The following is a 72,089-nucleotide window of genomic DNA, read 5'->3' as shown; positions in this document are numbered from 1 at the left end:
GGTATGCTCACCACCTCAGTTGTAGTCTATCTGGATGATATTCTCATCTATTCTCCAGATATTGACTCTCACCGGAGAGATGTTGTTATGAGTGGCGGAAGACACTAAATAAAAAATAAATAAAGTGCCTTCACCACTCGGGGTCCACCATGCGGTGGATGGAATAACCATTGCTAAAAGAGGCAGAGCACTAAGGCAGTAATGTGCACAGGGTTTTAGTTGTACCCAGTGGACTGAAGCAGACTGTTATATGCACAGAGATGCAAACAAAAGCATAAATAACGCTGAGTCCAAAAGGAGCCAATAGGATCCGGAGCAGGACCTGAGCACCTGACTCCTGAACTCCAATGGGAGCTCGTCCCGTGAGCATGCTCAGAAGATGGCACAAAGGACTTAGCCTCTGAAGATAAACGTGAGAATCTGGATTCCTGCATTGGCATGGTAGAAACCAGATTCCTAACATTACCCCCCTCCTAAGACCCCCCTCCCTGAGCCTTCTGAGCCACCGGCCTGTGCCTGATAGTGGCGTAGGTTTTAGGCTCACTAGGAAGCGAGCCTGGTGTCCTAGGAGATGACACAGTAACCCGGGACATGTGGAAGTCCTCAGCGGAGGCCAGGTCGCCAGGTTTCAAAAGGGACACCTGGGAGACAGCAGAAGCGGTAGGTACAGTAGGACGCCGCCGTGTGTCGACAGTGGTCGCTACACTCTGCCTAGGGAGGCTAAGCTGAGCACATGAGGTGCAGGCCTGAATGAACCTCTTGACATCCGGAGCCCTGTGCGGCCACCAATACGCACCAGCCAACCATTTCATGGTCTGCATATAGCCATGATGACTCTGCGCATTGGACATGTGTGCCCACGCGAGAATCTTAGGCCTCAAATGTGGAGGGACAAAGGTCTCATCAACTGGCATGGAATCCGACGATTGCGGAGCGCTGTCCTCCTGAGAGGCAGCATGTAACCGGTAACAACCGCAAACGGACTCCTGAGCCGGACGTGTATTAGCATAGGCACGAGACACCTCCTGGGCTCTGGGGGTAGAACCTCTGGTTCAGGCAGCTCCAGAGGCTCAAAAAATTCGGGATACGGAGTACCTCTCCGTTTAGAGTGTGCACGCTCCAAACCACGGTCTGGAAAACGGAGGTCAATCTGTGAGGAGATAGATATTAACTCCTCCTAGCTGATGGGAATCTCTCTCGTGGAGAGAGCATCCTTGACATGCTCCGCTAATCCTCTCCAGAATACCGGGATGAGAGCTTTGTCATACCACTCCAACTCGGACGCCAATGCCCGAAAACGGACGGCATATTGGCTAACCGAGAGGGATCCCTGGGACAGAGCGAGGAGCTGTAGAGAGGTTTCATGTGTAACCTGTGGACCGAGAAACACCTGCCTGATAGCTGTTAGCAGATGAGCTGCAGTCCGAATACCCGGGTTACCACGCTCCCATAGTGGCGTAGCCCATTCTAGAGCCTTGCCCGATAGTAGGGATATGATAAATGCCACCTTGGCCCATTCTGTGTGGAATTGCGCAGCCAGCAGCTCCAGATGAATTGAGCATTGGCTGATAAAACCCCTACAGGAGGCGCCATCACCGGAAAATTTTTCAGGCAACGAGAGGCGGGTAACTGTCGGTGAGAGGGTAGACATGGACATGCGCGCAACCGGATCAGTTAAAGCCTTGACAGCAGCATCAGTGGCCTGTGGAGCGGAGAGAGCCCTCTCAAGAGTATCCAACCGGTTCTCAAGCTGCCGTATGCACTGTGTAAGTTGCTGCTGATCTGCCTTCTCTTAGCCAGACCCTGGCGCTAGTATTATGTTATGAGTGGCGGAAGCCACTAAATAAAAAATAAAGTGCCTTCGCCACTCGAGGTCCACCGTGCGGTGAAAGGAATAGCCACTGCTAAAAGAGGCAGAGCACTAAGGCGGTAATGTGCACAGGGTTTTAGCTGCGCCCAGTGCACTGAAGCAGACTCTGTTATATGCACAGAGCTGCAGAAAAAAGCATAAATAACGCTGAGTCTGTACAGGGTCACAGACTTCCAGCGATGCATATATGGTATTAAAGGTCACAGAAGTAGCCTTAAAGACAAGGACTACTCCTTCTAGACCTACCGTAAAAATAGGATGCGGAACGTCGCAACTGCGAATGCCCGACAGGCTGCAACCGCAGTGCGGCGTGAACTGAGCCGCAGAGAAAGCACCGCTAAGCTGCAAGCGCGATGCGAGACACTAGCTGCTGGCAAAGATGAAGCTTGAGCGTGCTGATGCTGGCGCTAATACTGGCTGATGGCCAAACACTCACACAGACGTATTATCAGAGGGAAGGGGTTCTTAATAAGTCAGTCACCAGTCCAAGCATCCATCACCATACATACAGCAGCCGTATGAAAATGCTAGCGCATGGCGGAATGGCCATGCACACTTTTTATAGCATACGGGACCTGCCAGAAATCTCCAGGCCTCCAAAAGGAGCCAATAGGATCCGGAGCAGGACCTGAGCACCTGACTCCTGAACTCCAATGGGAGCTCGTCCCGTGAGCATGCTCAGAAGATGGCACAAAGGACTTAGCCTCTGAAGATAAATGAGATAATCTGGATTCCTGCATAGGCATGGTAGAACCAGATTCCTAACAGATGTTTGCAAAGTTTTCAACATCCTACGGGCAAACTCCCTACATGCCTAGTTGGAGAAGTGAGTTTTTGAGCAGGAGTCCTTGCCTTTCCTGGGCTATATCATCTCTGCCCAGGGATTGGCCATGGATCCTGCCAAGCTACAGGCGGTGATGGATTGGCAGTAGCCCCATTCTCTCAAAGCGGTGCAGCACTTTATGGTGTTCATAAATTATTACCGCCAATTCATCCTTCACTTCTTGACTTTGGTGGCCCCCTTGGTGGCCCTCAATAAGAAGGGTGAAAATCCCAAGTTGTGGTCAGAATCTGTTTCCAAGCCCTTCTCCTCCATTAAGTCCCATTTCGCTAGCGCTCCCATTCTACATCATCCCGATGTAGATAAGCCCTTCATTCTGGAGGTGGATGCCTCTTCCGTCGGTGCTGGAGCGGTCCTGTTCCAGAACGACAACCAAGGTCGGAATCACCCATGCTTCTTTTTCTCCAAGACCTTCACATCGGCGGAGAAGAATTATTCTATCGGGGACAGGGAGTTGCTAGCAATGAAGTTGGCCTTCTCGGAGTGGAGACACCTCCTGGAGGGGGCTTGCCACCCTTTCTAGGTGTTCACAGACCACAAGAACTTGGTATATTTGCAGAAAGCCCAGCGGCTAAATTCTTGCCAGGCCAGAGGGTCCCTGATCTTCTCCCGCTTCCATTTCACCCTACATTTTCTCTCCGGTGAGAATGTCCCTCCCCGGACTGTGGCTCTGCTCGCTCTTGAGTCGGTGCCCCCGGGCAAGACATTTGTCCCTGCCCATTTGCAACCAGACGTCCTCTCGTGGGTTCACGCATCCAGGGTGGGTGGACACTTTGGGACGAATCGGACCACTGAGCTACTGGCGATGACATATTGGTGGCCGCATATGGCCTGGGACGTTGGAGACTACATTCGGGCATGCGTCTCCTGCGCCCAGAACAGGCCTTCTCGGCAAAGGGTGGCAGATAGTCCCTGGTAAATGGTCAGCATGGACTTTGTGGTGGGCCTGCCCAAATCCAGTAGTAGCACAGTCATCTGGGTTGTCACCGACTACTTTTCCAAAATGGTGCACCTGGTGCCACTCGCACGGCTACCTTCTGCAAGGGACCTAGTGACATTGTTCATCAAGCATGTCTTCTGATTGCATGGCATGCCAGACAAGATAGTCAGTGACAGGGGTCCCCAGTTTACATCTCGGTTTTGGAGAGAGCTCTGTAGTCTGCTCAGTATTGCACTAAATCTCTGCTCGGCCTATCATTCCGAGACGAACTGGTTGGTTGAGAGAGCCAACCAGACCCTGGTCACCTACCTACGATATTTTGCCTTGGCGAGACAGGATAACTGGACATCCTTGCTACTGTGTGCAGAATTCACTTTGAACAACTCTGTGGCCAATTCCACTGGTCAGACCGCATTCCTCCTTAGTTACGGCCAGCATCCATGCATCTCTGTCCCTATGCCCGTGTTGTACACTGATTCCACGGTGGCAGACTGGGCTGTGGAGGCTCGTGACATTTGGGACCAGACTCAGGATGCCATTTGGGCCTCTAAGGCGAGAATGAGGGCCTCTGCCGACACGCACGGGCACCCCACTCTGACTTTTGCTCCTGGCGACTGCACAGGGGGAATCTTGAGCCATGCTCTCTGCGGTCTCCCATTCCTCTGCAGCCGCAGAGATTCCTGCTCAGCAGGGTCATTGCTCCAGGCGTATTGCCCCGGCTGATTCTTGGAGTCTGGCTGCTCCTTCTGGCACTTATGTAACTCAAAGCCTGAGTCAGCAGCAAGTAGACGCTTCTGGGACTTAGTTCTATCATTTCGGTACTGAGCATGCCCATGGGAAGACCTCTCATTGGAGCCGGAGGTCACATGTGCAGGTCCCACTCCTGCTCGAATTGGTCCACCACTGGGAAGGTCCCGGAAGGACGCCACTATAAAAGAGTTGCATGGCCGCTTGGCCATGTGCTAGTATAGACTGATATTTGTAGTTGTATGTATGAAGATGGATGCTTGTATCTGGTGACTGACTTATTATGAAACCCTTTCCTTGGATACACATGTGTTAGAGTTATCTAAGTTAGAGTCAGCATCTAGCTGTGGCTTAGTCTCTACACCACAGTGCATCCAGTCTATGCAAGAGCTCGCGTCATTTGTGCCATTATCAGCTGCACCCTTTGGTGGTTAACACGGCACAGCAATCTATAGGCATCTCCTATTGGCACCGCAGTTGTGACACTGAACGCTGGTGGGTCTAGAGGGACTCTAACCTTGTGTCCTTGGGGCAGGGTCCTGTGACCTAAGCACTAGCGCACTCTCTGCGGTATCATGGCTCTGTGAGTTAAGAGTGCTCGCAACTGTACACACTGGGTCAGCGGCTACCTGCCGGTGTTCGCTTAGTACTCTGCCATTACCGAGCAGCAGTTTTCCATCTCTGCACGGTGGACCCCGGACTGCGAACGCACCTTATTGCATCTATATTATTTGGTGCATTCCACTAATCCGTAACACCCAGTGAGCGTAAAACCAAGCATGCTGCAATGACCGGGAGCGTATCCGCACACATGGTTATTACCACCTCACAATGATTTCGCACAAAAAAAGGTGTTTATAACTGGCTAATGACAATATATTTAGGTGGGTCGTTAGCCAGTTTGAGACTCCCTAATGGGTGTACTAATATGTGGCTTGTTAGCCAGTTATAGATGCAAACAAAATTTCTTTATATCCTCCAGCATAAAAGGAGATTGACGGCTTGAATAAACTGTTAAACATCCAATGATCTGCTTTATATGTGATTTAACCCATTAATTTGTCTCTCAGATGCTTATTCATTTTTGTTTTTGCACATTTTTTTTAATCTCTTATGTTTCTGGCAAAAATGCTTGTTACTCTGGTATTGTCAAACATTTGTGAACTTTCACCATGGCAGTTTTGTATTTTTTACATTTTGCAGATTTTTTGCTTCTGAAAAAGTGTTAAATCCTGCACATGCAGGTGTCAAACAAGAGAATGCTTTTCATGCGAGAAGTTTTTTTTTTATTCTGAAAACTCAATATCAGATTGCCCCTGGGTATAAACTTTAAAAATGATTAATTGTATTTTTATTGAGTTGTTATACATGTGATTTAATTTATTTAATTTATTTTTGTTCATGAATGCTATACATCCATTTATCTGTTCTACATGCGATTTAACCCATTAATTTGCCTTTCAGGTGCTTTCTCACTTTATCTATTGCACATGTGTTTTTTATGATTGTGTTTTTTCATTAGTTAACTTATGTGTATATAATTGTGGCTGTACCAGTTTTATGTATCCTATGACTTTGCTGGTTTTGTGACGTCATGGTGATATTGCTAGCGATATCGCTATGTGTGATACTTACCTCCGACCGGCTCCCCCGCTGTCTGTTGCTGATCACGCGAGAATGTCCTGGGCCGTTTCTCTCGGCCACTACCTGATGGGCTTCCTGTGGTGCCAACGAGTGACGCATGGAGGCGGGCGGGAGGACATCAGGATCGCCAAGTCTGACAGGTAAGTAGCAACCCCGACCGCTGCTAAGTCGCTGGTGAGATCTGCCTGCTTGGCAGCTCACTAGCGACCACTTAGCGATGCACCAACGATCCATATCATTGTCGGGATCGCTGGTGCATCGCTAAGTGTAATGGTACCCTTAGAGTGCACACCGGGCACTCGAAATGCGTCAGGCAACTTGTTTTTAATATGGCTTAATGTGCCACAATAAAATATATATTTTTTTCTTTATTCCTGGCGTGCCGTCAATCCCCTTTTTTCCTGATTCCGCTATGGTAACTAGCTTGGACGTGCACCCTCCACATGTGAATTGGCTCATCTAATTTGGATTCATCTTGTGGCAGCTCCAAGTCCTCCCTCCATGCATCCTCCAGCATAGTTTACATTTTGATGATGCAAATCACCTAAGGAGCATGAAAACGGATGCTATGGTGATGGGACTGCATCCTTTAGTGTACGGTTTTATATATTGACTGCGCGAAAAATACTGCGCTAGAAAAGTAAAGTTTACGGTTTTTACACCGTAAATCACCCAGTGAGAGTTAAACCATGCTCGCTGCACGGACCGGGAGTGTATCTGCACGCACGGATATTACCACTGCGCGACGATATCGCTAAAAAAGTGTTTCTCTATAACTGGCTAACAGCACGTTCATTTACTTTGTCGTTAGCCAGTTCAAGACTCTCCTCTTTAGATTTCCTCCAGAACTGGCTAATGGGTATGTGTTATGCTTAATTAACTGAGGAAGATAGCAGCAAAGGCAACCAGATAACCAGAGAGGTTGGTAGCTAAACAGATTGCAGACCCCTAAACTGACGACACAACTAGAATTAGCCGTGGGACGTACATACAATGCCTTTGACGCCTCGGCACAGCAAAAGAATTAACTAAGCCTAAAGAGAAAAATTGGAAAGCTAAACTGCCCCTGAGTAGAACCCCAAAGGAATAGATAGCCCCCGAACATATATTGCCGGTAAGACAAGACAAAGCACAAAACAGAGGCAGAAAATAGAGTCAGCAAATGATGGGCCCAAACTGTCTATATAGAACAGGACAGGAAAGGATATTGTCTGAAATCATGCAAAAACTCTTATAAAAATCCAACACATCTGAGATGCAAAAATACTGAGGCCACATGACTTCTCCCCCACTAAATCAGAACTCTGGTGTGAACTGGTGCAAAACAAAGATACTGATAATACTGACAAAAGCTGTAACATATGGAACAGAGTCTTAGCACAGGTCCCAGCAGGGAACCAGGCTGACTCACACCAGCAAAGCCAAAATCAGAGAAAAGCAAAAATCGATCAAATGCAAAAAGATTCAAGAAGACAAATATACTATCTGAAAGATGCAGGATGGAGCATGAGGCAAGCAAACTTCCAAAATGATCAGGAAGAAACCAAATCACTGGCAACGACTGAAGGAAGGTTGCTCACTTAAATCTCCCCAGTCTGTAACACCTAACCTCCAATCATCATCCTCATATTTCTGACTGCCTGATGCTTTAAACCACTGTTGTTTCCATCTGTTACCTGAAGCTTGCTTTTCTATTATATATAGAGTTTTGCGAAACTGGTCGGCCAAATTCAGAATCCGCCGACTTTCACTAAAGTCGGGTTTCGCCGATCGAAACCCGACCATAGCGTGAGGTCGGCCATGAGGTCGCCGACTTGAACACCAAAGTCGCATTTCAAATAATGCTTCCAGTGCCTTTTCTCTTCCAATCATCAAGGGCACACACTGAGTGCAACAGGATTACATCGGCAGCGGCCCCCACCATGTTAGAGGAGGGCATGCAAGTGATTGGCTGGCTTTGTGTGGCGTCACAATGCCTATAAAAGGCTGTGACCGCCGACCGCCATCTTACTTACTAGTTGAAAATATCAGCGCAGTCTGGTCCTTCTGGACGTGGGTAAACACCACTTGTCCGGATATTTTCAACTATTAAGATTATCTTGCGTTACAGCAGCATTCTGACCATTTGATTACTGGCGTTATCAGTGAATAACCCTCCTTCAAGCTACTTTCAAACAAACTAGCACGTAACTGATGAAGGTCTATAGTGACCGAAACGTTTTCTGGTACTACAATAAACTGCCTCACCAAGCATTAAGTTGAGTGCCAGGTTTTCATTTTCCATTTTTCCAGACCTTCCCCGTATAGAGCTTGTCCGCTTTTTAAACAGTATCGTATATCTGCTGATTGATTTCGGTCAAATCTATACAGAGACAGCGCGTGTATAAAAATAGATGGAGATTTACAATTTTCCATACAGACACCGTATAGAGTTGTCCAATTCTCAAACAGTATTGTACATCTGCCGTTCGCATTATGGTCACATCTATACAGAGTCAGCGTGTGTGTGTGTGTGACACTCCGTAAATATATATATGGACATTTCCATTTCTCTGTACACCGTACTGAGATGTTCAATTCTCAAACAGTATTGTATATCTGCTGTTCGCATTACAAATAGCAAGGGTAGTGAAATCTGGTATATATAACATGTGGGGCAAATAATTTTAATAGGAAATATATATGTGTAAATACCAGAAATTATGCCACCAACATGTATTACCTGCGGACTATAATAGACCAGTTGTACTATATAACATGACAAAAGGGGGGGAGGGAAAACAAATCCAAGGTACAACCAATGGTCATAATAAAATTGCTTTATTACTGGGGTCAGGCAAGGTACAGAACAACATGCTCTAGTGCCATAAGAATATAAAAACATAAACAGCCCATGGGGACACAGAGACTGCAGTTGCCACTGCTATGTATAACAATACAGGCATATTAAGTGCAGACAACAATCAAATGTGTGTGCACACATAAATTATAAATTACCTGGACAGAAATAACATCAGGCTAGTGCACTGAATGGCATGACATAATGAGTCCTAACAGCAATCCATAATGTATTCACGTAAGTCATAAATTACCTGGACAGAGTAACAAGGAACAGATGGCAAACTGGAGATCCCTGTGGCCGCCCCAACGCGTGTTTCGGAACACCTTCGTCAGGGGGCGCAACAAATAGCATAACAAGTGCTGTTTAAATAGCGAGCCGAGACCGGAAGTCATGGTGACGTCAGAACCGGAAGTCGTCATCCGTTACCATAGTTGCTTTATTGCCTTTATATATATTTTATGTATATCTAACATTTTTAATTATTTTTATTGTTTTAGTTTGATCCTGTCGTTTCACGGTTCTTCTGATGAATTTTTCGGTGTGGACGTGCATAGTCATGAAGGTTTTCTTCTCTACTGTTGATATGCTTCGAGTCTACATAGCTGCATGTTCATGGACACCCTATATGGCATTATCGATATATTTTTATATGTACCCTTTTGGCTCATTATTGTTATTATTTTTATTATTTTTTCTGTGCATTTGTGTCTATATGATATTGTAAGCATTATATGAGTGGTCCTTGTTGTTCTTTCTTATTGCACAGTATAGTTTATTCTATATATTTTTTGTTTCACATATATGTGCATGTGGACTAATGTATGAGTGTGTATGTGCTGTTCATGTGCGTGTATGTGTGTGTGGCACACATGAGTGTATGGGTGTACATATGTGCATATATGGGGCTATATATACTTTCCTTTGATCCATTTGGTATTGTATTATCCCTATGTGATTGATATAGTGGTGTATATAGTCATTTAGACACGTGTATATGTATTAGCCCTATTATTGTTGTCTGGAATAATAACAGTGATATCTCCCATTATGTCCTGTGATTCAGTATTGAGTTTATATAATTAGGCTATATTATTTGTTTTTTGTATGTACAGTTGCCATCATTGATTTATGAGATATATACATATTTGCCAGTATCCAATATGGTGGTGTCCTTGTTGGTGTAATTTTCTTTCCATATATGCGGCTCCCACTATATTTCCTGTGCTAACGTCAGGTTTATGGGCGTCCAGTCCTGCGGGGCCCCGCTGTTTCTGGGCGTCACATCTTCCTATCGTTGTGCCGGGGATAGCGTGGGTGTCTCCCTGCTATTAGTTTACATCGCCGTCTGGCTTTACAAGCCATACAGCGATGCTATGCGCGTCACTATGGTAACGGATGACGACTTCCGGTTCTGACGTCACCATTACTTCCGGTCTCGGCTCGCTATTTAAACAGTGCTTGCTATTTGTTGCGCCCCCTGACGAAGGTGTTCTGAAACGCGCGTTGGGGCGGCCACAGGGATCTCCAGTTTGCCATCTGTTCCTTGTTACTCTGTCCAGGTAATTTATGACTTACGTGAATACATTATGGATTGCTGTTAGGACTCATTATGTCATGCCATTCAGTGCACTAGCCTGATGTTATTTCTGTCCAGGTAATTTATAATTTATGTGTGCACACACATTTGATTGTTGTCTGCACTTAATATGCCTGTATTGTTATACATAGCAGTGGCAACTGCAGTCTCTGTGTCCCCATGGGCTGTTTATGTTTTTATATTCTTATGGCACTAGAGCATGTTGTTTTGTACCTTGCCTGACCCCACTAATAAAGCAATTTTATTATGACCAATGGTTGTACCTTGGATTTGTTTTCCCTCCCCCCCTTTTGTTCGCATTACAGTCACATCTATACAAAGTCAGCGTGTGTGTGTGAGACACTCCATAAATACATATATGGAGATTGTTAATTTCACCAAAAACATATTCAGTTGTACACTATTGATACAGGACCGTATATCTACTTGTTGGATTACTGTCAAATACATACTGGCAGAGCGTCTGTGACTAACAAAATATATACGGAGATTTAATTGTTTTAATATACCTTACACAGCTGTACGCTCCTCAAACAGTACCATCGCTCTTCCTGTATTTTTGGTACATTTTCCCAAACATGAGGAAGTATGGTGGAAGAGGCCATGGGAAGGGGGCGCAGATGATACTGATGGTGGTGGTGCATCTGCTGGCAAAAGCACAATAGCAGCTAAGGCAGGAGGTGTTGAGCCTGCGTCATTGCCTGGCACAAGAAGGCCGTTAAGGTTCCCTTTTCTGGGAGTAGGTAAACCACTTTTAAAGCCGGAGCATCAGGAACAGGTTTTGGCTTTTTGGCTTACACTGCCGAAACAGCCTCCAGCTCTATTGCCTCCTCTTCTGAAGTTACAAAAACTGCAAGCACAGAGTCGTCAGTGCAGGCTTCTGGTCAGGAAGAACACTTTTCCTTGTGTCCTTCACCCACACCAAAAGTGAAGGATGCGGCAGCCCACACTTCGGATTACTCCATGGAGCTCTTTTCACATACCATGCCTTGGTTATCAAGTCAAATCCTGAATTCCCCAGTCCAAGATGAATCTGACATGGAGTGCACTGATGCACAGCCGCTGCTAGACGATTCTGCCTACATATTGACCCAGAGCACTACATTGCCCTCGCAGTCTACTGAGCCAGAATCTGACCCTGATGAAACCCAGGTGCCCCTTCCCGCATACTATACCACCTTACATGGTGCCACAGAGGAAGGTACAGAGGAAGGTGCAGATGAAATTGAAGAGGAGGTGATGGATGACCCAGTTCTTGACCCGGATTGGCATCCATTGGGGGAAGAGGGTGTCACTGGCATTAGTTCACATAAGGAGAAGGATCTGCAGCAGGCATTGACATCGCAGAAGCAGTTATCTGGCAGGCCCAAAGCTGTCCAAAAATGTGGACCAAAAACTAAAAGAGTTGCAGGACAGCTTCGCCAGACGGTCAATTTAGCACAGCGTGCAAGGCCAGAAAATATATACCATAGTAGGAAGAGTGCAGTGTGGCACTTCTTTGTCCAAAATCCTACTGATGAGGCAAAGCTTACCAGTAAGAAGTGCGGAAGGACCTTTAGCCGAGGTAAACTCAGAAATTTGAATACCAGTTGTATGCTTAGACATTTCACCAACATGCACTTGCGAGCGTGGACTGACTACAAAGCCTCAGGTAGCACATGTGCACCTGCTCCAACTGAACATAGCCATCAACGCTCCATCGCTTGCACCACTGTAAGACCACCACCAACATTAAGCACACCACCAGCACTATATGTTGAGGTGTCGTCGCAAGGCCAAAGCACTCAGGGAATCACAATGGTTTTGCAGCAAAACACAGAATCTAGGCCATCACCACCAATACAATCACCAACCCCCTCTCACTCCGTCCGGTCCACCGCTAATTCCCCATATGCAGCTCTCCACTCCAGTTCACCCTTCCAGACACTCTGAGTAGGACAAGAAAGTACTCATCCTTTCATCCACGTACACTGTGTTTGAACACCTACATTGCCAAACTGATCTCATTAGAGATGATGCCCTACCGTTTGGTTGAAAGTGAAGCTTTCAGCGAGCTCATGGCCTATGCAGTCCCATTCTATGACCTACCCAGTCGGCACTTCATTTCTCAAACAGCCATCCCAGCCCTCCACCTGAATGTGAAAGATTGCATTGTCCATGCACTCAAGCAATCAGTGAGTGGAAAGTTGCACCTCACAACAAATGCATGGTCCAGCAGGCATGGCCAGGGCCATTACGTGTTCATCACTGCACAGGGGTTAATGTGGTGGATGCAGTCTCCACAGGGGACAGCGGCGGTGGAACAGTACTGTCTAGCCCACGGTATAGGAAACAGTTGGCTGTATTCATTCGACCATCCTCCTCCATAAGCAAAAGCTCATCCACAGAGCGCAGTCACATGATCACTTCATCAGCAGCTGGCAATGCTGCACGCGAGGTGTCCCACTATTGAACAGCTAGTGGTAAGCATCAGCAGGCTGTGTTAAAGATGATGTCTTTGGGCAACAACAGACACACCTCGGAGGTACTGGCAGACTACTTGCAGCGACAAACTGAGTCATGGCTGGGCAGACTACAACTTGAGGCAGGCAAAGTAGTCAGTGATAACGGCGGTAATTTTGTGGCAGCCATAGGCCTTGCAAAACTCACACACATACCTTGCCTGGCTCACACTTTGAACCTGGTGGTGCAGTGCTTCCTAAATAATTATCCGGAGTTAACAGCCCTGCTCCATAAGGTGCGAAGACTGTGCTCGCACATCCGTCGCTCGCCCGTACACTCCAGTCATATGCAGAAGCTGCAGTGATTGCTCCACCTCCCCAAGCACCGCCTAATCATAGACATTGCAACAAGGTGAAACTCCACCCTGCACTTGGTTGAGAAGCTGTGCGAACAGAGGCAGGCTGTAATGCATTGGTGGGAGGATACACGGGCAGGCATTTTGAGGGAAGATATGGAATTGTCGGGTGTGCAGTGATCAAAGCTGAAAGACCCCTGTAAAGTCCTTCAGTGTTTTGAGGAATGCACACTGCAGGTAAGCGCAGACGATGCCATCATAAGCATGAGCATCCCACTTATGCGTCTGCTCATGCAAAGTTTGATGCACATTAAGGATCAGTCGTCTGCAGCGGAGGAAGAACAGGAGGAAGAGGAGGAGGAGGGAAGCCTTGATGACAGTCAGGCATTGTCTGGTCAGGGAACTGTCCTGGATGAGCTGGAGGAAGAAGAGGAGGATGAGGATGAGGGAGATGATTATTTTGGGGAGGAGGATGCTTCTCTGGGGCGAAGAGAAAATATTGGCGTACCAAGGTCAGGTACAGGGTTTGTGCGTGACTGTAGGGATGTGGATTTGCCAGAAAGTGGTCCTCCACCTAGCAGTGGCAGTGCATTATTGACACCTGGAACATTGGCCCATATGTGTGATTATGCCTTACGGATCCTAAAAAGGGACCCCCGCATTGCCAAAATGATGAACGATGACAACTACTGGTTGGCAAGCATCCTCGATCCGCGCTACAAAGACAAATTATACAACATCATGCCAGAGAAGAACCTTGAGATAATACTGGCTAACAAACAAGCAACTCAGGTAAACCGTTTGTTTGAGTCTTTCCCAGCACACAGAAGTGGTGCTGGCTCTCCCACAAGCCATAGTGGGCACAATTGAAGAGGTGTTCGTGGTGCACACAGCCAATGTAGCATTATAGACAGGTGTTTCATGACCATGTTGTGGACTGATTTCTCAAGTACCACTCACATGACTGGTAATAGCTAGTGTTGAGAATTCCGATGCCGCAAGTATCGGGTATCGGCCGATATTCACTGTATCGGAATTCTGATACTGAGTTCCGATACTTTTAGCATATTGAACACCGGAATCGGAAGTTCCCATAATGCTATGAGCCAGTTTGATTTGATACAGCCATTGACAATCCTCAGAAGTGTGGGCACATCCTATTAGGCATGTAGGCATGTTAACTAATGGCATGGCTATGATTGGCTGCTGAAATTATGTCATGATGCACTATAAAAGCCGCCGCTGCCACCATTTCGGGTTCACTCTGCTGTGAATTCAGTTAGGGACAGGCTGCTGTTCAAGACTGTGAGGGACAGTTAGAGATAGCGATTTTCACAATCATAGTGTGCTTTACCCAGGCTACATAATCCACCACTGTAGCTTTCTTTTGCCTTGCAGCAGTGTTCACAGCTGTCTGCAAGGTCTGTGTGAGTGCAGCTCACGCTGAGTAGTGTGTCCTGCTGTCACGTCTGGTTGTAGGCCGCTCAGCGTGTGTCACTGCCTCATACATATTTTTCTTTTTTTGCTGCTCATTTTTCATTCTCCTATTAGTGTGCACTGTGCATCCATCCGTATCCATATATGTTGGATGCAAACACTATAGGAGTAGACAGCGGAGCCTCTCTGCAGCCTTTCAGTGCTAGTGCCCAGTTTGCTGCACTGTTCACAGCTGTCTGAGAGGTCTCTGTGTGTGAGTGCAGCTCACGCTGAGTAGTTTGTCCTTCAGCTAAGTCTGGTTGTAGGCCGCTCAGCGTGCATCACTGCCTCACACATATTTTTCTTTTATTGCAGCTCATTTTTTATTCTCCTATTAGTGTGCATCCGTCCATATCCATATACGGTGGTTGCAAACACTATAGGAGTAGACAACAGACCCTCTCTGCAGCCTTTCAGTGCTAGTGCCCACTTATCTGCACTGTTCACAGCTGTCTGAGAGGTCTCTGACTGTGTGTGAGTGCAGCTCACGCTGTACAGTGTGTCCTGCAGCTACGTCTGTTTGTAGGCCGCTCAGCGTGCGTCACTGCCTCACACATTTTTCTTTTATTGCAGCTCATTTTTTATTCTCCTATTAGTGTGCATCCATCTGTATCCATCTACATTGGTTGGTTGCAAACACTATATAGGAGTAGATAGAGGAGCTTTTTTTTCTGGCTTGTGCCCCTCAGCTGCCACCAGATTAGTATTACCCTATTTTTTGGAGCCTCATCTTTTGCATTGTACATTACCTTCCTGCATTGTAATAGCTCCAAAAAGTTTGTGATACTATTGCTTTCAAATCTTTGGTCACATCCTTTTAGTTTAAAAAAAAAAATAAATAAACTTCACCAAACACTCCATTTGACAGTTGTGTAGGCCACATTAGCTCCTATTAAAGTGTAGTCCACACACACACTTCATAAAATTAGTGTTTCTTATACCTGTTACCAGCTGTTCAGGAATAAGCACACTAAGCCCCCCTTTGTACATTTCTGCCTATCTTTATCAGTCTACCAAGATGAAGAAGGCAAGGAGTAAGGCACGTGGGCGTGGAGTTTCAGTAGGGAGAGGACATGGGGATTCTGCAGGGAGAGGACGTGGGGATTCTGCAGGGAGAGGATGTGAGGATTCTGTGCCTGCTGCGGGCACCAGTGAGCCAGCATCCCCCAGTTTTAGCAGGCAACAGTCCTTTATGCGCAGCTTTGTAGGACCTCGCCGTACCCCACTGCTGTGGGAGGAACAAATTGAAGCCGTTATTGGATGGATGGCAGCTAACGCATCGACTTCAATGACTTCCAAGTCCTCTCAGGGCCAGAGTACCGAAGAGCAACCATCTGTCTCTTCATCACCTGCCAAAGTGCCCAGGAAGACAGAGAGCCCTGGACAGGAGCCATCACAGTCTCTACTCTACCACCACTGACACTCTTTGGCCCAGGGCACACGAAAACCTGGCACCAGCCCTACCCCCCCACAACTTTAGCCAAATAACCCCCAGTTTTCAATGCGTAACTATTATTATAAAGTAAATTAAGGTTGACAAGCTTAAGTAATAAGAATTGATGTTGTTGGCATTGAAATGGGCACTGTAGGTGTATTTACTGTCCTCCATTCCCTGCCAACTTTGCTTCCCCATTGACTTGCATTGTGTTTCTTGTTTCAGTCGGACCCGACTTTTCCCTATAGTCAGCCCGATTTCATTCGACCCGACTTTTGAGAAAGTCGGGTTTCATGAAACCCGACTCGACCCTAAAAAAGGCAAAGTCGCTCATTTCTAACTATATATATATTACATTGAATTCTGAAATATCATGTCCTTTCCTTCACTCTGACCCACGTCACCAATCTCCATAGAACAATGTAATAATTGCATGACAGAATACTCAAACCCCCAAAAATGGAGTTCACTGTGTCATACACCTTGGAGGCACGGGTGAAGAAGCTGTGCTCATTTGTCACAGGACTGAACGGGGAGCTTCATGCAATTAAGACAAAACTTGGGGCTTTGGAGTCTCAAACTAATCATAATGCAAATGTGGCTGATACTTCTATCCAGGCTATAGCCTCTCAAATGTGGTAACTACAGCCGTAGCTGCGATTCCAGCCCCAGCTCCAACTCCAGCTCCGGGTCTGGTTATTCCCAAACTCCCACCATTCAGGTTTGGTTGAGAAAGAGAGAAATTCTGTGGGTTTCTGAATTAGTGTCAGTTATATTTTTCAGCACGTGCGACTTAGTTCTCAAATGAATTGGACAAGGTGTTAATCATGATAATGTTGCTGACGAACAATGTCTTAGCCTGGGCTTATCCTCTGATTGAAACCAATGATGCATGTCTGAATTCTCTGAATGACTTTATTTCTGCAATGTGTCAGATGTTCGATGATCCCAACTGAAACGTCACGGCAGAAGCAACATTATTAACACTTTGTCAAGGAAAGCGTCTTGTCATGGAATATGGTATGGAATTTTGAAGGTTGTACTGGACACTACACGGTGTTACTCAGCAAAATATGCAGTGTTCAGGAGGGGTTTGTCTGCTGCTATTAAGGATGAACTGGCTCGGGGTGAATTACCAACTAATCGGACTGACTTTATAAATTATTGTATCCAGATAGATATTCATCTCCCGGAATGCAGGGGTGGGCAGAGGCCAACCGTAATAACCCCAAATATCCTCCCATCTTCCTCCAGGGAAACCCAAGACAAGTCATCCTCTCTGTCAGAGTCTGAAGCCTTGCAGGGTGAAGCGGTCCTGGTAGTATCATCGATGCATGCAAGGAACATCGCTTCAGAGAAAATGTATACTTCTACTGTGGAAACTTGGGTCACTACATATCGGCTTGTCCCAGTAAAAATCGTGAGACCAAGGCTGCGGTAATCGAGTGTGATTTCTCAGATACATCTTCAGTAATTTCTCATCCAACCTATCACAGGGAAGAAATGTTCAATGGAAATCACGACTTTTCTGACTGTATTTTGGAAGCACCGTCACCTGTGAATGCAGTGGTGTTGTCAGTAAGTTCCACTATTCTGGCCTCGGCTGGGTCGGAAAAGGACTCCCACTGTTCTGTCCCCATCAAGAAATGGGTGCAATCCTGTTGGATTACTAGTTCCGCTATGGTTGACTCTGGAGCCAGTGGCAATTTCATGGACATTATATTCTCCAAAAAACACAGTATACATTCAGAGGAAAATTTCACTGGTGGTAATGGAGACCCTAGGTGGGTCCCCGCTGGTATTTGGACAGGTAGATCTTGAAACAACACCGCTGAAAGTCCGCATGGGGCAGATCATTCAGAAAGACTGTTGTTTTTGTTAATTTCTTCCCTGCACTTCCCCATAATCTTAGGATTACCATGGTTACAACTACATAACCCTACTATCAACTGTGAGACAAGGTAAGTACAGTTTCCAAATAAACAGTTACTAACAGGAGAAATAGCTTCAGTCGGCTCAGTAGGTACAGTCTATTTAAAACTACCAGCCTAATATCAAGATTTCATAGATGTAAGCGACAAGAAAAACATGGACAAACTGCCACCACATCAGCCGTACAATTGTCCCGTAGAACTACTATCTGGTGCCACGATTCCATTTGGCAGTATTTATCCTTTGTCCAGTCCAGAATTGAAAGCTCTCAAGGAGTATATCGACGAGAACCTAACTAAATGATTTATGCGACCATCTTCCTCCCCAGCAGGTGCTCCAATCTTCTTTGTCAAAAAAAAAGACGGCTCACTCTGACCATTTATTGATTACTGAGAGCTCAACAAAATTATGATTAGAAACTCCTATCTGAGGGGCGTGGCCTAGCTCTTGCCATATGAGGAAGCAAAAGTCTGGAGCTCCCACAGGATTTCTCTGAAAAGCAACTCAAAAGCGGACTTTGAGGTTCCAATTCACCATAGGATTTTTCCCTATCTCCCCTGGAACATTTTGAGACCTAAGTTGGACCCCTGTACCACTTAATCCAAAGATATTCATCACAGAAGATTATAAGATCACACTGCTGCAATATCCCAGGGGAAGAGTCTTGAGGAGATCATTTGCATATTCCCAGTGCCTTCTGGGATAAGTGAAGAGTCTCCGCGAGCTCAACGATCACTGGGTTTTGGCCATTGCAGCTGAAAAGAGGAAATCGGAAAACCAGGGGAAGAGTCTTGAGGAGATCATTTACATATTCCCAGTGCCTTCTGGGATAAGTGAAGAGTCTCCGCGAGCTCAACGATCACTGGGTTTTGGCCATTGCAGCTGAAAAGAGGAAATCGGAAAACCAGGGGAAGAGTCTTGAGGAGATCATTTACATATTCCCAGTGCCTTCTGGGATAAGTGAAGAGTCTCCGCGAGCTCAACGATCACTGGGTTTTGGCCGTTGCAGCTGAAAAGAGGAAATCGGAAAACCAGGGGAAGAGTCTTGAGGAGATCATTTGCATATTCCCAGTGCCTTCTGGGATAAGTGAAGAGTCTCCGCGAGCTCAACGATCACTGGGTTTTGGCCGTTGCAGCTGAAAAGAGGAAATCGGAAACCCAGGGGAAGAGTCTTGAGGAGATCATTTGCATATTCCCAGTGCCTTCTGGGATAAGTGAAGAGTCTCCGCGAGCTCAACGATCACTGGGTTTTGGCCGTTGCAGCTGAAAAGAGGAAATCGGAAACCCAGGGGAAGAGTCTTGAGGAGATCATTTGCATATTCCCAGTGCCTTCTGGGATAAGTGAAGAGTCTCCGCGAGCTCAACGATCACTGGGTTTTGGCCGTTGCAGCTGAAAAGAGGAAATCGGAAACCCAGGGGAAGAGTCTTGAGGAGATCATTTGCATATTCCCAGTGCCTTCTGGGATAAGTGAAGAGTCTCCGCGAGCTCAACGATCACTGGGTTTTGGCCGTTGCAGCTGAAAAGAGGAAATCGGAAAACCAGGGGAAGAGTCTTGAGGAGATCATTTACATATTCCCAGTGCCTTCTGGGATAAGTGAAGAGTCTCCGCGAGCTCAACGATCACTGGGTTTTGGCCGTTGCAGCTGAAAAGAGGAAATCGGAAAACCAGGGGAAGAGTCTTGAGGAGATCATTTGCATATTCCCAGTGCCTTCTGGGATAAGTGAAGAGTCTCCGCGAGCTCAACGATCACTGGGTTTTGGCCGTTGCAGCTGAAAAGAGGAAATCGGAAAACCAGGGGAAGAGTCTTGAGGAGATCATTTGCATATTCCCAGTGCCTTCTGGGATAAGTGAAGAGTCTCCGCGAGCTCAACGATCACTGGGTTTTGGCCGTTGCAGCTGAAAAGAGGAAATCGGAAAACCAGGGGAAGAGTCTTGAGGAGATCATTTGCATATTCCCAGTGCCTTCTGGGATAAGTGAAGAGTCTCCGCGAGCTCAACGATCACTGGGTTTTGGCCGTTGCAGCTGAAAAGAGGAAATCGGAAAACCAGGGGAAGAGTCTTGAGGAGATCATTTGCATATTCCCAGTGCCTTCTGGGATAAGTGAAGAGTCTCCGCGAGCTCAACGATCACTGGGTTTTGGCCGTTGCAGCTGAAAAGAGGAAATCGGAAAACCAGGGGAAGCGTCTTGAGGAGATCATTTGCATATTCCCAGTGCCTTCTGGGATAAGTGAAGAGTCTCCGCGAGCTCAACGATCACTGGGTTTTGGCCGTTGCAGCTGAAAAGAGGAAATTGGAAAACCAGGGGAAGAGTCTTGAGGAGATCATTTGCATATTCCCAGTGCCTTCTGGGATAAGTGAAGAGTCTCCGCGAGCTCAACGATCACTGGGTTTTGGCCGTTGCAGCTGAAAAGAGGAAATCGGAAAACCAGGGGAAGAGTCTTGAGGAGATCATTTGCATATTCCCAGTGCCTTCTGGGATAAGTGAAGAGTCTCCGCGAGCTCAACGATCACTGGGTTTTGGCCGTTGCAGCTGAAAAGAGGAAATCGGAAAACCAGGGGAAGAGTCTTGAGGAGATCATTTGCATATTCCCAGTGCCTTCTGGGATAAGTGAAGAGTCTCCGCGAGCTCAACGATCACTGGGTTTTGGCCGTTGCAGCTGAAAAGAGGAAATCGGAAAACCAGGGGAAGAGTCTTGAGGAGATCATTTGCATATTCCCAGTGCCTTCTGGGATAAGTGAAGAGTCTCCGCGAGCTCAACGATCACTGGGTTTTGGCCGTTGCAGCTGAAAAGAGGAAATCGGAAAACCAGGGGAAGAGTCTTGAGGAGATCATTTGCATATTCCCAGTGCCTTCTGGGATAAGTGAAGAGTCTCCGCGAGCTCAACGATCACTGGGTTTTGGCCGTTGCAGCTGAAAAGAGGAAATCGGAAAACCAGGGGAAGAGTCTTGAGGAGATCATTTGCATATTCCCAGTGCCTTCTGGGATAAGTGAAGAGTCTCCGCGAGCTCAACGATCACTGGGTTTTGGCCGTTGCAGCTGAAAAGAGGAAATCGGAAAACCAGGGGAAGAGTCTTGAGGAGATCATTTGCATATTCCCAGTGCCTTCTGGGATAAGTGAAGAGTCTCCGCGAGCTCAACGATCACTGGGTTTTGGCCGTTGCAGCTGAAAAGAGGAAATCGGAAAAACCGCGCGCCGGTTTTTTTTAAGAAATCTCAAGATGGAAGAGGCCAGGAGCCATTTGGTGAGCTGCATTTCTTGCTACATGTTCACAGACTTACCAGTGGAAAAGCCAAACTTCACATGCCACAAATGCAAGCTTGTGTCCCTGTTGGAGGAAAAGTTGCAAAATCTCGAAGAGAGGTTAGCTACGTTGAAGATCATTAAGGAAGGTGAAGAGTTCTTGGACAGAGCAGAATTATCTCTTCATGTTACAGAAAGAGAAGAAATTCGAAGTGCACCTGAAGAAACAGAGGAATGGAGACATGTGACCCAGAGAAGCAGGAGGATCAGGAGGCAGTCAGCACCCATACTGCTCAGAAACCAGTACCAGGCTCTCACGCAAGAAAACCATGAAGAAATACATCAGGATAAGACTTTGCCAACAAGCAGCAACCTTGTACGCCTTCAGAGTCCTCCTGGATGGAGAAAGAAAAATGTTGTGAAGAAGAAACGGAGAGTGGTGGTCATGGGGGATTCCCTGTTGAGAGGAACTGAGGCCGCTATCTGCAGACCGGATATAACTTCAAGAGAAATGTGTTGTCTTCCAGGTGCAAAAATTAAAGATGTGTCTGACAGGATATCAGGACTCTTCAGACCTACAGATGACTACCCATTCCTGCTACTACATGTGGGGACAAATGACACTGCAAGAAACGACCTGGAAACCATCTGCAGAGACTTTGAAGACTTAGGCAAGAAAGTGAAAGAACTGGGAGCGCAGGTGGTCTTCTCTTCCATCCTCCCAGTGGATGGCCATGGAACAAGGAGGTGGAATAAGATTCTGCAGGTGAACAACTGGCTACGTCGATGGTGCCGTCAGCAACGATTTGGATTTCTGGATCACGGAGTGAACTACTTATACGATGGACTACTTGCTAGAGATGGGGTGCACCTTACGAAGACTGGTAAGCATGTATTTGGAAGTCGCCTTGCTACACTTGTAAGGAGAGCTTTAAACTAGAACAACATGGGAAGGGAAGCAAAAGACCAGAAAAAGCCATACACCTGACAAATGCTATTGAGAACTCTGCTATTAGAAGTGGAAAGGAAGAACAAAGACGAAAGAATCTAATTAATAAAAATATTGGAGAAAGAGAAACCAATCACAAACTAAAATGTTTCTATACTAATGCACAAAGCATGGGCAACAAACAAGGAGAATTGGAACTACTAACACAGGAAAAGAAATATGATGTCATTGGAATCACTGAAACTTGGTGGGACAATACACATGATTGGAATACAAGACTAGAAGGATACAACTTATTTGCAAGAAGCAGACTTGATAAACGAGGAGGGGGTGTCGCATTGTATGTTAGAAACGCGTATATCTGCACAGAGATTGAAGCTTCAGAGACTGGGAGTTCTGTGGAAACTGTTTGGGTAAGAATACAAGGACAGAACAATGGAAAGGACACCATTGTAGGCATTTACTACAGGCCGCCTGTGCAAGCTGAAGCTATGGATGAACTCTTTATGCATCAAATGGCCAAGTTCTCCAAAAAATATGACATAGTTGTCATGGGAGATTTCAACTATCCAGACATTTGTTGGGAATCTCTCTCAGGCAAAACTAACAGGTCAAGGAAATTCTTATCCTCTCTTGCTGACAACTTTATCTTCCAAAAGGTAAGGGAGAAAACAAGGGGAACTGCTACCTTGGATCTAATCCTTATAAACAGGGAGGAAATGGTTGAGGAGGTAAAAGTGGCTGGGACCCTAGGAGGTAGCGACCATGCTATTTTAGAATTTTGGATAACTAGAGGCCGAAGACCTGTGAAGACTCAGACGTCAAGGTTAGATTTCAGAAAGGCAGATTTTAAGGGATTCAGAAAGAGAATTGGAGGGATCCAATGGCTGGATATCCTTAAAGACAAAAATGTCCAGGAAGGATGGGAAATCTTGAAAAATGAAATTCTCAAAGCACAGTTGTTAACAATTCCGAAAAGAGGAAAGAATAGGAAGCAGTTAAGGAAACCAGGATGGATGAACACAGAACTTAAGCACATGCTAAAAAGGAAGAAAAAAATGTTTATAAAATGGAAAGAGGGAGGCATATCTAAAGAAGAATATAATGCTGTCTGCAGAACCTGCAGGGCACAAATCAGATTAGCTAAAGCTGAAAATGAATTGAGGCTTGCAAGAGATGTCAAAAGCAATAATAAAGGATTTTGGGGATATGTCAAAAGTAAAAGAAAAGTCAAAGATGCTATAGGATTTTTACAGGATGAAAATGATGAAATGGTAAGACAGGATGTTGAGAAGGCTGAACTTTTAAATTCCTATTTTGCATCTGTTTTCTCTCAGAAAGGAAATGTAACATCAACTGTTATTCACTGTCCTATTAAGGGAATAGAAGAATCCAGGATATCTATAAACAGAAAGATAGTGAGGAAACACTTAGCTAGCCTAAATGAATTCAAGTCTCCAGGTCCAGATGAATTACACCCCAGAGTACTGAAGGAGATAGCAGAAGAAATTTTTGAACCCCTCTCTATAATCTTTGAAAATTCTTGGAGAACAGGAGAAGTGCCAGAAGACTGGAGAAGAGCAAATGTTGTTCCTATCTTCAAAAAGGGGAAGAAGGTGGACCCAGGTAACTATAGGCCGGTGAGTCTGACTTCTATACCAGGAAAGATCTTTGAACAAATTATTAAACAACATGTATGTCAATACCTGGATAAGAATGAAGTGATTAAACAGAGTCAGCATGGGTTTGTAACTAATAAGTCATGTCAGACTAACTTAATTTCCTTCTATGACGGTATCACTGATTGGGTGGATCAAGGAAATGCTGTAGATATAGTATATCTTGACTTCAGCAAAGTATTTGACAAAGTCTCTCATACAATCCTTATTGAAAAAATGATTAAGTATGGAATGGACAAGGCAACTGTTAGGTGGATTCATAACTGGCTTAGTGATCGGACCCAAAGAGTGGTCGTAAATGGCTGCACATCCAGTTGGAAGAATGTCTCAAGTGGGGTACCACAGGGCTCTGTCCTGGGCCCTGTATTGTTCAACATCTTTATCAACGATTTAGATGAAGGAATTGAGGGTAAACTGATTAAATTTGCTGATGACACAAAGCTAGGAGGGATAGCTAATACTAGAGAAGAGAGAGAGAGGATTCAAAAAGATTTAAATAAACTGGAGAAGTGGGCAGCAACTAACAGAATGGTTTTTAACAGGGAGAAATGCAAAGTACTACATCTGGGCAATAAAAATGGAAAAAGCATATATAGAATGGGAGGAATAGGGCTAAGTGACAGCACATGTGAAAAAGACTTGGGTATACTAATAGATCACAGACTGAATATGAGTCAACAGTGTGATGCAGCAGCAAAAAAGGCAAATGCAATTCTAGGATGTATTAACAGAAGCATACAGTCTAGATCACGTGAAGTCATTATTTCCCTCTACTCCTCTTTGGTCAGACCTCATCTGGAATATTGTGTCCAGTTTTGGGCACCACATTTTAAAAAAGACATCAACAAACTGGAGCAAGTTCAGAAAAGAGCGACCAGAATGGTGACCGGTCTGCAAACCCTGTCTTATGAGGAAAGGTTGCAGGATTTGGGAATGTTTAGTTTGCAAAAGAGAAGACTGAGAGGAGACTTAATAGCTGTCTACAAATATCTAAAGGGCTGTCACATTGTAGAAGGATCAACTTTATTCTCATTTGCACAAGGAAAGACTAGAAGCAATGGGATGAAACTGAATGGGAGGAGACACAGATTAGATATTAGAAAAAACTTTTTGACAGTTAGAGTGATCAATGAGTGGAACAGGCTGCCACGAGAAGTGGTGAGTTCTCCTTCAATGGAAGTCTTCAAACAGAGGCTGGACAGACATCTGACTGGGATGATTTAGCGAATCCTGCTTTGAGCAGGGGGTTGGACCAGATGGCCCAGGAGGTCCCTTCCAACTCTACGATTCTATGATTCTATGATTCTATGATCCCAATATGGCTGCCAGACTGCTTTCACAGCTATAGACAAGAAGATCCCTCCCCTACTGTGTGTGAGAAACATCCCTGCTCCTATTACTGAACTGAGCTCTGCCTGCATGCAGCCTTTAGGCTACTTTCACACATCAGGTTTTCGGCGTCAGGCGCGATCCGGCGTCGTGCCGGAACGCCGGATCCGGCAAATGTTTTGTAAAACCGGATGTGACGGATCCGGTTTTCTGCCGGATCCGTCTTGTTCTTGACAGACAAAACCGGATCCGTCTCATCCGGTTCATCCGGTTCATCCGGTTTTTGTTCCGTTTTTTGACGGATTACGCCGGATCCGGTTTTTAAAATTGACCCTTGTGGCCTTCCGAACGGGATTGGCTACTGGAAAACTATATATAGTGTGTTCCTACAGCCCTTCTTTGACAGGTTGTAGAGGAGAAAGTGCAGGTTGGAGAGAAGAGCAAGTTACTGGCGAAGATGGATGTTGTGATTGGAAATATTTTGAAGAATTTGGCGGATTTTACAGCGGAGGCGAATCGTTTGAGGGTGATTGTTCTGGAGAAGGAGAGAGCGAGACAGCAGCGCATCAGGCATCGTAGACGACGTTTGAGGATCCACCCCATCACAGCCAAGAGAATGACGCGTGGGGTCTATTCTACACTCTGCATGGAACTTCGACGAAACCCGGATAAATTTTTTGGATATGTTAGGATGAAAATGGAGAATTTTGATTACTTGGTGGAGCGCATTGCACACCTCATAAGAAAAGCGGACACCTATTGCCGCTTCTCTGTTTCACTCGCAGAGCATCTGATGGTGACTTTAAGGTAAGCCACATTTATTGGATGTGCTCGCATCAGAGCACACTTTCACTGCAATCTTGTTGGTGGTAGTTTGTATCTCCAAGTGTTATAGCTGAGTTTTGGTATGTAATGCTGTGATTTAAAACTAATTGATTGTTTTTTAATTCCCCACAGATTTCTTGCAACTGGAGAATCCCTTTTGTCACTGCATTTCCAGTACAGACTCGGGATTTCCACCATATCTGGAATAGTGAAGTACACATGCCGTGCACTGTGGGACTCCTTAGCTGAAGAGTTTTTACCAGAGCCCACAACAGAGAGGTGGATTGAAATTGCTGACAAGTTTCAACAGATATGTCAGTTTCCCAACTGCTTGGGCGCTGTGGACGGGAAACATATCCGCATTGTAAAGCCAGCCGGATGGGGATCGGAATATTTCAATTACAAGAAATATTTTTCAATTGTCCTCATGGCCATCGATGACGCGGAATACAAATTTATTGCGGTTGATATTGGGGCCTATGGCCGCTCCAATGACTCTCAAGTTTTCAAACTGTCTGCCATGGGGCGTAAACTGTATGGAAACACCTTCCAGTTCCCACCACCTAGACCGCTGCCGCAAACATCTGGTCCACCTATGCCATTTGTCTGTGTAGGGGATGAAGCCTTCCAGCTGTCAGAACACCTTTTGAAACCGTACTCTAGCAGAGGATTGACAAGAACAAAACGCATTTTTAATTACCGCCTCACAAGTGCAAGAAGAATGGTTGATTGTACCTTTGGTATTCTGACAGCCAAATGGCGGGTCCTATTGACTGCGATCAACCTCAAGACAGAAACTGTGGACGAGGTGATCAAAGCTTGCGTGGTACTCCACAATTTTGTTATCTGCAAGGAACCCATTTCCATTGAGGACACCTCTGAAGAAACCACCTTGCAAGATTACCATGACATTACCACTAGAAGTTCTGTGACGGTTTCAGTAATGAGGGACAATTTTGCACTATACTTTATGTCACCTCAAGGCAGAGTACACTGGCAGGATCACAGAGTGTGAAAGATTTGTGCCCTTAAACAAAATTGTGTACCTTCTGTACCAACAGTATATACCTTTGCCAACCAAAGTTGGCTATCTTGTCATGGTCTTACTATTTTTAGCTTTAGGTCACAGGTGTGTACCTGGTTGTGTTTTATGCAAAGTATTTCACCTTTTAACAAAAGTTGTGTACATTGTTAGGAAATCACCAACAATAAACACAACTTTTTAGGTGAAATACTTTGCTTCAAACACAACCAGGAACACAACTGTGGCAAAAAGCTAAAATTTACCCACAGTTATATACCTAGTTTTGAATATCATTTTACCTTTTAAATACCCTGTATTTAACCTTTTTGGCCGCAGAAAGAAATGACAGACAACCAGTGTAAAATAATTTAACTTTTATTGAAAAATGTTTTTTTTAGTAAACTGTTTTTAAATTTTAATAAACTTTTTTAATAAAGCTTTGAAACCATAAAACTGGTCATTTTTATTAAAATACACACATATTATAAATCTGTGTAGTGTGGGGTGGAAATACTGCTGGAGGGGCTGCGGGACACTTCGACACTGGGAGTGTGGAGAGAGGACTGGGATCGTGGTGGGGAAGCAAAAGTTAGAGGTGATGGTGAGGAAAAAGCTACAGAATGGGTGGACATGTGGGAGGCAGAAGAGGTGGTGGGCGGTGGAGTGGAGGGTTGGGCAGGGACTGTAGGAGCAGATGATGTTGATGGAAAGTTGTATGGGGAAGGAGTTTGGTACGGGGAAGGAGTTTGGTACGGGGAAGGAGTTTGGTACGGGGCTGGTTGCTGGAAGTGGGGAGATGACTGGTACTGGGGAGGTTGCTGGTACTGGGGAGGTTGCTGGTACTGGGGAGGTGGATGGTATGTAATAGGAGGGGGAGGATGGAAAGTGGCTGGAGGGGGTGCAGATGTAATAGGAGGGGGAGGATGGAAAGTGGCTGGAGGGGGTGCAGGTGGAGGAACTACTGTGGAGGGAGGAGGAGGTTGGGAGGTAACTTGCTGGAGAGCACCGTGGCATGAATGCATTACATGCATCTGCTGGGTAGGAGAGAGCGTTTCCATGCGCTCCACAACAGACCTGAAAAAGGTGTGGTTTGGCGAAGATCTTGCTTCTGAATGCATGGTTTGCAGAAGTGTCTTCACCTCCAGAATGCTGGAGTTGATCTGCTGAAAGCCTGCGGAGATTTGCTCTGACAAGACTTTTAGACAGTTCTGGAAAGATGCATTCAGATGCAAGAACTCTGGCGCATAACTCTTTTCCTGACCCCTCTGCCACTGCCGCCCAGTACCCGCAGGTGTACTAGAGGTGGAAGGGGCAGAAGGATGGGGTAAAGGGAAAGCGATCTCCTCACCAGCAGCTTCATGTAATGTAGGCGGCCACGATGCTCCTGTGCTGGTGGATGGGACAGATGGGTCGAATGTGTGGGAAGGCTGGGAAGGTGCAGATGTACCGGGGCGGTCGAAGTGTCCCTCGGTGCCGGTCTCCTCAGGGATCGCCTCAGAAGGGTCCAATCGTGCAGGCTCCTGAGTGCTGCTCACCGTGCTGTGGAATAAAGAGAAAAAAAAACAATTAAAATAGTGACATGGTATGACCCTGGCTGAAAAAAAAAAGTTACATCTAAACATTTTTTTGTCACATGTGCTGTGTAATATTTACCTTCTGGTGAGCATTGTCTCCCGGAGGAACGACAGGGCTCGTGCGTACTTGTACTTGCTCCTGCGTCCTCCAGATCCACTCGGGGCCCGCATCTCTTTATTGAACTCCTTCTTGAAACGATCCCTCACAGACCGCCACCGCTTCACAATTCTCTCCCCTGAAACGAGAAAGGACAAAGTGGTTAGTATACAACATCAGTGTTTCCCAAACTCCAGTCCTCATGCTCCCCAGGGGTCATGTTTTCAGGATTTCAAAAGTAAATAGAAATCCTGAACACATGATCCGTGGGGACCACGAGGACTGGAGTTCGGGAAACACTGGTTTACATCAAGCAACCGGTACTGTATATACTTACGCTCTTTAATCTGGGCCCGAGCTTCGAGGTCCTCCCAGCGGTCCACAAGGAGCAAACAGATTTCCTCCCAGAGTCGTCGGGTAACGATAAGGTCAGCGTGGCGGCGGTCAGCCATATTCCAGAGCGGCTCCCTTTCTCTGACGAGATCGATGAGGCGGTCCACATCAATCCCTCCATCCTCACCGTCAGAGTCGGGAGCACGCTGTGAAGGCTGTTAAAGAAAAAGACAAAAATAACATAATTAGCCTCCACAAAAGAAATTAAACAAAAAGGGCAAAAAAACCAAATCAAAAATATTTATACTTACACGCTGGTGACCGCCGCGTTGCTGTCGCCGACGACCCCGGGAGGCACTGCGAGGACCTCTTGGCCGAGCACCAGATTGGGAAGACTAGAGAAGAAAACAAAAAATGTTATGTCTTTGGATGTAGGCATTTCTTTGCTGTGTGTGGTCTGCAGAACATTGTTTTCTATGTGTTGTGTGTAGTGTGATGTTGTGTTTCTGCGTTTGATGCAAAAAACTTACCAATTGTGAGCCCACTCCAAGTGTCTGTCCACCCCTTCCTTCTTCTTCTGGGAGCTCCTCTTCATCTTGTGATTCCTGTTTTGAAATAAAAGGCAATGAATAGACATATATTACAGAGATGATGGATTTTGGAAATAAAAACTTACCGTCAAACGCTGACGATGCGAGGGAGGGCTCCCTGAAGATGTGCTGTCTTCCTCATGGCCAGACTCCATGGCTGTGGGTGGTGTTACAGCTGCTGCCATTGCTGCCATTGCTGCTGCTGCTGCATCTATTGGGCGGCTGTTGAATAAAGAGAAACAAAGGGCCAATGAATATCTTGATATTCCATAGCCCTAGTTTGGAGGAATGGGGGATTTGATAATTACCGTCTCTCATCTGCTGCTGGACTCCCCTCCCGTTGTTCAGCATGCTGCTCCATTTGGGGTGGTGCTGATGGTGCTGCTGCAGATGTCTGCTGCCTTCTCCTGCTCCTTGTTCTTGGCTTGGGTGGCATGTTGGGTGTGGCTGAGGGTCCCACTGTCTTGCTTTTATATATGTCTTGTGGGCAGAGCTACTGAGCATGCTCAGACCAAAAAAAACGGATCCGGCCGCCGGATCAGGCTGTCGCCGGATCAGGCTCATTGCGGCGCTCATAGACTTTCATTGTATGAAAAAGCCGGACACGCCGGATCCGGCGTGTCCGGCTTTTTCGCCGGAGACAAAAAACGTTACAGTAGCCGTTTTTTCCAGACGCCGGATCGCGTCACATTGCAGGATCCCGCGAAAATCGGATGAAACGCATGGCCATCCGGCTCGATCCGGCTCTAATGCAAGTCAATGGGGGGAAACCGGATCCGGCATTGCATTTCGCCGGATCCGGTTTTTGTCAAAAGCGCCGGATCGCGCCTGACGGCGAAAACCTGATGTGTGAAAGAGGCCTTACAGAGGAGCAGAAACACAGAGGATTGACCAACATCCACTAGGTAGGTGACGGGTGTAGCAGAGGGGAGACAATCTGCCCGAGTAGAGTGGGAAGAACCAGGTGCCGCTCGGACCCACTAATAGACCCACCATTAGGCCCTGATGCCAAATTGACTTGTATTTTCACGGTGTTATATAAAGCCCACTCACCCCAGCAACAGTTGCTCTCCCCCTCCCCTGGAGGAAGATATATGCAGCAGCGATCATAGCTGGAAGCTCCAAATAAGAGCATTCATTTTCAACATTTATTAGAGGCAACACTATGCACGACACCTATCTCTGCTTTGTTAAGCACTATTTCTCTGAACAACCGCTCAGTCTTTCCGTTCCTGTCATGATTTAAAGAACTGACATTATGCCAACCGGGGAGGTACATATATGAAAGTTCCATGGAGATTGGGAGACCAGGGACTCCCATGAGTCATAGGGAAGCTACTTTCTCTCTCATAAAATAATGTTCACTGCTGAATGAACCATCAAGCTGCTGTTAGGCAATTTTTTTTTCTTTCTTTCTTATCCATGCTATAAAGTACACTAGTGGCTAGGCCACTGAAAGGCTTGTAAGGAAAAGGGGAGTGATCCCCATCTAGTGGTGCATTTGGAAAGTGCCAGTTGAGAAATCTATCTGATCTCTCGTCCAACTTCTGCCGAGAGATATTATATTTAACAGTCCGGAAACCTGCCCACGGTTTTTAGTGGCAAAACTTACATCACCAGTTTTTTTTTTCAGCAAAAATGGACCATAGTTAAGATTGGTAGATCAGCTGACACAAACACTAATAGTGGGTCACAAACAACCAAAAAGATGGAAACATTTATCACAAAACAAAGTGGACCTAAACAAGGACCATCGCAGTATAGGGACCCAGGTGATGACCCAGATTTGGAGGAATCGCAGGAGGATCCTTCTGACTTTGCAGACTCAGATAAACCTATTTCTAGAAGCTTCATTAAAAGTATTTTGTCCTCAGCCTTGGCCCCCCTTGCGAAAGATTTATCTACAATTAAAAAGGACATTCAGCAGATTGGCAGCAGAGTGGAGGAACTGGAGGAGGCGCAGTCGAAGCTGTCTGCCTTCACTGGAGATCTAACAACAGGCCTTTAGCAACAGGAAGATCATATCAATTCCCTCTGTACTGCAATGGAAGATATTGAAAACAGGAACAGAAGAAACAATCTCAGAGTCCGGGGAGTGCCGGAGGCGACCAACCAAGAGGATGTACCAGCCATTCTTTATGAACTCTTTCTGCATCTGCTAGACACAGAAGAAGGAAAGATGTTAATTCTTGAGAGAGCACATAGGGCACTAAAACCCAAGCCCAAACAATCAGAATTCCCTAGAGATATAATTTGCAGAATTCTGGACTTCCGCGTGCAAGAGAAAATTCTCAAAAAGACAAGGACACTAAGCTCATTCGAAATTAAAGGCTCTATTATTCGTGTTTTCCAGGATCTGGCACCATCAACCTTGTCTAAGAGATTCTTATTGAAACCCTTTATGGACGCCCTCAAGCAGAGACAGTTTCCTTTCAGATGGCTTTTCCCATTCGGTCTATTCATCACAGCAGACGGCAAGAGATATACAGTTAAGTCATCTTCCAACATTGCCAAAGTATGTGCAGAGCTGGGTATTCAACTCGACTCGCTGCCTGATCTTCGTCTCGCTGGCACAAATTTCAGTCTTCCGGATCTGTCATTGCAAGAACCCTGGAGAAGAGCGAGCAACTCTAAAGAGCAAAGAAGCAGAAAAAGACAAGCAGGGAAGCAGCATTCCTCCAGCGATTGAATTAGGGACCCTTGTCTCCTAACTATCTCTGTATGGATCCTTTAAGGTGATCCACAGTGACTGCCTAGTTAACATATGGAACAAATTGAAAAATTGTCATGTTTTCTCCTTTACACTCCCTGATGGGTATTACAGTGGTATTTGTAATTTTGCTTATTACAAAGAACATTGTTTATTTAGGGCAGCAAGCCCTTTTTGTTGAATATATGCTAATGTTTTTGTCTTTTACCTTTCTCTCTTCCCCTCCCCAACCTTTCCCATGTCCATCGGCGAATCACCTTTCACCTTGTCCTGAGCCCCGGCGCCCACTGACCCGACATGGCTGATCGTATGAGAGAAACGACAATAGCATCATATAACGTAAGAGGACTGAATGCGCCAATTAAAAGAGCTCAGGTATTGGCACATATTAAGAAATTGGGGGCTGACATTACACTCCCACAGGAGACCCACTTTATACAGGAAAAAACCCCGAGTTTTGAGAAACACTACTATAATACATGGTTCCACTCGTTTTCCTCTTCCAGGAAGGGGGGAGTGGCAATCACCCTTGCAAAAAATACACCATTTCAATATATCGACACGGTTCATGACAGAGATGGTAGATATATTTTCATAAAGGGGAAGTTGGCACACAAGCTGGTCACGATAGGATGTGTATATGCCCCCAACGCAAAACAAGACAAGTCAATTTATAAAGGGCACTTTGATCCTGGGAGGTGACCTGAATGTTCCTCTTGAACCACCAAATAGACTCCTCTACTGGGAAATCTAGTGTTCCTAAGAATGCACTAACACGCATCCGAACAACCCTACATCTGAACCAACTGATTGATACTTGGAGATTTCTCCACCCCACTGCACGAGACATCTCGCATTTCTCGCAAGCACAATCGTCTTATAGTAGAATTGACTATCTTTTTATACCATTCCAGATGTCCTTACATCTGAAAGACTCACAAATAATTCTGAGCATTCACTCCGACCACTCCATCTTAATAAACAAACTTATGATAGGCCATAGACCAAATAATATCCCTTGGAGGCTAAACGAAACTTTAATTGCAGATGAACCCTCCAGAAATAAAATAAAAAAGAAAATTCAAGAGTACTTTGAGATCAACTTAAGTGAAAATATTCAATTTTCTACTATCTGGGAGGCTCACAAGGCCGAAATAAGAGGTGAATTGATTTCTATGGCCTCGCATAAGAATAAATGCAGAAAAGAAAAAGCCGATACTCTTTATAAAGAGATCCAAACACTAGAATGAGATCATAGAATGACACTGGACCCTGATGACTTAGCTCTCCTCTCACAGAAGAGACAATCTCTTAGAGACTTACTAAACAAAGACTCAATAAAAATTTATACTAGATGGAAACACAGGGTATTTGCTCATGGAGACAAAATGTCAAAATTTATGACAACCATGATTAAAAAGCGTAAGGCTAGGTCTCTTATATATACGGTAAAGGGGTCAGATGGAGCCAAAATTACAAACCCTGATGGGATAGCTACAGCTTTCAGGGAGTACTATTCCACCTTAGAAAAAAGACGAGCGAATATAAAGAAATTCCTACAATCATAGAATCATAGAATCATAGAATCATAGAATCGTAGAGTTGGAAGGGACCTCCTGGGCCATCTGGTCCAACCCCCTGCTCAAAGCAGGATTCGCTAAATCATCCCAGTCAGATGTCTGTCCAGCCTCTGTTTGAAGACTTCCATTGAAGGAGAACTCACCACTTCTCGTGGCAGCCTGTTCCACTCATTGATCACTCTAACTGTCAAAAAGTTTTTTCTAATATCTAATCTGTGTCTCCTCCCATTCAGTTTCATCCCATTGCTTCTAGTCTTTCCTTGTGCAAATGAGAATAAAGTTGATCCTTCTACAATGTGACAGCCCTTAAGATATTTGTAGACAGCTATTAAGTCTCCTCTCAGTCTTCTCTTTTGCAAACTAAACATTCCCAAATCCTGCAACCTTTCCTCATAAGACAGGGTTTGCAGACCGGTCACCATTCTGGTCGCTCTTTTCTGAACTTGCTCCAGTTTGTTGATGTCTTTTTTAAAATGTGGTGCCCAAAACTGGACACAATATTCCAGATGAGGTCTGACCAAAGAGGAGTAGAGGGAAATAATGACTTCACGTGATCTAGACTGTATGCTTCTGTTAATACATCCTAGAATTGCATTTGCCTTTTTTGCTGCTGCATCACACTGTTGACTCATATTCAGTCTGTGATCTATTAGTATACCCAAGTCTTTTTCACATGTGCTGTCACTTAGCCCTATTCCTCCCATTCTATATATGCTTTTTTCATTTTTATTGCCCAGATGTAGTACTTTGCATTTCTCCCTGTTAAAAACCATTCTGTTAGTTGCTGCCCACTTCTCCAGTTTATTTAAATCTTTTTGAATCCTCTCTCTCTCTTCTCTAGTATTAGCTATCCCTCCTAGCTTTGTGTCATCAGCAAATTTAATCAGTTTACCCTCAATTCCTTCATCTAAATCATTGATAAAGATGTTGAACAATACAGGGCCCAGGACAGAGCCCTGTGGTACCCCACTTGAGACATTCTTCCAACTGGATGTGCAGCCATTTACGACCACTCTTTGGGTCCGATCACTAAGCCAGTTATGAATCCACCTAACAATTGCCTTGTCCATTCCATACTTAGTCATTTTTTCAATAAGGATTGTATGAGAGACTTTGTCAAATGCTTTGCTGAAGTCAAGATATACTATATCTACAGCATTTCCTTGATCCACCCAATCAGTGATACCGTCATAGAAGGAAATTAAGTTAGTCTGACATGACTTATTAGTTACAAACCCATGCTGACTCTGTTTAATCACTTCATTCTTATCCAGGTATTGACATACATGTTGTTTAATAATTTGTTCAAAGATCTTTCCTGGTATAGAAGTCAGACTCACCGGCCTATAGTTTCCTGGGTCCACCTTCTTCCCCTTTTTGAAGATAGGAACAACATTTGCTCTTCTCCAGTCTTCTGGCACTTCTCCTGTTCTCCAAGAATTTTCAAAGATTATGGAGAGGGGTTCAAAAATTTCTTCTGCTATCTCCTTCAGTACTCTGGGGTGTAATTCATCTGGAGCTGGAGACTTGAATTCATTTAGGTTAGCTAAGTGTTTCCTCACTATCTTTCTGTTTATAGATATCCTGGATTCTTCTATTCCCATAATAGGACAGTGAATAACAGTTGATGTTGCATTTCCTTTCTGAGAGAAAACAGATGCAAAATAGGAATTTAAAAGTTCAGCCTTCTCAACATCCTGTCTTACCATTTCATCATTTTCATCCTGTAAAAATCCTATAGCATCTTTGACTTTTCTTTTACTTTTGACATATCCCCAAAATCCTTTATTATTGCTTTTGACATCTCTTGCAAGCCTCAGCTCATTTTCAGCTTTAGCTAATCTGATTTGTGCCCTGCAGGTTCTGCAGACAGCATTATATTCTTCTTTAGATATGCCTCCCTCTTTCCATTTTATAAACATTTTTTTCTTCCTTTTTAGCATGTGCTTAAGTTCTGTGTTCATCCATCCTGGTTTCCTTAAATGCTTCCTATTCTTCCCTCTTTTCGGAATTGTTAACAACTGTGCTTTGAGAATTTCATTTTTCAAGATTTCCCATCCTTCCTGGACATTTTTGTCTTTAAGGATATCCAGCCATTGGATCCCTCCAATTCTCTTTCTGAATCCCTTAAAATCTGCCTTTCTGAAATCTAACCTTGACGTCTGAGTCTTCACAGGTCTTCCGCCTCTAGTTATCCAAAATTCTAAAATAGCATGGTCGCTACCTCCTAGGGTCCCAGCCACTTTTACCTCCTCAACCATTTCCTCCCTGTTTATAAGGATTAGATCCAAGGTAGCAGTTCCCCTTGTTTTCTCCCTTACCTTTTGGAAGATAAAGTTGTCAGCAAGAGAGGATAAGAATTTCCTTGACCTGTTAGTATTGCCTGAGAGAGATTCCCAACAAATGTCTGGATAGTTGAAATCTCCCATGACAACTATGTCATATTTTTTGGAGAACTTGGCCATCTGATGCATAAAGAGTTCATCCATATCTTCGGCTTGCACAGGCGGCCTGTAGTAAATGCCTACAATGGTGTCCTTTCCATTGTTCTGTCCTTGTATTCTTACCCAAACAGTTTCCACAGAACTCCCAGTCTCTGAAGCTTCAATCTCTGTGCAGATATACGCGTTTCGAACATACAATGCAACACCTCCTCCTCATTTATCAAGTCTGTTTCTTGAAAATAAGTTGTATCCTTCTAGTCTTGTATTCCAATCATGTGTATTGTCCCACCAAGTTTCAGTGATTCCAATGACATCATATTTCTTTTCCTGTGTTAGTAGTTCCAATTCTCCTTGTTTGTTGCCCATGCTTTGTGCATTAGTATAGAAACATTTTAGTTTGTGATTGGTTTCTCTTTCTCCAATATTTTTATTAATTAGATTCTTTCGTCTTTGTTCTTCCTTTCCACTTCTAATAGCAGAGTTCTCAATAGCATTTGTCAGGTGTATGGCTTTTTCTGGTCTTTTGCTTCCCTTCCCATGTTGTTCTAGTTTAAAGCTCTCCTTACAAGTGTAGCAAGGCGACTTCCAAATACATGCTTTCCAGTCTTCGTAAGGTGCACCCCATCTCTAGCAAGTAGTCCATCGTATAAGTAGTTCACTCCGTGATCCAGAAATCCAAATCGTTGCTGACGGCACCATCGACGTAGCCAGTTGTTCACCTGCAGAATCTTATTCCACCTCCTTGTTCCATGGCCATCCACTGGGAGGATGGAAGAGAAGACCACCTGCGCTCCCAGTTCTTTCACTTTCTTGCCTAAGTCTTCAAAGTCTCTGCAGATGGTTTCCAGGTCGTTTCTTGCGGTGTCATTTGTCCCCACATGTAGTAGCAGGAATGGGTAGTCATCTGTAGGTCTGAAGAGTCCTGATATCCTGTCAGACACATCTTTAATTTTTGCACCTGGAAGACAGCACATTTCTCTTGAAGTTATATCCGGTCTGCAGATAGCGGCCTCTATTCCTCTCAACAGGGAATCCCCCATGACTACCACTCTCCGTTTCTTCTTCACAACATTTTTCTTTCTCCATCCAGGAGGACTCTGAGGGCGTACAAGGTTGCTGTTTGTTGGCAAAGTCTTATCCTGATGTATTTCTTCATCGTTTTCCTGCGTGAGAGCCTGGTACTGGTTTCTGAGCAGTATGGGTGCTGACTGCCTCCTGATCCTCCTGCTTCTCTGGGTCACATGTCTCCATTCCTCTGTTTCTTCAGGTGCACTTCGAATTTCTTCTCTTTCTGTAACATGAAGAGATAATTCTGCTCTGTCCAAGAACTCTTCACCTTCCTTAATGATCTTCAACGTAGCTAACCTCTCTTCGAGATTTTGCAACTTTTCCTCCAACAGGGACACAAGCTTGCATTTGTGGCATGTGAAGTTTGGCTTTTCCACTGGTAAATCTGTGAACATGTAGCAAGAAATGCAGCTCACCAAATGGCTCCTGGCCTCTTCCATCTTGAGATTTCTTAAAAACGATGAAAGATGAGCCAAATTTCGCGCACCGATAGGCGCGCGGTTTTTCCGATTTCGCGGAGACTCTTCACTTATCCCAGAAGGCACTGGGAATATGCAAATGATCTCCTCAAGACTCTTCCCCTGGTTTTCCGATTTCCTCTTTTCAGCTGCAACGGCCAAAACCCAGTGATCGTTGAGCTCGCGGAGACTCTTCACTTACCCCAGAAGGCACTGGGAATATGCAAATGATCTCCTCAAGACTCTTCCCCTGGTTTTCCGATTTCCTCTTTTCAGCTGCAACGGCCAAAACCCAGTGATCGTTGAGCTCGCGGAGACTCTTCACTTACCCCAGAAGGCACTGGGAATATGCAAATGATCTCCTCAAGACTCTTCCCCTTGTTTATAAACCTCCCTACCTTATCTGAAACACAACAACAGGAACTGACAGCCCCTTTCACGATAGGGGAACTCCAGTCTACCCTGTCAGACTGTCCTATGGGCAAGAGCCCTGGTCCAGATGGCCTCCCGGAATCCTGTTATAAGACTTTTCAGGACACGTTGAGTCCGTTTTTGTTGAAGCTGTGCAATGGTGTACTGGGGGGGTGCGGCCTTTGCAGGACAGACACTGGAAGCACACATATCCTTAATACACAAGGCAGGTAGAGACCCGAACTATGCAGTAATTACAGGCCGATCTCACTATTAAATAATGCCCTTTAAATATTTGCATGATGTTAGCCACAAGGATAGGCCTGATCCTCGACACACTCATCTCAACTGAGCAAGTAGGTTTTGACAGGGATAAGGAGGGAAGAGACAACTCCCTTAGAGTACTGTACCTGATGCAGCATGCGCACAGCCACCACAAACCCCTAGTCTTAATGGGCACCGACGCAGAGAAAGCATTTGACAGGGTGGACTGGACATTCATGCGTGAGACTCTTGCGAGGTTTGGTTTTCCTCCCACAGTTAGATGCCATTTTTCAAATGTATAAGTCACCGTCTGCGAAAGTAAGGGTAAACGGGGATTTTTCTCTACCCTTTGAGATAAAAAAAAGGCACACGTCAGGGTTGCCCCCTTTCACCAGCTTTATTTGTCCTAACTATTGAGACGTTAATTCAGAGTATTAGACAGCATCAAGCAAAAGGGGGTATCGAGATCTCGGACTCCTCACATGTAGAAGCAGTGTTCGCAGACGACCTTCTCTTGCTCCTATTGGACCCTGAAAAAGAAATTCCGGCGGTGTTGGAGAGGTTTGAGGCATTTGGAGAGTTATCGAACTTTAAGATTAATCTAGAGAAGTCTGAGGCAATGGGGATAAATATTCGAGATACAACAATCCAAAATTTGAAAGCTAAATTCCCAATAAAATGGAACTCTTCTTAATATATTAAGTATTTAGGTATTAAACTAAGTCCTCACTGGAACTCCCTTTTCTCACTCAACTTTGTATCCCTTCTCGATGATACTCTTGAAGCCATTAAGTTGTGGAGAGCACCCTATATTTCCTGGATAGGAAGAAAAAATCTCATCAAAGGATTTATTTTACCCAAGTATTGTTATATATCCAGAATGCTACCAATTAAAGTCCCTGACACGTTTATTCAGAAGGTCCGATCTCTTTTTGGGAAGTATATACAGTTGTGGCCAAAAGTATTGACACCTCTGCAATTCTGTCAGATAATACTCAGTTTCTTCCTGAAAATGATTGCAAACACAAATTCTTTGGTATTATTATCTTCATTTAATTTGTCTTAAATGAAAAAAACACAAAATAGAATGAAGCAAAAAGCAAAACATTGATCATTTCACACAAAACTCCAAAAATGGGCCAGACAAAAGTATTGGCACCCTCAGCCTAATACTTGGTTGCACAACTCTTAGCCAAAATAACTGCGACCAACCGCTTCCGGTAACCATCAATGAGTTTCTTACAATGCTCTGCTGGAATTTTAGACCATTCTTCTTTGGCAAACTGCTCCAGGTCCCTGATATTAGAAGGGTGCCTTCTCCACACTGCCATTGTTAGATCTCTCCACAGGTGTTCTATGGGATTCAGGTCTGGACTCATTGCTGGCCACCTTACAAGTCTCCAGTGCTTTCTCTCAAACCATTTTCTAGTGCTTTTTGAAGTGTATTTTGGGTTTATTGTCCTGCTGGAAGACCCATGACCTCTGAGGGAGACCCAGCTTCTCACACTGGGCCCTACATTATGCTGCAAAATTTGTTGGTAGTCTTCAGACTTCATAATGCCATGCACACGGTCAAGCAGTCCAGTGCCAGAGGCAGCATAGCAACCCCAAAACATCAGGGAACCTCCAACATGTTTGACTGTAGGAACCATGTTCTTTTCTTTGAATGCCTCTTTTTTTCTCCTGTAAACTTTATGCTGATGCCTTTGCCCAAAAAGCTCTACTTTTGTCTCATCTGACAAGAGAACATTCTTCCAAAACGTTTTAGGCTTTTTCAAGTAAGTTTTGGCAAACTCCAGCCTGGCTTTTTTATGTCTCGGGGTAAGAAGTGGGGTCTTCCTGGGTTTCCTACCATACAGTCCCTTTTCATTCAGACGCCGACAGATAGTACGGGTTGACACTGTTGTACCCTTGGACTGCAGGGCAGCTTGAACTTGTTTGGATGTTAGTCGAGGTTATTTATCCAACATCCGCACAATCTTGTGTTGAAATCCTTTGTCAATTTTTCTTTTCCATCCACATCTAGGGAGGTTAGCCACAGTGCCATGGGCTTTACACTTCTTGATGACACTGCACATGGTAGACACAGGAATATTCTGGTCTTTAAAGATGGACTTGTAGCCTTGAGATTGCTCATGCTTCCTCACAATTTGGTTTCTCAAGTCCTCAGACAGTTCTTTGGTTTTCTTTCTTTTCTCCATGCTCAATGTGGTACACACAAGGACACAGAACAGAGGTGGAGTCAACTTTAATCCATGTAAACTGGCTGCAAGTGTGATTTAGTTATTGCAAACACTGTTATGTGCCACAGGTAAGTTACAGGTGCTGTTAATTACACAAATTAGAGAAGCATCACATGACTTTTCGAACAGTGCCAATACTTTTGTCCACCCTCTTTTTTATGTTTGGTGTGGAATTATATCCAATTTGGCTTTAGGACAATTCTTTTTGTGTTTTTTCATTTAAACAAATTAAATGAAGATAATAATACCAAAGAATTTGTGTTTGCAATCATTTTCAGGAAGAAACTGAGTGTTATCTGACAGAATTGCAGGGGTGTAAATACCTTTGGCCACAACTGTATGGGGGGCTTAAGACCTAGAATAAGCTATAATACTCTTTCCCTACCTAAGCATAAAGGGGGTATAGGATTACCGGACCCACAAAAATACCACGCAGCGGCAACTTTGTCGCAATTAATCGATTGGACGAGAGAGAGTAATCACATACTTTGGACAGGGATTGCTAGCGAGTCACTGTCAGTACCAATCTCTACTATACTTCACTCGCCAATGGGTTTTATAAAGAAGGTTCTCTCCCCAAATGCAATAACAAAAAATTTAATCAGGACCTGGGCCAGATTCTCATCCTCACTAATGCCACTTCCATCACCCCAGATAAAAGTAGGGGACCTACCTGGCCTCTCTACATAAAATAAACGAAAGTCTAGATGCTTTCATGGAGGATGGTGTGATCCTCCCTCTGCAAGATTTACAAATGAGATTTCCACGCTATCATATTAACTTTCTTCATTACAACAGGCTCAAAAACTCGATCAGATCGTATTTACAATCTGGACTTCCTCACAGAGAGTTGACCACTTTTGAAAAGTTGCTGACTCAGAGAAATAAACCATGGGCCGTGTTGGGTAAGCTTTACAAGAGGCTCCTGGCCCACTCAACCTCGGTTAAACGAGCGTTTATAATGAAATGGGAAAGGAACCTTGAGGTTGTATTGCAAGATTGAGAGGTTGAAAAGATATATAAAAACTCGCATGGTCCTTCTGGCTGTGTGAGGGTCCAAGAAAATTCTTACAAAGTCCTTACTAGGTGATACACCACCCCTGTCACTAGAACGAAGTGGCAGCCTGATGCACCCTCTAATTGTTGGAGATGTTTCAGGGAGAAGGGATCTTTTTTACACATATGGTGGCAGTGCGAAAATATTCAACCATTCTGGAGGAAAGTGCTTAAAATTGCATCAAGACTTTGTCAGCTTCCAAACCCCCATCCTTGAAATTGATTTTTCTTAACTGGTCAAGCGATCTTGCACAATACAAACAAAAAATTTCTTATGTATTTGTTAGCAGCTGCCAAAATGCTTATCCCCTTACATTGGTTATCACAGGACTGTCCTACCCTGGCAGAATGGTTGCACAAGGTGAACCAAATATATTACAAAGAAGAAATAATAGCCAGCACAACCTTTAAGATAGGTGAATTCAGATTGACCTGGGTGCCGTGGACACTTTTTAGAGAAACAGATGAATACTTAAAACTACTAAACCCTTAGTAAAATTTATCAAATTGCCCTAGGACCAACTAATCTTGGAGCAACATTGGATGACCTTTCAGACAATAGGGCAAAAACCCTTGCCGAATGGACATCACCCCCCTGACAGGAATTCCTACTCCATCCCACCCTTAATTGCTCCCCCTTCTATCCACTCTACTTCTCTACCTAACTTTTATTCTTTCTACTCAGTTAAAAGTTTGTATTTTGTTACGACTGATGTGTACATCTTTTCCAGGGATCTACGTCAAAGATTTTGTCTGGGACTCATGAGTTTAAGCAATAAAACTTAGACGGATACTACCTGGTTTACTGCATAGCAACAAGTATCAAGCAGTAATATATGAGATGTGAATATATGATTAGTAAGATCAAACTTGAAATGTGAAAAACTAATAATGCTTGATTATATCAGTCACATGTAATGTTATATCTCTTTGTTAAACCAATAAAAAGATGTTTAAAACAAAACAGAAACTCCTATCTGCGCCCATTAATTTCCAAACTACTTGAGAGGGCACGGCACGCTACGGTCTTCACGACATTAGATCTTCGGGGAGCATGCAATTTAGTATGGATCCGCCCCAGTGACGAGTGGAAAACAGCTTTTCGGTTACGTTATGGACATTTTGAGTACCTCTGCTAGGCATCGGGTTCCTGTGGCTGCACAGCAGGAATCTCGAGCCTTGCCTTCGGCGGTCTCCTATTCCTTTCCGGCCACAGAGGAGGCTGTTCAGCAGACTTGACGATCCCGGTGCTCTGCTCAGGCTTGCACTGTGGGTTTGGTTGTTGCTGCCACCTCGGGTCCAGCTATAGAAACGCATGCTGGTCGGCAGCGAGCTACACCAGGGAATAAGTCCTCCTTTCGGTCTACTGAGCATGCTCGTTGGACGATCTCTCATTGGAGATCGGAGGTCACATGCGCACATCCTTCTCCAGTTTGCATTGGACCTTCGGGAAGGTCCCGGAAGGACACTGCTATAAAAGGTTCGCATGGCCTCTAGGCCATGCGCTAGTATAGATAGTTATTAGAACTTGTATGTGTGATGATGGATGCATGGATCTGGTGAAAGATTTATTATGAAACCCTTTCCCTTTGATATGCATGTTGTAGAGTTATCTTAGTGCCTTGTAGTGACTAAACCTAGTGCCACAGTGTTTCCTAATCACAGCACCTCTCTCAGCACCATATTGTGCCATCCAGCACAAGGCACCTATTGGCTGCATCCACCAGCACAGCGCCGTGCACAGGTCTAGCGCTTTCCTCCTCAGGCTGGGTGGTTAGTGGCTTCCGCCAGAGTGGTGCAGTGCACACTAGTGTGTTACTCCTTTGTTTCTCTTTTGCTGGCTCCGCGGCAGTGGCGCCGAGCACTAGTGGACTAGAGGGACTCTAACCCCGTGTCCTTGGGGTGGAGTCCTGTGTCTGTATACTAGCGCTCATCTGGCCGAGCCCTTTGAGTTTAACAGGCTTTGGCGCTAACATTGTGCGGCACCCCGATTCTGTGATTCAGCAGAACTCGTTCCTGTACACACGGGGTGTTAGAAGTGGGATTCCTGTCGCTGCACAGCAGGAATCCTGAGCCTTGCATCCGGCTGTCTCCCATTCCTCTTTTGCCACAGTGGAGCCTGCTTAGCAGACTCGTCGATCCCAGCGCTTTGCTCAAACCAGCTCTGTGGGTTTGGTTGCTGCTGCCACCTCTGGCCCAGCTAAAGCAAAGCATGCTGGTCAGCAGCGAGCTACTCCGGGGACTAAGTCCTCCTTTCGGTCCAATGAGCATGCCCATGGGACGATCTATCATTGGAGATCGGAGGTCACATGCTCAGGTCCTTTTTCAGCTCGGATTGGACCATCAGAAAGGTCAGGAAGGTCCCGGAAGGTTTGCCACTTGGCCATTCGCTAGTATAGACTGCACTATCAGACTACGAGGAGTGAGTGTTGTATGCATGTATGAATGTCTTTGGTGAATGACTCATTAAGAAACCCCTACTCTTGGTACGCATGTGTTGTGCAGCCTAGCTTGTTAAGTGCCCAGGCTTTGGTGTAGGTAGGACAGAGTCTGAGACAGGCATCATTGTCCACCGGTGGCTCGGAACACCACGGTGCACGTGCTCGACACTCCATAGTCAGCGTCTGTAGTGGCATCCGCAGGTGCAACGCCGAGCGCTCAGAAGGTCTAGAGGGACTCTGACCCCGTGTCCTTGGGGCAGAGTTCTGTGACCGCTTTCTGTGCGCTCCGTGGCCAGGCTCTGTGAGCTAAACAGGCACTGGCATTTATGTTGAGCGGTAGCATTAAACTAGCACGGGGGTCTGGCTAATAATGGCAGACGAATAGCGACTGCTGCAGTACATCCGGCAGCTGCAGGGCAAGTTGGCGGCTCTCGAATGTTCAGTCTCAGCTGCGGAAATTACTGCGGTCACTCTTCAGGCAGCCACAGAGGCTGTCTCCTGTGTGACAACTGCCATTTCTGCCCCGACTTTGTCCCGCCTCCCGCTGCCCGAGAAGTTCTCGGGTGATTGTGCTTCTTTTAGGGGTTTCATGAGATAGTGCTCTATACAGCTGGAGCTGCTGGCAGCACAATTCCCCTCTGAGCGGGCTAAGGTGGGATTTATTATTTCCCTCTTATCAGGCAGGGCTTTGGAGTGAGCCAGACCGCTTTAGGAGCGTGGTGATCATGTGGTGCAGAGTGCTTCGCAGTTCTTGGGCACTCTGAAGCATGTCTTCCTGGGACTGCGAGTCACCCATGACGCAGAGCTCCAGCTGTTGGCATTGTCACAGGGCTCGTCCATGGTCAGCTACTTTGCCATCCAGTTCCGGACGCTGGCTTCAGAGTTAGAGTGGCCAGAAAAGGTCCTCATCCCGGCATTCTGGGGACCTTTGGCTAACCTTTGAAGGATGCTCTGGCCACCAGGGAGATTCCCGCTACACTGGAGAAGCTTATCACCGTCTCCACCTGCATAGACCTTCGCTTTGCCGAGCGAAAGTTGGAGCGGTCCCAGTGTAGGCAGAGGTTTAGGTTGGCACCCAGTTTTGCTGGAACCTCCCCATCGGGCGTCAGAGCATCAGGGGGCTTACCGTGAGGGATCCAGGCCCCGGTTCGCTCGAGTCCCTGTGATCTGTCATGGTTGCTGGCAGCCTGGTCACCTTGCCAACCAGTGCCCACAGCAGCTGTGGAAATGCTCGCATCTAGTGGCCATAGGAGGCAGCTCACTAGAATCCGTGGCGTTTTCCTCTAAGTTGTCCTTTAAGGGGACACTTGAGTTTAGTTCTTCCACTCTGGCGGTGGAGGTTTGTGTGGATTCCAGAGAGGAGGGCAAATTTATGTCATCCGCCATTGCTCAACAGCACGCAATACCACTGGTTATGATATCTAAGCCAGTCACCATCAGAGTAGTGAACGGCACGACTCTGCCCTCACAGATTACCCACCAAACCACTCCACTGATACTCTCGGTGTCTCAATCTCATCAGGAGATGATATCCCTCCTTGTCATGCCCGAGGGTATCGACCAGGTCCTTCTAGGGATCCCCTGGTTGTGGTACCACTCTCCCCATATACAGTGGTCCTCAGGGAGAATTCTTGGTTGGAGTAATTCACGTGAGGGTAGATGTCTGCGTCCAGATTGCCTCCACCGAGGTCTCCGCAGATCTTTCCTCACTCCACAAACATTAGCGACAGTATGCGGACGTGTTCTCCAAAAAGGCGGCGGAGACCCTTCCACTGAATCGCCCCTCTGACTCTCCTATTGACCTCTTGACGGGTGCAGAGCCTCCCAGGGTCGAGTCAACCCCTTATGTCTCCTTGAGACAGAGGCCATGTCTCATTACATCAGGGAGAATCTGGCAAGAGGCTTTATTAGGAGGTCAGTGTCACCTGCAGGGGCCGGGTTTTTCTCTGTGCAGAAGAACGGAGAACTACGTCCATGCATAGATTACAGGGGTCTTAACGCCATCACCATTAAGAACAAGTACCCTTTGCCCCTGATATTGGAGCTTTTTGATAGGTTGCGGGGAGCGAGGGTCTTCACTAAGCTGGATCTGCGGGGTGCTTACAACCTGATTCGCATCCGTGAGGTAGACGAATGGAAGACAGCCTTTAACACCAGGGATGGGCATTATGAATACCTGGTGATGCCCTTCTGGCTCTGTAATGCTCCTGACGTCTTCCAAGACTTTGTGAATGACATCTTCCGGGATATGCTCACCACCTCAGTTGTAGTCTATCTGGATGATATCCTTATCTACTCTCCAGATATAGACTCCCACAGGAGGGATGTTTGCAAAGTCTTCGATCTCCTACGGGCAAACTCCCTATATCGTCAAGTTGGAGAAGTGTGTGTTTGAGCAGGAGTCCTTGCCTTTCCTGAGCTATATCATCTCGGCCCAGGGGTTGGCCATGGATTCTGCCAAACTACAGGCGGTGATGAATTGGCAGGAGCCTTACTCCCTCAAAGCAGTGCAGCACTTTATGGGATTTATTAACTACTACCGCCAATTCATCCCGCACTTCTTGACTTTGGTAGCTTCCTTGGTTGCCCTCACCAAGAAGGGAGCGAATCCTATATTGTGGTCAGAGGAGGTCTCCAAGGCATTCCTCTCCATCAAGTCCCACTTCACTAGCGCTCCCATTTTACATCGCCCCAATGTGGATAAGCCATTTATTTTAGAGGTGGATGCCTCGTCCATCAGTGCTGGAGCAGTCCTGTTCCAAAAGGATGCTCAAGGTCGGAAGCATCCTTGCTTCATTTGCAAGACCTTCTCGCCGGCAGAGAGGAAATATTCTATTGGGGACAGGGAGTTGCTAGCCATGAATTTGGCCTTTTCTGAATGGAGACACCTCCTGGAGGGGGCTCGCTATCCCTTCTAAGTTTACACTGACCACAAAAACTTGGTCTATCTCCAAACCACCCAGCGGTTGAATTCTTGCAAAGCCCGATGGTCTCTCTTCCTCTCCCAGTTCCACTTCACCCTACACTTCCTTTCTGGTGAGAAGAATGCCCGGGCCAATGCGCTCTCTCGCTCTGTGGTGTCAGTGGAGGAGGAGGAGCCTCGGTCAATTGTACCATCTGAGAGCCTGAGGACAGTGGCTCCGGTCGCCCTTGAGTCTGTAACCCTGGGCAAGACTTTTGCCCCTGCCTGTTTGCATCTGCAGTTCCTCTCTTGGGCTCACGCTTCCAGGGTGGATGGATACTTTGGTACTAAGGGGACAGTTGAGCTTTAGGCGAGGACGTACTGGTGGCCGCATATGGCTCGTGACGTCAAACACTATATTCAAGCAAAACACAAACCGCGGAGACACCATCACATGTTTCTCAACTTAATCAATGACTAGCCAGGCCTTTCCCCGGGAAGGAACAACCACGGGAAGGGCAGTCTCCAATGAAGGAAACCACCTATGCCAAAACATGGTATCCATCCACAGACAGCTGCTTCAGGGTATTGCCCCTCATCAGTGTGGAGTAGGAAACTGGCCAGTAGGAGCAATGCCTAGTAGAAGACTGTGAAAAATGAGGATGAATGAACTCATGGAGATCAACATCCAACACTGCGGAGACACCATCACATGTTTCTCAACGCAGTGATTCTAGAGCAATGCCCCCATCCCTTATGGGAAATATGTAAAAACATGCAAAACACAAGCCGCGGAGACACCATCACATGTTTCTCAACGCCAGCAATGGCTAGCCAGGTCTTTCCCCGGGAAGGAACAGCCACGGGAAGGGCAGTCTCCAATGAAGGAAACCACCTATGCCAAAACATGGTATCCACCCACAGACAGCTGTTTCGAGGGTATTGCCCCTCATCAGTGTGGAGTAGGAAACTGGCCAGTAGGAGCAATGCCTAGTAGAAGACTGTGAAAAATGAGTTCATTCATCCTCATTTTTCACAAACACTATATTCAGGCGTGCGTCTCCTGCGCCAAGAATAAGCATTCCTGGCATCGACCCGATGGGTTACTTCACCCCTTACCGGTGGCGGACAGGCCCTGGGAGATGGTTGGCATGGACTTTGTGGTGTGTCTACCCAAGTCCAGTAGCAGCACAGTTATTTGGGTCATCACTGACCATTTTTCTAAAATGGTGCTCTTGGTGCCTCTCTCTCGGCTACCTTCCGCACGGGCATAGCAGTGATGTTCATCAAACACGTTTTCCGGTTACATGGCATGCCAGCCAAGATTGTCAGTGACCGGGGTCCCCAGTTTGCATCTCGTTTCTGGAGAGAGCTCTGTCGCTTGCTCTGTATTGAGCTGAATCTCTCCTCGGCCTATCATCCCAAGACGAACGGGTTGGTAGGGAGGGCCAACCAGACCCTAGACACATATCTCCATCATTTTGCCTTGGCCAGGCAGGATGACTGGGCACCCTTGTTGCCATGGGCAGAGTTCGCCTTGAAAACACTGTGGTCGATTCCACTGGTCAGACCTCATTCCTCCTTAACTACGGACAACATCATCGTGTTCCTGTGCCCATGCCCGTGTCATCTACCAACTGGGCGGAAGACTGGGCAGTGGAGGCACATGATATTTGGGACCGCACTCAGGATGCTATTCGGGCCCCTAAGGAGAGAATGAGGGTCTCTGCGGACGCACACCGGCGTCCTGCTCCCACCTTCTCCCCTGGCAACTTAGACTGGCTCTCCGCCAGTAACATCAGGCTGCGAATCAAATCCACTAAGTTCATTCCTCGTTACAGTGGTCCCTTTAAGGTCCTTGAACAGATCAGCTTGGTGGCCTATCGTCTGGCCCTTCCACCACACTTGGCTATCTCTGACACTTTCCACATGTCCCTTCTTAAGCCAGTTCACTTGTCCCGGTTCTCCGCTTCATCTACCGGGACACCAGACCTGCCTTTGGAACGAGTTTGAGGTCAATGCCATTGTGGGATGCAGGGTAGTGCGTGGTAAAAAGTTTTACTAGGTGGACTGGAGGGGTCATGGTCCAGAGGGTCTGACCTGGGAACCAATGGAGAACATCCATGCTCCTCTCCTTATTGTGGCATTTGAGCATAGCAAGGCTCAGAGGGGAGGGAGCCCTAGGAGGGGGGGTTATGTTAGGAGTCAAGTTCCTGTCGCTACACAGCAGGAATCCCGAGCCTTGCATCCGGCTAACTCCCATTCCTCTTTGGCCGCAGTGGAGCCTGCTCAGCAGACTCGTCGATCCCGGCGCTCTGCTCAAACCAGCATTGTGGGTTTGGTTGCTGCTGCTAACTCTGACCCAGCTATAGCGGTTTTAGGAAGTTTCGCCCCAGCAGTTCGCCCCCAGCAGTTCGCCCCAGGTACACTTCGCCCCAGCATTTCTCCCCCAGGTTGTTTCGCCCCCGCACATTTCACCCCCGCACATTTCACCCCCAGCAGTTCGCCCCCAGATGTTTCGCCCCCAGCAGTTCGCCCCCCGGATGTTTTGCCCCCGGCAGTTCGCCCCTGGATGTTTCGCCCCCAGCAAGTTCGCCCCCGGATGTTTCGCCCCCAGCAGTTCACCCCCGGCTGTTTCGCCCCCAGCAGTTCTCCCCCGGATGTTTCGCCCCCGGATGTTTCGCCCCCAGCAGTTCGCCCCCAGATGTTTCGCCCCCAGCAGTTCACCCCCGGATGTTTCACCCCCAGCAGTTTGCCCCCAGCAGTTCGCCCCCGGATGTTTCGCCCCTGGATGTTTCGCCCCCAGCAGTTCGCCCCCTGACTTTTGCCCCCAGATGTTTCGGCCCCAAATTAGGCAAGAATTTCGGCCTTGTGTTGTAGCCCTAAAACCACTTTCACAGTAGCCACTTTACCAAGTGCTAAGCACTGGAAAATCGCTAAGAAGACTGCCAATTTTGAATATACTAGATGGTGGCCCAATTCTAACGTATCGGGTAATCTAGAAGGCACAGCCACGTGGTATGTTGCACAGGTTATGTAGTATATTGGACAGTCCACGTAGTACATTGCACAGGCGACGTAGTATATAGGACAGCCGACGTAGTATTTTGGGCAGCGCACGTAGTAAATTGCACAGTCCACGTAGTAAATTACACAGTTCACGTAGTAAATTGCACAGCGCACGTAGTATATTGGCCAGCCAACATAGTATATTGCACTGGTCACGTAGTATATTGCACTGTCCACGTAGTCTAGGAATGTGGGCACTATATTCATGTTTAAAAAAAATAATAAAGATACAGTCATATGTAAAAGTTTGGGCACCCCTATTAATGTTAACCTTTTTTCTTTATAACAATTTTGGTTTTTGCAACAGCTATTTCAGTTTTATATATCTAATAACTGATGGGCTCAGTTATATTTCTGGATTAAATGAGGTTTATTGTACTAACAGAAAATGTGCAATCTGCATTTAAACAAAATTTGACCGGTGCGAAAGTATGGGCACCCTTATCATTTTCTTTATTTGAACACTCCTAACTACTTTTTACTGACTTCCTGAAGCACTAAATTGGTTTTGTAACCTCATTGAGCTATGAACTTCATAGCCAGGTGTATCAAATCATGAGAAAAGGTATTTAAGGTGGCCACTTGCAAGTAGTTCTCCTATTTGATTCTCCTATGAAGAGTGGCATCATGGGCTCCTCAAAACAACTCTCAAATGATCTGAAAACAAAGATTATTCAACATAGCTTTTCAGGGGAAGGATACAAAAAGTTGTCTCAGAGATTTAACCTGTCAGTTTCCACTGTGAGGAACATAGTAAGGAAATGGAAGAACACAGGTACAGTTCTTGTTAAGCCCAGAAGTGGCAGGCCAAGAAAAATATCAGAAAGGCAGAGAAGAAGAATGGTGAGAACAGTCAAGGACAATCCACAGACCACCTCCAAAGACCTGCAGCATCATCTTGCTGCAGATGGTGCCACTGTGCATCGGTCAACAATACAGCGCACTTTGCACAAGGAGAAGCTGTATGGGAGAGTGATGCGAAAGAAGCCGTTTCAGCAAGCACGCCACAAACAGAGTCGCCTGAGGTATGCAAAAGCACATTTGGACAAGCCAGTTACATTATGGAAGAAGGTCCTGTGGACTGATGAAACAAAGATTGAGTTGTTTGGTCATACAAAAAGGCGTTATGCATGCGCTGTATTGTTGACCGATGCACAGTGACACCATCTGCAGCAAGATGATGAGACAGCCGGAGAAATCTTGAGAGAGATAACTTATCCACCACTTGGTCCCAGATCTGGTGCATTCTCTCCACCACAGTGTCAACACCTGGGCAGGCAGAGGGCTCCACCTGCCCTGAAGAAAATCGAGGATGAAACCCAAAGTTACAAAAAAAAGGTGACATCAAAGTGGCAGAACTAGCTCTATTATTCAAAGCAAATTCGGCCAAGGGCAAAAATGAAACCCAATCATCCTGATCAGCAGAAATAAAACATCTCAAATATGACTCCAAGGTCTGGTTTGTTCTCTCTGTCTGCCCATTGGTCTGAGGGCGAAAAGCAGAGGAGAAGGACAACTGAATTCCCAGCCTGGAACAGAAAGTTCTCCAAAATCTAGACACAAACTGCACTCCTCTGTCAGATACAATGTTCTCAGGAATCCCGTGCAAAGGAACCACCTGTTGTAAAAACAGGGGCACCAACTCAGAGGAAGACGGCAACTTAGGGAGTGGTACAAGATGAACCATCTTAGAGAACCTATCACAAATCACCAAAATAACAGTCATCCTCTGAGAGACAGGCATATCAGAGATGAAATCCATCGAAATATGGGTCCATAGCCTCTTGGGGACAGGCAAAGGCATCAACAACCCACTAGAGCGAGAACACGATTTAGACCGGGAGCACGTCCCACAGGACTGCAGAAAATTCCTGACATCACGAGACAAGGAGGGCCACAAAAAAGACCGACTCACCAGATCTCTAGTACCAAAAATACCTGGATGACCAGCCAAAGCAGAGCAATGAACTTCAGACATCACTCTCTTCTTCCACTGGTCAGGAACATACAACTTTCCACTGGGACAACGCTCAGGTTTGTCCTCCTGGAACTCTTCCAGAGCACGTCTCAAATCGGGCGAGATGGCAGAAAGAACTACCTCTTCGCCTAAGATGGTAGCAGGCTTGGTCACCACAGGAGAATCAGCAAAGAAGCTCCTAGACAGGGCGTCTGCCTTGACATTCTTAGTTCCAGGAAGAAAAGAAACCACAAAATCAAAACGTGTAAAAAACAAGGCCCACCTAGCCTGTCTAGGGTTCAAGCGCTTAGCCGACTCTAGGTAAATCAAATTCTTGTGGTCAGTGAGGACCACGACTTGATGCTTAGCTCCCTCCAACCAATGTCTCCACTCCTCAAATGCTCATTTCACGGCCAACAGTTCCCGATTCCCCACATCATAGTTACGTTCAGATGGAGAGAACTTTCGGGAAAAGAAAGCACAGGGATTCATTTTAGATGTTACAGGATCCTTTTGGGACAAAACAGCTCCTGCACCAATCTCAGAAGCATCCACCTCTACCTGGAACGGAAGTGAGACATCAGGTTGCCGCAAAACCGGGGCGGAGGTGAATCTTCGCTTCAGCTCCTGAAAGGAAGAAACAGCCTCCGGAGACCAATTTAACACATCAGCACCCTTCTTAGTCAAATCAGTCAATGGCTTGGCAATACTAGAAAATTTTGCTATAAATTTCCGATAAAAATTAGCAAAACCCAAAAACTTCTGGAGGGCCTTCAAAGAAGTGGGCTGAACCCAATCGTAAATGGCCTGTACCTTGGCCGGGTCCATTTCAATAGTTGACGGGGACAAAATAAATCCCAAAAAAGAAATCCTCTGTACTCCAAAAAGGCATTTAGATCCTTTGACATACAGGGAATTCTCCCTCAAGATCCGGAACACAGTCCGAATATGTTCCACATGAGAATCCCAATCCTTGGAGAAGATCAAAATATCATCCAGATAGATAATCAAAAATTTATCGACAAAATCTCGGAAAATATCGTTCATGAAGCACTGGAGGACCGAAGGGGCATTAGTGAGCCCAAAAAGCATCACCAGGTACTCAAAATGTCCCTCCGGAGTATTAAACGCCGTCTTCCATTCATCCCCATGCTTAATGTGAATAAGATTATACGCCCCCCTGAGGTCAAGCTTGGTAAACCAGCAAGCACCTTTAACTCTGGAGAATAGATCAGAAATCAGGGGTAACGGATACTGATATTTAACGGTAATTTTGTTGAGGGCACGATAGTCAATACAAGGTCTTAATGATCCATCCTTTTTGGCTACAAAAAAAAAACGGCACCTAAGGGTGACGAGGATGGTCTAATATGACCCTTCTCCAACGCCTCCTTAATATAGGATCGCATAGCCTCGTGTTCAGGTACAGATAGATTGAAGAGCCGACCCTTGGGAAATTTACACCCCGGGCTCAGTTCAATTACACAGTCATAACTCCTAAGAGGAGGCAGAGAAGCAGACTCATTCTCACTAAATACATCATAAAAGTCCGCCAAATAATCAGGAACATCATGCGACTGAGGAGAGGTGGAAAACACCGGAGCCTCACTAAAGGCACACCGACAACCCCAACTCACCACAGGCACAGATTTCCAATCCAAAACTGGATTATGAATTTGTAACCAGGGAAACCCCAGAACAATAGTATCATGCAGATTATGCAACACCAAAAATCTGCAATTTTCTTGATGGTCTGGGGCGACCCGCATTACCACCTGGGTCCAAAACTGAGGTTTATTTTTAGCCAAAGGAGTAGCATCAATCCCCCTCAAAGGGATAGGCGTCTGCAGAGGTGTCATCGGAAATCCACAACGTTTAGCAAAATCCAAGTCCATTAGGTTTAGGGCTGCTCCCGAATCCACAAAAGCCTTGGCGGAAAATGTGGACAGGGAGCAGATCAGCGTAATAGCCAGAAGAAACTTAGGTTGAACACCACCAACAGAAAACGTGTGTGCAAAGCGTTTCTCTCGTTTAGGACAGACAGAAATAATATGCGAGGCATCTCCACAGAAAAAACACAACTTATTAAGCCTTCTGAACTCCTGACGCTGCTCTCTGGAAAAAACTCTATGACATTGCGTAGGTTCAGACATTTGTTCAACAGGTGGCAACACCTCTCGTGCAGCTTTGCATTCACGCAAACGCTGATCAACCTGAATGGCTAATGACATAGAATCGTCAAGACCAGAGGGAACAGGAAATCCCACCATAGTATCTTTTACGGCTTCTGACAACACCTTCCGAAAGAGAGCAGCCAAGGCATTATCATTCCAGGTAGTAAGTACTGCCCACTTTCAGAATTTTTGACAGTACAATTCTGCAGAATCACGACCCTGGTTCAATGCCAGCAGGGTATTTTCAGCCTGGGGATCGCTACGCAGCAAAGAGATGACAATTTTAACCTGCTGTGTGGAGCTCCCTGACGAGTTAGGCTTCAAGGCAAAAAATAATTTACAATTATTTTTGAAATTCAAAAATTTAGACCGATCCCCAAAAAATACATCAGGTGTAGGAATCTTTGGTTCAGCAGCATGTGAATGAGCAAGGTAGGCGGAAATTCCCCGCACTTCCGCAGCGAGCTGCTCCACACGATCAGACAATTGCTTTATCTCCATTGAGAGAAAAAAAAATTCCCCTACGGCCTCAGAGATATAGAGGAAAAAATATACACTTTTTTTTACAATTCTTTCCTGCTATAGAGTACCCTAGGATCTGCGGTATGGCGGGTGATTCTGTTATGAATGAGTCACCGTAGGAGGCAAAAACAGAAATGCTAGCTAAGTCCAGAAAACCAGAGAGGTTGGAAGCTATCGGATTGCAGACCCCTGAACCTATCAGCACAACTAGCAGTAGCCGTGGGGGGTTCCTACGATGCCCTAGACCCCTCGATCACAGCCGGAGCGCTAAATAGCCTAAAGACAGAAAAGGAAATCTAAACTGCCCCAGAGCAGACCCCAAAGTAAAAGGCAGCCCCCAACATATAATGACGGTGAAGCAAGAAGAAAAAACACTCACACAGATAGAAAGATAGGCTGAGCAAACGATGGGGCCCAAGCTAACTAAACAGAACACGAATGGAAGGTTGCTGTCTGCAATCTGCCAAAACCCTATCAAAGACATAAGCCAACAAGCTGATATGAAAAAGACCCTGAAGCAGCTAGGCTTCAAAAACTAAATCAGCACTCAGGTATTTTCAGAAGACAGAGCTAAAGGAATTCTGCACACCCCAGCAGGGAATGGCAGAAATACAGAAAAACAAAGCAAAACAAAGTCTAAGCACAAATGCAAAAGGCCGGGCAGAAAACTTAGCTTTAGAGGAGCAGGAATTCAGACTGGTCTCCAACGATCCCACAGAGAAATCACCCGCAGGGCAGAAGGGCGTCGGCAGCCTTATATCCAGTCAGTAACTGCACTCAGCCAGTCATCATCATCAGACTCAGGTGTTTGATAATCAGGCTTACTACCTTTCTTTACCAGAAGAGGGAGTTCCTTGGGCCTCAGTAGTGAAGGGGAAAATGAACTCACAACAAATCTCCTAGCAAAGAGTACAGGGATCCACATTTTGAACAACTGATTCTTCTCCTCGTTAGATAAATCAAATTTGTCAACACAGCTTTCAAAAACCTCAGAGTTTCTACAAACATGGATTTTGTTATCATATGCAGGAATGATTTTGCATATTTTTATCAAACTTTTCCTTACTTTACTTCGGAGTTGGGCTTGTGAGTCATCTATTTTTAGTGGTCCGTCTTTCCCTTGTACGTCCTCTATGTCAGTTCTGAAGTCTCCTCCTACTTCTCCATCTTGTTCCACGTCTGCAAGGTCACCTTCAATGGCTGCTACAGACACTTGCTTACAGTCAATCTCCCTAACTTTACAGCCAATCTCGGGAACATCACTATTTTCCTTCACACAATCATTTTTGGATTTCTCTGACACAGATCTATGAAATATATGTACCATCTGTAGAATATTTTTCAACTTATCTCTTTCTCTGTTGAAAAACTTAGAATCTAACTTCTGATTTTCCATTTCACACTCTGCATATAAGCTGAGCCATAATACTTCTGAATTAGACTTGTCTACAGACTTAAATTTCAATTTACTCTGCTTAGCAAAACAATTGATGACATCCATTTCTCTTACCTTATGTCTCAGCTTGTTCCTCTGATGGACAACGCTGGGCTCTTGTCTTCACACGTCTGGCTTCAGCACGTCTGGCACTTGTAGTACTTCTCAATCCATCTGGAAATTCTTAGTCCTCACGTCTAGGTTCTGTCTGATTCTTGTGAGTAGTGGAGTTCCTGATAACTTGCACATATGACTGACGTTAGCAAAGTTCAATCCCCTTTTGGGCAAGTTGAGGGAAATCCGCAAAAAAAATACAAAAATTCAGATCTGGCTGGCTCTCCAATGTAAAATAATGCGTATTCTTGTAAAATACTCAGGACTAGTTACCAGATAAAAATGTAGTGGTTTATTTGGATTCTTCCATCAAAGAAAAGATTATTACAGAAAAACTTAAAAATAGGTGAAAGAGAGATTGTCCATTAGTTCATAGCAAAAGCTTGTCACCTTCTTTCCTGGAACTCTGAAAAGACATGTGTCCTGTAGTGCGTAGCTTCTCTGGATGTGAGTTGGATTAACATACCAGCTGTCTGTAGCGTCATGGCCTAGCACAGATGAGTCCTTGAACGTGTTTCATGGTGATCAGGAAGGAGCGAGCGACCTCTAGAGTGAGCCATGAATTATATACGTCTCTTAAAGCACGTGATCTCTGTATATATGGAGTTTGACATTTACCTCAAGCTAAACTTAAATATGTAGTGGAGCTGACATTTACCACTTGCTAAAATAGCACATGCAGTGTCAGTGGAAGGCAATGTACAGAACTGAGTATAATAAGAAATTAACGGATTATTAATATTTAACAGACTTTTACTGTCCCATCATTGGCTAATGTGTCAATCACTGTCAGTGTAGCAGGCATCGCCTGATGGGACTTGTAGTCCCATCGGACGATGCCTGCACACACACAAGACCCCCGGCAGGCCCGCACAGACCACCGGCAGCCGGCACAGGCACCCGGCAGGCGGCACAGGCACCCGGCAGGCGGCACAGGCACCCGGCACAGGCCCCCGAGAGGCCCGTACAGACCATCAGCATTCGGCACAGACCCCCCGCAGTCGGCACAGACCGCGCATCATGATGACATCATTTCAGCAGCCAATCACAGCCATGCCAATAGTTAACATGCCTAACAGGATGTGCCCACACTTCTGAGGATTCCCATTGGCTGAATCAAATCGAGCAGGCTGATAGCTTTATGGGAACTTCCGATACCGGTATCCGATACGAAAAAAGTATCGGAAGTCAGTATCGGAATTCCGATACAGCTAATATCGGCTGATACCTGATACTTGCGGTATCGGAAAGCTCAACACTATGTAAGATACATTTCTTTTTGAGTTCTTTACTGTTAAAAGGTAATACAATAAACTAATCATATTTGGCATTGTCACTTCTGTATCAAATAAAAAATGATACTGTATTAGAAAATAAACTGTATATATTTGGTATCTTCCTGTGTCATGCCTTTATACAAATGCATATAATCAGTTCTGCTATGCTTGTCTAGAACTGTGGTGTATTGTGATAACTTATCCAACAGCGCCATCTATTGACAATGTTCTAATTACAGTTTACTTTTTGTTTCATTGCTTACTATGCAATGTAATATTTAAGGCTCATCCAGGCTTCCGTAGTTCCCATCAGCCTCTGCATTAGCCTTGCCCCTTCTTCTCCTCCAGCAGCCATTTTGGCCTCATGGATACTGACATGCTGATCATCTCTCCCTGATTTTCCGCCCCTCTGGCTGTTTACCTCCACATCGCACAGTCAGTGAGTTATTTTCCCCATGTTAGAGCTCACCATATTGTATTCCTACTCTGTTCTATATGTTTTATATCAAAGTAGTCTTGCTATTAAACATGTTAACAATACCGCCATGTTGTGCCCTGTGAATGTCCTGTACCATACATAATGCTATGTATTTAGATATGTTGTATGCCTCGTACTCAGTGCTTTCATTTTTCTTATAGTTTTACACTGATCCTACCAATAAAATTTGTAAAGGACGCCCCTGCGTCTACCTCAATGCCTTGGTAGGAAAGAGTTTAGCTGTCTTTCAATTCGCTTTTCTGAAGCACAAAGTTGAGGGTTCCAGAACATCGTGTCCTTAACCGCTTCACGACCCATGACGCCTACGTAGGCGTCATGAAAAGTCGTGCCAAACGACCCATGACGCCCCGTAGGCGTCATGCTATAAATAGCGTTCCTGCGGGTCAGGTGACCGGGATCATTGAAATGTCACCCGACGCGCAGATATAGGACAACATGCAGTTAAGCCCAGGGGTGGTGGCTTCTCCCCCACGTGGTTAGGATCGCTCTGATTGGCTGTTAAAAGTGAAACAGCCAATCAGAGCGATAGTAATATTTCATCAATGAAAATTGATCGGACATGTCTGGAGACACCGATTCGACCCCCCCACTGGCGATCGCCCCCCCGCCACTGAATGACAGCGGCGATCTGCCACCGCAGTCATCATCTGCCTCCCATTCCATCCGCTGCCCGCCAGCTTCCGATCCCCCCTCACTCCCTCGGTACCTTCTGAGTCCCCAGTCCCTCCCGGTGTCCCGCGGGTCCGGCTCATGGGCGCCGCCATCTTGGAAAATGGTGGGCGCATGCGCAGTGCGCTCGCCCGAATCTGCTGGCTGCAGATTCCATTCTTTCATTTTGATCACTCTCACAGTGATCAAAATGAAATAAAAAGTAAATAAACCCCCCGATTATCACCCCCATAGGTAGGCACAACTAATAAAATAAAGAAAATATTTTTATTTTTATTTTTCCATTAGGGTTAGGGTTGGAAATAGGGTTAGGGTTAGGGTTGGAAAGAGCTTTAGGGTTAGGGTTGCAAAGAGGGTTAGGGTTGGAAATAGGTTTAGGGTTGGAATTAGAGTTAGGTTAGGGTTGGGGTGGAATTAGGGTTAGGGTTGGAATTAGGGTTAGAATTAGGGTTAGGGTTGGAACTAGGGTTAGGGTTGTGGTTAGGGTTACGGTTAGGGTTGGGATTAGGGTTTGGTGTGTGTTGGGGTTAGGGTTATGGTTAGGGTTGGGATTAGGGTTAGGGATGTGTTGGGGTTAGGGCTGTGGTTAGGGGTGTGTTGGGGTTAGGGTTGAAGTTAGAATTGATGGGTTTCCACTGTTTAGGCACATCAGGGGGTCTCCAAACACGACATGGTGCAACCATTGATTCCAGTCAATTTTTTGTTCAAAAAGTCAAACGGTGCTCCCTCCCTTCCAAGCCCTGACGTGTGCCCAAACAGTGGTTTTCCCCAACATATGTACTCAGGAAAAATTGCACAACAACTTTTGGGGACTAATTTCTCCTGTTACCCTTGGGAAAATAAAAAATTGGGAGCTAAAAAATTATTTTTGTGGAAAATAAATTATTTTTTCATCTTTTTCATTTTCACGTCTCTGCATTATAAACTTCTGTGAAGCACTTTGGGGTTCAAAGTGCTCACAACACATCTACATAAGTTCCTTGGAAGGTCTAGTTTCCAAAATGGGGTCACTTGTGGGGGGTTTCTACTGTTTAGGCACATCAGGGGCTCTGCAAACGTAATGACGACCGCAGACTATTCCATCAAAGTCTGCATTTCAAAACATCACTACTTCCATTCCGAGCCCTGACGTGTGCTCAAACAATAGTTCCCCCCACATATGGGGTACCAGGGTACTCAGGACAAACTGGACAACAACCTTTGGGGTCCAATTTCTCCTGTTACCCTTGTGAAAATAAAAAATTGCGAGCTAAAAAAATGATTTTTTGAGGAAAAAAAATGATTTTTTATTTTCATGGTTCTGCGTTATAATCTTCTGTGAAGCACTTGGAGGTTCAAGGTGCTCACTATACATCTAGGCAAGTTCCTTATGGGGTCTGGTTTCCAAAATTGGGTCACTTGTGGGGGGTTTACACAGTTTAGGTACACAGGGGCTCTGCAAATGTAACATGACGCCCGCAGACCATGCCATCAAAGTCAGCATTTCAAAATGTCACTACTTCCCTTCAGACCCCCGACGTGTGCCCAAACAGTTGTTCCCCCCCACATATGTTAATAATGTTAAATGTTAATAAGGGTTAATAATCTTCTAGAATGTAGTTTTGAGTAACTTGAGGGGTGCAGTTTTTAGAATGGTGTCACTTTTGGGTATTTTCTGCCGTATAGACCCCTCAAAGTGACTTCAAATGTGAGGTGGTCCCTAAAAAAATGGTTTTGTAAATTTTGTAAAAATGAGAAATCGCTGGTCAACTTTTAACCCTTATAACTTCCTAACAAAAAAAAATTGTTTCCAAAATTGTGCTGATGTAAAGTAGACATGTGGGAAATGTTATTTAGTAACTATTTTGGGTCACATAACTCTCTAGTTTAGCAGAATAAAAATTTGAAAATTGCGAAATTTTCACCAAATTTCTGATTTTTTCACAAATAAATGCAAAAATTATTGACCTAAATTTACCACTAACATGAAGCCCAATGTGTCACGAAAAAAAATTCTCAGAATCGCTAGGATGCGTTGAAGCGTTCCAGAGTTATTACCTCATAAAGGGACACTGGTCAGAATTGCAAAAAATGGCCAGGTCATTAAGGTCAAAATAGGCTGGGTCATGAAGGGGTTAATGGCCTACACTATAAAATGAGCGCGCCATGTATCCTGCCGAGTAAACACCATAAAATAACAAAAAAATCATAAAGCCAGAATAACAAGTAGTTACAATTGTATAGAGAACCACAAAATGGTTCCAAGAAACGCTTCCATTCACTTGTATAAAATAGAGCTCCTCACAGCTCAGTCAGTGAGAAAATTAAAACAGTTACCCGTACAATATGGCAACACTGAAAAACATTAGAATAACAGATTTTAATTTTAATAAGTACATCATAACACCAAGTGTAATAAGTAACATATCCAGTACACGTGGGAGTTGCTGGCTGCATCTCTAATACTTTAAATTGATCGCACTTTCCTATTTATTTCATTTTTTATTTCTATATTTCTCTCTAGAGGTCACTAGTCTGTTACGTTACTGCAGTTACATCTGTTCTTGTTTATAGGTATTGTCAGGTCCCAATCGGTAAGTCGTCAGTGACTCTGTGTGGCTGCAGACTCATGAATCCCCAGCACATGCACTGTGTGCTGCAGGGCATCGGCGGTTTCTGACCCGGGACCGGAGGAAATGTATACTCCCGCCCAGTGGGTGTGACCTCGCTTTCATACACCTGTATTTAGTGCAGCCTTGTTCATTACAAGTGTTTGGACTGAAGCCACGCCCACAATATGCTCTTTGGCCTGGAGTATGTATGACTCACGCATTCCCTCCGATCCCGGCTCAGAAACCGGCAAATACGCTGGGGGTAAGAATAAGAAGTGTGTTATACTTCAAAACATGCCGAGTAAAACCGTGTGATATCATCTCCTGGTATCGGATTTCTTCCATCCTCAGCACTCTGGAAAAATTCCACAAATCCTCAATCCTCTATTTGTAATTGGTCCCATGAACCGTGAATCTGCAGCAGCTAAATCCTTATTAAAGCAGGTTAGTATATTCGGGATTTAACCCGCAGACCTTACTTGTGCTATTTTCTCTCCAGCTTCCAGGTACTCCCAGTTACAGATGGGAGTACCTCAATAAGGGTTTAGAATTAGCAGCTGCTTGTGGTTTGCAATATTTTCCCACTCACTGAGCAGGAGCTCACTGGGGTAAATGCGGGGGATGATGGTGTGGTACTCGCAGGTGCGCAGGATGCAGTGGCGAGATGGAGATGGAGCAAGCTTAAATTTAACCTTTATCTAGGGGTTATATGTATAACTAGTAAGCTGACAATAGTTTTCCTTGCAGAGATTTAAACAATAATACACACAAGCAACATGATATCTACTACCCGGATGGTGCAGGTAACTGTATGGCTGCAGTATGGCCAACTACAAGTCCTGAATTATAACTGGCTAACAACAGAGTGTCACTTATCCTTCTCTGAAGTCCTGCAGAGTTGTTGTCCAGGCAGTATCCGTTTGGCGTCTCAGCCACTAGGCCCAGCCGATGAGGAGCTGTCGCAGGCTTCTGGCGTTCCTACGCCTGGATGTAGAGGGGGCACAACATGGCTCAGGAGGGTTCCTCAGCATGGAGCCCCCGTGCGGATTTGAGGCGGTGACAGCCGTGGCCCTGAATGTGTAGGCCACAGCCGTGGTCTGGAAAGGGGCAGTGGCTGCCGTGGGTTGCAGCATCCGGGTCACAGCCGTGGTGTGGATCGGGACAGTGGCGGCTGTGGGTAGCAGCGTACAGGTCGCAGCCGTGGGACGGAGTGGGGCAGTGGCATCCGCGGTTGGCCACGGGCAGGTCGCAGCCACAGGCTGGAGTGAGCCAGTGGGGGCTGCAGTTGGAAGTGGGCAGACCGCAGCCGTGAGCTGGAGTCGGATGGTGGTGGCTGCGGTGGCAGCAGGCAGGCCACAGCCGCGGGCTGGAGTCGGGCGGTGGCCGCCGCGGTTGGCAGCAAGCAGGCCGCAGCCGCAAGCTGGAGTGAGGCTACGGTGGTCGCGGGTCACTCTGTCTGGGGCGCAACCGTGGGTGTCAGATCTGTGTCACTCCCTCACGCTGCTTGGTGCCATCCTCCCCTTGGGTCAGGAGAGCCTTCGTCCTGTCTCCCTGGAAGACGTTGACTCCCTCTAGCTCTCCAGCGCCACCTAGGTTCCTGCTTCCTGCTCCTTCTTTCTCTCTCCGTCGAGTATCCCCTGCTGGTTCCCTGTGCTCCTTTTATAACCGCCCCACCCCCACACTTTCTAGAAGCTCCTCTGGTTCATCCTCTAATCATGTCCCCCGGAAACAAACCCCCTAGGAACCTTGGTGACAGCCCCTTTGCTTCTGGCCCGGTTACACAGCAGGGGCTCTCTCTCCTACAATGGTATCACAGAGCTGCAGCCAGCAATTGTGGGCAGGTGAAAAATAGAAACATGCAATGTACATACATGTAGAAAATCATCAAATATTCCAAATGCCCCACTCTCCTTTTATTGTGGGTAGACTGCTACTCAGACAATTCCAGATGAGGGTAAAACAGCATGGCAATACTTTATTGTACCACTAAACAGACACTAACACATAGATTTGTCCCAACAAATGTTCAAAATAGTGCAAATTACAGAGTCTCACCCTTCCGCTGACTCACCAGGATTAGAGCAGCAATGACACTCTGCTTTTGGCAGACACCCACAGAAAGCTGACCGAGGTATGTGTCTAGGTGACATGATTGTCCCAACCTGGATTCTTCAAGAAGTCTTTGAGGGTTCAGCGATGGACAATAAAGCAGTTCTGTGTTCTCCCAGCTGGGGTCATGGTTACCTAAGCTGACATCCTGTAGAACGTTCCTGGCTGCAGTTTTGTAAAGTCTCTCTGATTCTTCTTGCAGAATGATATAAATCCCTTTTTCCATCCATGTCTGTGGTTCAGGTCATCAACCACTGGTTAGAGTGGTCAGTGGGAAAGTGGGATGAGATTAAGTTTAATTGAGTTTTTAGTCATTATGCATAGTTCTTTCTTCTTTATTTTGCAGGTCAACAAACCAGCCATCCTGGTACAATGTGTAATCAACATATTAACAAACATTGATTGTTCCATGACCCTGCGTCCCTGTCCTCGAGAGATAAAAGACAATAAGTTAAAACAAACATCAACTCAAGTGTCAACATTCAGAAAATATGACAATAGGCCATACTTCTTGACCAACTGAAGATAGAAACACATAGATTCACTAGTTAACATTCAGAAAATAGCCTACATCTCTGGGCCTGCTGAATTTATATCTGGCATAATTAAGAAGAAATGCTGTGTGGTCACACTGAGTTTACAGGAGACAGGGCAAAGGGAAGAGTGTCAGGGAGGCTAGTCCTTATTTGGCACACTCCAGCAAGTTTGCTAAGCTGGCAAATGAGTGGTTCTTTAGTATAAGGGTAACACCGCTACAGCAACACATCCTGTGAAAGTGCTTGCTCCAGTAAGGTGGGAATCAGAGTGCTGGTAGTGGGGGATAAAATTGTTAGTGGAACAGACAGAGCAATCTGTCACCAAGACCGGGCTCATCGGATAGTGTATTGTCTTCCTACTGCTCAAGTTCACAATGCGGATCAAGTTGACAGATCACTGACAAAGTTATGTCAATGTTAGAGGAAGGTGGAAGTCCTAAAATTAATTTTAGTAAATTAAGTTGGAAACTAAAGGCAAGGACCCCAAAGATAACATTGTCTGATATACTTACTGTACCATGTGCCACACCAGGGAGGAAACAGGAGATTAGTGAAGTGAATAAATAGCAAAGGAATTAGTGTAGTAAGGAGAATTTTAGGTTCCTGGAAAACTGGGCAGACTTTTCTACTGGCCACAGACCCTACATTAGAGATGTATAGGGATGATGAGGAGGCCACTGTGCTGTGGGAAGAAATAGCTAGAAAGTTGGAGATGTGATAAAACTAGGGACTGAGGGGTAATTACTGTCCAGGAGAGGACGATAGTCTAAGTTTAGATAGTGACCTGGGCCTTAGTAATGAAAACTAATGAGGCTTTGGGATAGAACCGTAAATACAATAAGCAGGAATAGAGAAACTGAGAAATACATAAAGAAAATCTGTACTAATGTAAGAAGTCTCACCAACAAGATGGACAAATTAGAATTCATAATCTGGAATTTATGATATTGTGGGGATATTGAAGCTATGACTGGGCTGTTAATTTATAGCGCAATAGTCTGTTCGGGAATAAATGTAAAATTGTCCCTAAAGCCCATCTCACGTGATAATTTATGTGAGGCCACTGAAAATGTAGAATCCATGTGGGGGAAAAAGGGGAGAGAGATAGGCTAATAAATTACTGATAGGGGGTTGTTATACTGAAAGTCTCCAAATATAATAGAAGCAAATCGATGAGGCAGCGAATCACAGAAAAGCCATTATAATGGGGGAAATCAGGTAACCCAATAAAAATTCAGAGCAGAAACTTCCAGAAAGAGAAACAGGTTTTTGATTAAAATAAAAGACATTTACGTTTCATAACTGGTTCAGGACCAAACACTTGTTGGGTGTGTGGAGGCATTTCTAGACCTTAATTCTAACCAATAAAAGACAGAATATGAAATGTACAGATTGGGGGTCAATTGTGTAATAGTGATAATAAAATAATAACGTTTCATGCTTTCTTTATTAAGATGAATAGTAGAGGGGCTGCAATGACTTAAAAATAAATATAAGTTCCTAACTCGCCAAATTTTCTGCAAAAAATGGATTTGTGGGAAATAAATTTGCACAAAGCTCAATACTTGATAGCTTGAAATTGCTTGGAAAATACAAAGGGTAAAGGAAAGAGTGGCCCTCCTGACCATAAGAGTTTGCACATTGTAGGAGAGGGAGAAGTCCCCTCTGACCATAAGAGTTTACACTCTACAGAAGAGAGACTTACCCAGCGGCTATAGATGGAAAACAACTCTACTGCCCAAACTGAGCTCCACTGGGAACGGCTGATCTGTCATTGCCCAGGTAATGAGCAACAGTGGTCAAGTGTTATACTGTACGGTCTCATACTGTAACTGCATAGCATCATGGAGAGGTTGCAAGGCCATGAAAGGTGACATTAGTGTTCCAGCACTGCAGCACTGTGGATAATGGTGCTGGGCAAGTTTTTTTTGGGGGGAATTGCAAATCAAGACTTTAAATGGTCGAATTTGCATGAAACCACGAACCTTTGGGGGAAAGGGAGGAGAAAGTTGGGCATGGACCTGTGTGCTTTTTCCAATGCTAGGGCTAGACTTCTGTCCAGGTGTCCCTTTTGCACCTAGGAAGCCAGAAAATATTATGCGCATTGAGGTTGTGGGTACTATACTGTAAAATACTAGTTTTTGGTAAGCAATTTATTATTTCCCTCTGCTATTCAAAAAACAACACCATTTAGATAGGTCACATATAGGTCATATATCAATAGAGCTATTTTGAGTGTCCAGTCCTCTTACAAATTAAGACCTTCTTCACACGTTCGGTTTTTATGTTCATACGAGGTCTGATTTTTAAGAACCGCAAATATGGACATATGGACACCCAGTGTATTAAATGGCGGTGCACACATGTCAGTTTTTTTTGGTGTAACACAGAATCCGTGGCACACTGATGACACGGATGACAACAAAAATAAAAACTCAGTTGCTCTCATATTACATCTATTCCATTGAAGCCATTGTCTCGTGTAAAAAAACAGAAAAGAATAAACAACAAAAATACTCACCTTTACGCCTAATCCACCGATGTCCATGTCCCCTGTAAAAAAACAAAAATAATACACAACCATATCCCTCACAGGTTTTCAACCTGGACGGTGGCATGATGCCGCCATCCATGCTGAAAACCATGGGCGAATGAAGTGCTGAGAACACAGCATCAGTGATTATCGGTGACGTAATACAGTTCACCGCCTGTCATTGAAACTGTGTTCTTACACTACATAGTGAGCGGCACAATGAGATCACTATGAGCACCAGGATAACTGGTAACAGGGGACTATAGTAACATGACTGGCCGCACCAACACCAGGGGACTTCGGATTCAGGACTGGACACTCCTGGACAGGGGAACAATGTTCAGGCACTGGCCACACTGGGACCAGGGATTCTGGATCAGGACACTGTCAACACCATGACCAGGGACCTTACAACTGCATGGGTAGAACACCAACTACCTAATTACTCAACTCGTTGCTTGGTGACTCCCTAAGTCTTTTATAGAGGATGACTCCCAGCAATTGGTGAATACAATATATTAAATGCCTCTCAGCTACAAGATGTGTACATTTACTATATCTATGCTGCTCTGTTAAGATCAGGGGAGCACTCACCCATGCACCAGGAAGGAGCAGGAGTACACAAGGGAGCCACACCAAGGGTCAGGGTAGTGAGTAATCCAGTGTCCCTGCACAGAGGTAGAAAGGGACAACATGAGGGGAGCAAGTAATAATAATATTTATGTTTATATAGCGCTAACATATTCCGCAGTGCTTTACAGTTTGCACACAGTAATAGCACTACAGTTCCACTCCCTTATGCCCCCTCTTCTTCAAGCCTTTCTCTGAAGATAAATTGGAGGCCAATACCTCTTCACAGACTCCCATGACTTCTCTTCAGGACCACAATTTTTTCTATCCACTAGAAGAGAAGTCAAACATCTCACCTTCTTCCTGACTAGGATGCTCCTATACATCAACCCATCCTCAGCATAGGACAAAGAGTGGAAACCAGATGGGAGAGGGTCGAGAAGAGTGTTATCTGAGAGATAGCGGATAAAAGTGGAGTGGACCAGGCATTTGAGGAGTTTAGAGATGAAGGGAAGATTAGAGACATGTCTATAGATAGCTGCACAGTTTTGGTTTAGGGATTTTTTTTAGTAATGAATGCATGATGGCATGCTTAAATGAGGAGGGAAAGATACCAAAGGAGAAAGAGAGGTTGAATATTTTTGTTAGGTGAGTGGTGACAGCAGGGGAAAGGGACTGGAGGAGATGTGAGGGAATAGGGTCACTGGTGCAAGTAGTATGGCGAGAAGATGCAAGGAGCCTCATCGCTTCTTCTGTAACTGGATCAAAATCAGAGAGTGAGCTAGATGCAGTAGGGGAGGGAGGACAGTGCATGGTATGAGGGGATTAGGAGAAAATTTCCTGTCGGGTGTGGTCAATTTTTTCTTTGAAGTAATTGGCTAGATCATTAGCTCGGAGATCCGTGGTTGGGGACTGCACTCTTTGGTTGAGTAGGGAATGAAAAGTGTCAGAGATGTTTAGGATTATTGGATAGTGAGGTGATGAGGGGGTTGAAATAGGTTTGTGCTGCAGGTATTCTTCGAACGTGGTGGCATAGACAATTATGTCATCTAGATAGATCAAAGTGTCTTCAAAATTCATTCCAGGAGCATTGGCCAGCCCGAACGGCATTCTATTAAACTCAAACAGGCCCATAGGTGTTATGATTGAGTGACCGTAGGAGGCAGACACAAAAATAGAAGCTACGTCCAGAAAACCAGAGGAGTTGGCAACTATCCGATTGCAGACCCCTGAACCTATCAACACAACTAGCAGTAGCCGTGGGGGGTTCCTACGGTGCCCTAGACCCCTTGATCACAGCCGGAGAACTATATAGCCTAAAGATAGAAAGGGAAATCTAAACTGCCCCAGAGCAGACCCCAAAGTAAAAGGCAGCCCCCAACATATAATGACAGTGAAGCAAGATGAAAAATCACCAACACAGATAGAAAGATAGGCTGAGCAAACGTTGGGGCCCAAGCTAATCTAAACAGGACAAGAAAGGAAAGCTGCTGTCTGCAATCGGCAAAAACCCTATCAAAAACATAGGGCAGCAAGCGGATATGGAAAAAGACCCTGAAGCAGCTAGGCTTCAAAACTTAATCAGCACTCTGGTATTTTCAGGAGACAGAGCTAAGGAGTTCAGCTCACCCCAGCAGGGAATGGCTGAAATCCAGAAAAAACGAAGCAAGGCACAAATGCAAAAAGCAAGGAAGAAAACTTAGCTTTAGCAGAGTAGGAATTCAGACTGGACTCCAAGGATACCACAGAGAAATCACCCGCAGGGAGAATGGGCGTAGGCAGCCTTATATCCAGTCTGTGACTCCACTCAGCCAGTCATTATCATTAATCTCAAGTGTCTGATAATCAGACTCACTACCTCTCCTTACCAGAAGAGGGATTTCCTCGGGCCTCAGTGATGAAGGGGAAAATGAACTCACAACAGTACCTCCCCCTTGAGGAGGGGTCACCGAACCCTCTACCACGCCACCAGGGCGATCAGGGTGTGCCCGATGAAAGGCACGCACCAATCTTTTGGCATGAACATCAGAGACAGAGACCCAGGAATTATCCTCCTGACCATAACCCTTCCACTTAACCAAATACTGCAGTCTCCGTCTAGCCAGACGAGAATCCAGTACTTTCTCTACCTCATATTCAATGTTACCTTCAACCAATACAGGGTCTGGAGGTGCCACTCCCGGAACAACAGGTTCAACAAACCTCTTCAACAAAGACTTATGAAACACATTATGGATTTTAAATGTGACAGGAAGAGCCAAACGAAAAGAGACCGGATTAATAATCTCCAAAATCTTGTAAGGTCCAATAAATCTAGGCTTAAACTTAGGAGAAGCCACCTTCATAGCAATATTTTTTGATGATAACCACACCATATCACCAACCTTAAACTGGGGACCAATGGTCCTATGTCGGTTGGAAAACCACTGGGCCTTTTCCTGGGAGAGAGTTAACTTATCCACCACTTGGTCCCAGATCTGTTGCATTCTCTCCACCACAGTGTCAACACCTGGGCAGGCAGACGGCTCCACCTGCCCTGAAGAAAATCGAGGGTGAAACCCAAAGTTACAAAAAAAAGGTGACAACAAAGTGGCAGAACTAGCTCTATTATTTAAAGCAAATTCGGCCAAGGGTAAAAATGAAACCCAAATCATCCTGATCAGCGGAAATAAAACATCTCAAATATGACTCCAAGGTCTGGTTTGTTCTCTCTGTCTGCCCATTGGTCTGAGGGTGAAAGGCAGAGGAGAAGGACAACTGAATTCCCAGCTTGGAACAGAAAGTTCTCCAAAATCTAGGCACAAACTGAACTCCTCTGTCAGACACAATGTTCTCAGGAATTCCGTGCAAGCGAACCACCTGTTGCAAAAACAGGGGCACCAACTCAGAGGAAGACGGCAACTTAGGGAGTGGTACAAGATGAACCATCTTAGAGAACCTATCACAAATCACCCAAATAACAGTCATCCTTTGAGAGACAGGCATATCAGAGATGAAATCCATTGAAATATGGGTCCATGGCCTCTTGGGGACAGGCAAAGGCATCAACAACCCACTAGAGCGGGAGCATGATTTAGACCAGGAGCATGTCACACAGGACTGCACAAAATTCCTGAAATCACGAGACAAGGAGGGCCACCAAAAAGACCGACTCACAAGATCTCTAGTACCAAAAATACCTGGATGACCAGCCAAAGCAGAGCAATGAACTTCAGACATCACTCTCTTCTTCCACTGGTCAGGAACATACAACTTTCCACTGGGACAACGCTCAGGCTTGTCTCTCTGGAACTCTTCCAGAGCACGTCTCAAATCGGGCGAGATGGCAGAAAGAACTACCCCTTCGCCTAAGATGGTAGCAGGTTTGGTCACCACAGGAGAATCAGCAAAGAAACTCCTTGAGAGTGTGTCTGCCTTGACATTCTTAGTTCCAGGAAGAAAAGAAACCACAAAATCAAAACGTGTAAAAAACAAGGCCCACCTAGCCTGTCTAGGGTTCAAGCGCTTAGCCGACTCTAGATAAATCAAATTCTTGTGGTTGGTGAGGACCACGACTTGATGCTTAGCTCCCTCCAACCAATGTCTCCACTCCTCAAATGCCCATTTCATGGCCAACAGTTCCCGATTCCCCACATCATAGTTACGTTCAGATGGAGAGAACTTTCGGGAAAAGAAAGCACAGGGATTCATTTTAGATGTTACAGGATCCTTTTGGGACAAAACAGCTCCTGCACCAATCTCAGAAGCATCCACCTCTACCTGGAACGGAAGTGAGACATCAGGTTGCCGCAAAACCGGGGCGGAGGTGAATCTTCGCTTCAACTCCTGAAAGGAAGAAACAGCCTCCGGAGACCAATTTAACACATCAGCACCCTTCTTAGTCAAATCAGTCAATGGCTTGGCAATACTAGAAAATTTTGCTATAAATTTCCGATAAAAATTAGCGAAACCCAAAAAGTTCTGGAGGGCCTTCAAAGAAGTGGGCTGAACCCAATCATAAATGGCCTGTACCTTGGCCGGGTCCATTTCAATAGTTGACAGAGACAAAATAAATCCCAAAAATGAAATCCTCTGTACCCCTAAAAGGCATTTAGATCCTTTGACATACAGGGAATTCTCCCTCAAGATCCGGAACACAGTCCGAACATGTTCCACATGAGAATCCCAATCTTTGAGAAGATCAAAATATCATCCAGATAGATAATCAAAAATGTATCCACAAAATCTAGGAAAATATCGTTCATGAAGCACTGGAAGACAGAAGGGGCATTAGTGAGCCCAAAAGGCATCACCAGGTACTCAAAATGTCCCTCCGGAGTATTAAACGCCGTCTTCCATTCATCCCCATGCTTAATGCGAATAAGATTATACGCCCCCCTGAGGTCAAGCTTGGTAAACCAGCAAGCACCTTTAACTCTAGAGAATAGATCTGAAATCAGGGGTAACGGATACTGATATTTAACAGTAATCTTGTTGAGGGCACGATAATCAATACAAGGTCTTAATGATCCATCCTTTTTGGCTACAAAAAAAAACCCGGCACCTAAGGGTGACGAGGATGGTCTAATATGACCCTTCTCCAACGCCTCCTTAATATAGGATCGCATAGCCTCGTGCTCGGGTACAGATAAATTGAAGAGCCGACCCTTGGGGAATTTACACCCCGGGATCAGTTCAATTGCACAGTCAT

This window comes from Dendrobates tinctorius, unplaced genomic scaffold (assembly GCF_039654945.1).
Source record: "Dendrobates tinctorius isolate UK_male_01 unplaced genomic scaffold, ASM3965494v1 ptg000512l, whole genome shotgun sequence".
Classification (NCBI taxonomy): Eukaryota; Metazoa; Chordata; class Amphibia; order Anura; family Dendrobatidae; genus Dendrobates; species Dendrobates tinctorius.
This window is presented reverse-complemented; position numbering follows the sequence as displayed.